At 38.6% G+C, this 72,089-nt stretch overlaps 4 protein-coding genes and 1 pseudogene across 5 annotated transcripts in view; 1 reads left to right on the top strand and 4 right to left on the bottom strand.

Annotated features, from left to right (window-relative positions):
- Positions 1–266, top strand: part of LOC308351103 (olfactory receptor 9G4) — a gene marked incomplete at both ends in the record, with an annotated part of 939 nt that extends 673 nt beyond the window's left edge. The window contains one exon of the mRNA XM_080816582.1: positions 1–266. This exon is cut by the window's left edge and continues 673 nt beyond it. Within this exon, the coding sequence (XP_080672708.1) occupies positions 1–266 (266 nt within the window).
- Positions 267–2,293: 2,027 nt separating this feature from the next.
- On the bottom strand, positions 2,294–3,229 carry LOC308351120 (olfactory receptor 9G19-like; the record flags this gene model as incomplete). The annotated part of the gene is made up of 1 exon (XM_080816599.1): positions 2,294–3,229. The coding sequence occupies one exon, from the start codon at positions 3,227–3,229 to the stop codon at positions 2,294–2,296; it is 936 nt and encodes a 311-aa protein (XP_080672725.1).
- A 33,142-nt stretch (positions 3,230–36,371) lies between these two features.
- LOC308351142 (putative olfactory receptor 5AK3) lies at positions 36,372–37,301 on the bottom strand (the record flags this gene model as incomplete). Its single annotated transcript, XM_080816613.1, has 1 exon — positions 36,372–37,301. The coding sequence occupies one exon, from the start codon at positions 37,299–37,301 to the stop codon at positions 36,372–36,374; it is 930 nt and encodes a 309-aa protein (XP_080672739.1).
- A 5,653-nt stretch (positions 37,302–42,954) lies between these two features.
- LOC308351147 (putative olfactory receptor 5AK3) lies at positions 42,955–43,884 on the bottom strand (the record flags this gene model as incomplete). The annotated part of the gene is made up of 1 exon (XM_080816617.1): positions 42,955–43,884. One exon carries the CDS (start codon positions 43,882–43,884, stop codon positions 42,955–42,957), a length of 930 nt encoding a protein of 309 aa, XP_080672743.1.
- Positions 43,885–58,944: 15,060 nt separating this feature from the next.
- On the bottom strand, positions 58,945–59,853 carry LOC308350711 (olfactory receptor 5AK2-like; annotated as a pseudogene). Its single transcript has one exon. The product of its transcript is annotated as an olfactory receptor 5AK2-like (transcript).
- Positions 59,854–72,089: the final 12,236 nt, after the last annotated feature.

Below are 72,089 nucleotides of genomic sequence, written 5' to 3'. Positions count from 1 at the left end.
TCCTGAGGATCCGCTCAGCCTCAGGAAGGCGTAAGGCCTTCTCCACCTGTGCTTCACACCTCATTTCAGTCATGCTCTTCTATGGATCCCTGCTCTTCATGTATTCAAGGCCAAGTTCCACCTACTCCCTGGAGAAAGACAAAGTGGCTGCTTTGTTTTACACTGTGGTCAATCCACTGCTCAACCCACTCATCTATAGCCTGAGAAATAAAGACGTCAAAGAGGCCTTCTGGAAAGCAACACAAACCATAAGACTGCAGAGATGAAGGTTATATTTTGTGGAATGTTCTTATTGCATAATTTTCCAAATTATTAGCATATATGTATGTTGATAATCATTGTAATTTTCAAGTAAATTCAAGTCATACTTAAAGCAGTGACACATTGAAGAAACCACTCTTCGTTCATCACTATTTTGTGATTAAACTATTTTAAACCAATTAATTTTGGGTTATTTGATGCTTTACAATATTGTATTTTACTCTTTTGTAGTGATAGATTTACATAAAACTTATTCCCTTGATTATCTTTGGGGCATCTTGGAAAGAGAAAAGGAACTGGGCAGTTTTTGTGCATGCAGTTTGTCTTTGAACCTTGGGAAGCAAATTTTATTGTGTGGGGAGAGGATCTAGAATGGTTAAACTGCTGTAAATTTACTCAGGATTTTATAAATATTTATTTTTAGTAAGGCATTCTCTCCATACTTCATCATAAAGCTCTAATTGAGTATACAGAAAATATCTTTGTAAACCTTGAGTTTTCTACATCAATATGTTTAAGAGTTCTTTAGAATGAGCAAATAAACAAACAGCCAAAATATCTTTCCACATCCATGAAGAGATATGTGTCTTTGAAATTGTATATCACCTCTGAAGAGTGATCTCTCCACAGAGAATAGAGCACGTATTCTGCGTTACACTCTTTTCACTTCGTAACACCACATATTCTCTGTGAAGGAAAGGATCAAGACCAAATGGAATAAGCCATAACCAATAAGTTGACTAACAGAATTCCACTCTATTTTAGACTCAATACTTCTTCTTTTTTTTTTCTCTCACCAGAGGATTTTAAGCGTAAAGAAACTTACAGCTCAATATTCAGTACCTGACAGATTTAATTGATGTTTTTTTTTGAATACTCCTTACAACCACAGTGAAAATTCAGGATTATTAGTTACATGTGACAAATTGAGTACCTTGTGCCTTATCAGTTAATATTTTATTATTGAAAGACTATAGCTATTACTCTAACAGGCATGGCCATTAAATAAATAAATAAATAAATAAATAAATGTATTTATTTTTCAAGATTTTATTTATTTTTGAGAGAGAGAGAGAGAGAGATTGAACAAACAAGTGGGAGGAGGGGCAGAGGGAGAAGCAGAATTTCTGTGGAGCAAGGATCCTGATGTAGGACTCAATCTCAGGACCCTAAGATCATGACCTGAGCCGAAGGCAGAACTTGGACCAACTGAGCCATTCAGGCACCTTATAAGATGCATTTAAATTGAAATTTTACAACAAATAGGTGGAGTCACTTCAAAATTTCTGTTAGCTCTGACACTTCTGATCTTTCTTTTCCTCTGCATTCATCAAATAACACCTCAATGCCTTCTCTTTTCATCACAATACTCTTAACAATTTAAAATTATTTTTATAAAGATTTTTAGTTATTTTATTTGAGAGAGAGATATATATGAAGAAAGAGAGAGAGAAATTGCAGGGACGGGGGCGGAGGGAAGAAGGAGAGAATCTCGAGCAGACTTCCTGCTGAGAACAAAACCCACCTTGGTGCTGGATCCCGTAACCCTGAGATCATGACCTGAGTTGAAACTAAGAGTCAGATGCTTAACTGACCGAGCCATCTAGGCTCCCCAACATTTAAAAAAAAATTCTTCTATTACAGAAGTTCTGTAAGTGCTGGATGAGAAGGAATTTCCTCACAGTCTCTTAAAGCTCAGTATGTAGGGAAAAAAAAAATAGGTCGATCTTAAGGAGACAGCAAAGGAAAATTGAATCTTTTAGGATCTTAGAAGCAATATGTATACTTCCATTTTGCATTAAGCCCTGAGGCTGCTTTTTAAAACTATGTTAATATTCAATTGAACCAGTATTTTATAATATAGGTTATAATTTGATCACTAGAGCAAGTCAAACTAATATAAATAAAACTTTTTTCACTGGATTTCTTTGACTAGAAAAAAAGATGTGCTGTTTATAAAAAGCCAGTTTCCCATGCCTCTTCTGAAGCAGCCCATTCTCCCTGAGCACTGATGTGAGAAATACAGGTCAACTCAGATTTCCGATTGTGTGAACCAGACAAGTTTTTTTAAAGCTTCTTTCACATCCTTATTCCTCAGACTGTAGATCATGGGGTTCAACATGGGGAACAGCACAGTATAAAATGTTGATACCATTTTATCCCTCTCAAGGGAATAGCTGGAACTTGGGCGAGAGTAGATGTAGAGAATAGAGCCATAGTACAAGGTGACTGAGACCAGGTGGGAGGAGCAGGTGGAGAAGGCCTTGTAACGGCCCTGGGTGGAGCGGATCCTCAAGATGGCAGCGATGATGAACAGGTAGGAGGCGAGGATGAGCAGTGTGGGGGCGGTGACGTTGGAGGCCAGGAGGAAGTACAGCACGGCCTGGTAGCTCTCTTTCACATCACATGCCAAATTCACCAGTGGTGGGACATCACAGAAAAAGTCATCAATGACATTATCACCACAAAAATCCAAGGTGAATGTATTGCTGGTGAGTATTATTGCATTGACAAAACCTCCAGTATAGGAATATATAACCAAACAGATGCACAATCTCCTTGACATGGCCTGAGCATAAAGCAGGGGGTTGGAAATGGCTTCGTAGCGGTCATAAGCCATGGCGGCCAACAGGTAACACTCACTATATGCCAACCCAGCAGAGAAGAAGAACTGAGCTAGGCAGCCAGCAAAGGAGATGCTTTTGTCTTCAGAGATGCAGGTCACCAAAATCTTTGGGGTGTAGACAGAGGAATACCAGAGATCCAGAAAGGAGAGATTCCCAATGAAGAAATACATTGCTGTGTGCAGCCGGGAGTCATTACAGATCAACACCATGAGGGTGGCATTTCCTACCACGGTCACAGAGTACACGCCAAGGAATACCACGAACAGGACCAACTGCATCACCGGGTCTGTTGTGAAGCCCACTAGGATGAACTCAGTTACTGTATGATTGCTTCTCTCCATGGTTTAAGAAGACCTCACCTGCAAATGAAAGAGTGAAAAGTTTAATTCCCTCAACCCATACTATAGGAATGCAATCTCTGTGATAAGCCTGTGAGATACAGTTAAGACTATAAGCTGTTAGGGCAAGTGAGATCAGAGCAGGAATTTTGCCTGACTAGGGCAGGTGATGGGAGCATTAACATATTCACTTCAATGAAATGTATTTAATAAAGGAAAGCTTGAGTGCTCTTGGTTGCTTGCTTATTTTTCAAGAAAAATATTTCTTGAGCTCCAGGTGCCTTCTTGGCATTGGAATACAGCAGTGAGGACAATAGGGCTGACTCCTAATCTATGAGGACTTTATTTAGAGTCTTACATAATAAATAAACAAATACATGTGGAAATATTTTCAGTTAATGTTAGAGATATTAGGAAAAGAAAACTGGATGGTGGGGTGAAAATGAACTGGGAGAGGAACTAATTAAACTTAGACAGTGAGAGGAAACAGTCTTTTCTTATTTCCCAGCAATACATGGACAAGTTGCTCAAAGCCCATGAGAGATGGGAAAGTCCCTGTAGTTTAGAAGGTGGTGACATTTGAAAGATGGCAGAGTATACCACCTGCAAATACGCCTTTTTAGCATATTTTTTTTCATTAATGTTGTAGCATGTATCATTACTTTGTTTTTATTTCCAAATAGTATCCCTTTGTATGGATACACCATATTTCGTTTACCTATTCATCAATGGATATATGTTTTATTGTTTCTATTTTTTGGCAATTATGAACGATGCTGCCATGGGCATCCTTATACAAGTTTTGTAAAGACAAATGCTTTCATCGGTCTTGAGTAGATATCCAGGAGTAGAATTGTTAAGTCATATGGTGCATCTATATTTAACATTCTGGGAAATTACCGAACTGTTTTCCAAATGAATCATGACATTTTTCAATCATATCAGTAAGGCATGTGGGATCCAATAGTTCCTCATCCTGATACAAGTTATTATCTTTTTGATTTTAGCAGTCCTATTGGGTGTGAAGTGGTACAATATTGTAGTTTTGATTTATATTTTCTTTTTAAAAAAGATTTATTTATTTATTAATTTGAGGGGGTAGGGAGGGGCAGAGAAAGAGTGACAGAGAGAATCTCAAGCAGACTTCCTGCTGAGCACAGAGCTGGATGGGGGGCCTTGATCCTATACGTCTGAGATCATGACCTAAGCCAAAATTAGAAGTCAGTTGTTCAATTGACTAAGCTACCAGGTTCCCCTTGACTTACATTTTCTTAATAATTAATGATATTAAGTGTCTTTTCAACTGCTTATTAACTATCTTCTTTGGAGAAATATGTATTAAAATCTTTTGCTCATCTTTTTATTAGTTTCTTTTGTCTTTTCATTGTTGAATTATAATACTTCTTACATATTCTGGATACAAGTCTTTTATAAAATTTATTATATGCAAATATATTTTCTCATTCTCTGTTATTTTTTTACTTTCTTGATGATATCCTTTGACATGCATGAACTTTTAAATTTGATAAGGTTCATTTTATCTTTTTACTTCTCACTTGCTCTTGATATCTTATTTAAGAAACCATTGCCTAACCCAAGTTCACAACAATTTGCTCGGTTTTATCCAAGTGTTTTTGTTTTAGTTCTTACATGTGGGTTAGTGATCCATTTTGAATTAATTTTTGTATATGGTGTGAAGTGGGGGTCCAGCTTCATTCTTTTGAGTGTTAATATCTAGTTCCAACAGCATTTGTTGAAAAGACTATTTCCCCCCACTGAATTCTCTTGGCATCCTTGCCAAAAATCAGGTCACCATTGTTTGTTTCCTATTGTCCTTGTCACAAAATACTTCACATGTAATGGCTTTAAACAACACAAATATATTATCTTACAGTTTTGTAGATTAGAAAGAAGTCCAACATGGGTCCAACTGCATTGAAATCAAGATGTTGGCAGGGCTGTGTTCCTTTCTGGAGACATTAAGGTAGGATCCATTTTTTTGCCTCTTCCAGCTTCTAGAGGTTGCCCACATTCCTTGGTTCGTGGTCCTTCTTCTCCATCTTCAAAGTCAGCACCATTGTATCTGTATGGTCACATCTTCCTTTTGGCTTCAACTCTTTTGCTTCTCTTTTCACTTTGAAGGACTCTTGTGGTTATATTCAGTCTAGGTGATAATCCAGGACAATCTATTTTTTAAATTAATTAATTATAACACGATTTAATGTACATTTTACTTAACATGTGTAACATATCATGATGTTATGCTGAATAAGTCATATTCATTAAGTCAAAGGAAAAGGAGGAATTTATGTCAAAGGTTTCTTTTTTCTCTTTTTTAAAAACTACATTATCTTGAAATGCAAATGTGGATCCTAATCGCTGAAAAATCTCTGAAGTTGTTTTTTTATTTTTAGTTACATTTTTTTTCTTTTTTGTCTCTACTGGTAAACACTGCCTAAATCAATCAATATGCAACCATTTCCACACCTTGATTCATGAAACAATTTGTGATCAGCTGCTCTCATGAATAGAGCATGACATTATACATACAGAAACTTATACATTACCATCTTTTTTGTTTGTTTGTTTTTGTTTTTTGTATTTTATCTCTTTTTTTGGGGGGGTGGAGATGTGGCTGTAGTGAAAAAATATATAAAATAAAAAAAAAAGTCATTTAAATCTATCATCACTTCATAGTTACCATAAAAAAGAAACTAAAAATTTCATACAAAAAGAAAAGAAAAAAATGAGGGTATGTTTAATGTACAACACTATAAACATCACAGCCAATAGGCAGTAAACATTTTTAAAAAAATGATTATAGAAATGTGAAGAACTGTCATTTGTAAGGTCAAATGATAAACAGCAGACATGGCAGTAGTGGGGCGATCATCAGGACAATTTATTTTATAAGTGACTTTATTCTATTTCATTTTGAAGTAAACTCTGCTCCTGATGTGGGGTTCGAACTCATAACCCTGAGATCAAGAGTTGCATGCTCTACTGACTGAGCCAGCCAGGACACTCTATTTTAAAGTCAGGTGATTAGCAACCTCAATTTCCAGTTCCCATGTGTTCAAACATGTTCCTGGATTCCAGGGATTAGAACATGAACATTTTTGGGAGACATAACCCTACCTACCAAAACCATAAGTGTAAGGATTTAGTTTTGGGTTCTCCATTCTATTCCACTGATCTTTATGTCCATCTTTATGCCAGTACCTCAATGTCTTAATTACGGTAATCTTGTAGTAAGTTTTTTTTCCTGTTATTTTTTAAATTAAATTATTATTTTTATTAACATATAATGTAGTATTTGCTCTGGGGGTACAGGTCTGTGAATCATCAGACTTACACACTTCACAGCACTCACCATAGCTCATACCCTCTCCAATGTCCATAACCCAACCACCCTATCCCTACCTCCCCCACCCTCAGTTTGTTTTGTGAGATTAAGAGTCTCTTATGGTTTGTCTCCCTCCCGATCCCATCTTGTTTCATTTTTTCCTTCCCTACCCTCCAACTCCCCCTCACTCTGCCTCTCAAATTCCTCATGTCAGGGAGATCATATGATAATTGACTTATTTCTCTGATTGACTTATTTCTCTCAGCATAATACCCTCTAGTTCCATCCACATCATTGCATATGGCAAGACATCATTTCTTTTGATGGCTGCATAGTATTCCATCATAGATATATCTATATCTCACATTTTCTTTATCCATTCATCTGTGAACAGACATTTCTGCAAAGAAGACATCCAGATGGCCAAGAGACACATGAAAAAGTGCTCCACATCCCTTGGCATCAGGGAAATACAAATCAAAACTACAATGAGATACCACCTCACACCAGTCAGAATGACTAAAATTAACAAGTCAAGAAATGACAGATGCTGGCGAGGATGCGGAGAGAGGGGAACCCTCCTACACTGTTGGTGGGAATGCAAGCTCGTGCAACCACTCTGGAAAGCAGCATGGAGTTTCCTCAAAAAGTTGAAAATAGAAGTACCCTATGACCCAGCAGTCTCACTACTGGGTATTTACTCTAGAGATACAAATGTAATGATCCAAAGGGGCACGTGCACCCAAATGCAAGTTTTGAAATTGCTCTTCGGTCTTCTCTTTAAAATACTTCTTATCATCCTTTAGCCTTCCCCATATATATTAGTTACTCTTCTACAGTTGCCTTTTTTTTTTTTTTGTTCAACTTTGTATACAAATATTTAGGTTTTGTCACTTCTCAGGGTCTTCATTTCCTTGTGAGGGCTCCCATGTCATGTAATATTTATGTTAAATACATTTGTATGCTTTTCTTCTATCACTCTGTCTCCTGTCAATTTAATTCTCATGCCCAGCCCAAAACCTTAAGGTAAAATTTTGGTCTCCTAGACAATTTCCCTCCACAATCACAGAGCAACCTCTCTCCTCAGTTACTGTGAAGAAGTCTTTGGCACATTTATCATATGTCCCAGGGAGAGAAACACATTGAGAATCAGAGAGAAATTTCAGAGTGTAGACCAGTAAATTAATCCATCTGGTTATGTCAGGTAACAAAATAAGTGATGTCATTGTAAGTCTTTTGGGTCTAAAAGCCTGGGACTTGACATTATTCTCCATGGAGAATAGTTTTAGAACTAGCCATGTGCAATGCTTAAAAAGACACTTATCCCACCTTGATATTATTTGTAATAATAGTTCTCAATTGAACTATTTGAATATTGAAATTAAAATTGAATTTATCATATTGAAAAACTTCCACTTTATAACAAACATTTTAAATGCTTCCCTTATAGTCCTAAATGAAATTTGTAGTTAATAAACCTACCTACAGACATATGTGTGCATATGTATATAAAATAATTATAATTATAGAAGTGATATAAAAGAAAAGTAGCTCACAATATAACTATTACATGGTAATAATTACAGGATTTAATCTGAAATAGTGTGAATTTTGATATGTAAATCCTGCAACATTTGGTGAAGTGGTTATACATGTATGTAGAATCATCACAAATATTTTAGTGATCCAAATATCAGGACTGGCATTTCCATCAGTCATAAGTTTTCTGACAAGGTGAATCATTCTTGATAAAGTTCCAACAAAATAAATGACACTCTTCCCTCAGTTTTGAATTCCTAGGTGAGTTGATTTATAGTATAACCTTGCAAAATGCAGTGTTTATTTGTAAAGTGGAGTAGATTTCAAACTCACAAAATTACAAAGGTCTTTTTTCAATGCACAAATGTCCATCAAGACACTGTAGAGGGTGTAGACATTTTTTTTCCTTTGGATAGGACTGGCCCCTAGGTGCAAACCATTTTCATCATTGTCTACTGCTTATTAAATGGGCCTTTGATCTTTGTGGCAGTCAAAAATATAACTGCGCATTTCAGAAATGTTCCTTAAAGGGTGTTATCACTTTGTGAAGAAACCACACTCCACAGCTTTGTATTTTACTCTGTATTATAAGGTTCTTCTGGGAATTATGTGAAAAAATAGAAACTACCTGGAGAATATCTCTGAGTGGTGAATTTCTATTTTTCATAGGCATACAGGGTCACTGGAGCCAAGCAGAGATAAGATCTCACTAGGATGTAAATTTCATGAGAGCAGTAACTTTTGTCTCTTTCATTCATTATTATATGCCTCATGCCTAGAATAATAACTGTTATATAATAGACCCACAATAAATATTGAATGAATGAATTAATTAATGGACAGCCCTGAGTTGGAAAAGAAACAAACCAATAGAAATGATTTTCTGGGTGGCTTCTAATTATGTCATTTTCCTCTTAAACCATCAGCAGAATTGTTTGATATCCCATGTGCATTTTCTGGCACCAGTAATCCCTGCCTTGATTTTTGCAAACAGAAATAGGAAGAAACAAAGGAAACTGTCTGCAAAAAGCTTTGCCAAATATGTCTTTGCCTAAATGGAGTGAGTCTGCGAAGATTTTTTTTTTTCACATAATCAACAGATTTTCCATCCTCATAAATCGTGATGGATAGGAAGCCTGATTTTACAATGAGAGTTGAGTGGTCTAAACCAGAGATACCCAGGATATCATGGAAAAAGCGTCTGACTTTCAGGAGATTAACAAGGGTTCAAGTTCTCCATCACTAGTCAATGTTGTAAAGCCTCAATTTCTTCATATATAGGGGATAACTTATCTCTCCTTCGGGTTGTTGTAAAGAAGATAACTCAAGTAAGGACTAGGCACAGTACCTAGCACATCGTAACCATTCAGGCAGCCAGTGGTTCTCAAATTCTATGGCTGTAAGAATCACCCGGCCCGGCTCCAGAATTTCTAATTTAGCAACCTGTGGGTGGGACCCAGAAACTTGCTTTCAGTAAAGCAACCCAAGGGCTTATATTGCACATTGTCCATAGGCCAAGTCTGACAAATGCTGAAATAAATATCATTTATATTCTTCTTCTTTTCTTTTTAAGTAGGCTCCACACCCAGGTGGAGCCCAACATGGGGCTTGAACTCATGACCCTGAGATCAAGACCTGAGCTGAGATCAAGAGTCAGGCACTTAACCCACTGAACCACCAAGATGCCCCTCAGTTACATTATTCTTATTCTTTATCATGAAGTCTGTCTGCCATTCTAATGGCAGAATGTGAAGAATTGAGGAATTAAAGATGTGTTGCATAATGTTATACATAAAGAGATGAGCTATGAACAGATCTACTCTGACTGCCAGTGCTAGGACAAAAACAAGTAAGGCATACATTTCATTGGGAAGAGACTGGCTTGAAGAATTATGTTCTGTTTTGTTAATCCAACTGCAGTAATCCGGCTATGCTTGCTAACCACTGAACATATGATTCTTCTAATTAAAGTTATACTTTTGTATGATAAACTAAATAATGCATTTCCATCCCTAATTACTAGAATATAAAGGTTTGTGGTGAGAGATAGTTCCTTTTGTCTGGAATTCTTCTCAGAAATATCATATGATGTGATGCTTTTGAATTAAAGCATATCAAACTGAAAGAAATGTGAACATTTTTGGATGGCTTTAGCCCTAAACAGTCTCCAGTAATCTCAGCTACTTCATCCTGCTTCCCCAGCTGTGCTGTAGATATTAACAATGCTTTCGACTCAGGCTGTCATAGTGGCCTGGGTATTTCTGTGTCTCTTCAGCTTCTATTTTGAGTGCAGAATTGGCGTGGGAATGTTTTCCTTTATTTCAAGCCCTAAGTAGTTGTTGGGTAACAGCTGTTTTTAAAGATAGTCTTTGAGGCACAGAGATGTTGCTGAGAAAACAAATTTCCTGAATTCAGAGAAGTCTTCCCTGTTTGATTTGCCTGATTTTACTTTTCTCCAGGTCTTGACTCATGCCGTTGCTTCTTCCAGGATTCTTTCTCTACCCCGGCTCCTGCTTTTCTGCTCCTGTCAAAATCAGCCTTGTTTAGAAAAAAAAAAAAAAAAAATCTGCCTTGTTGTTTTGCTGCCAGTTCCTCTGGTTTCCTCACAGTATCTCACTCTGTGGGCCTGGTGTCGCCCTGGGACTCCAGGGTGGGTTCGTTCTGAAGGAGTCTGTCCCCATCCGGATCGCGGGTTCTGGAAGACCCACAGGCCTTGTTTGATTCATGACCACTTCCTTGCTGTCATTAGGGAGAAAACTATAGAGATTATGCTGAGTGAAATAAGTCAAACAGAGAAAGTCAAGTATCATATGGTTTCACTTATTGGTGGAGCATAACAAATAATATAGAGGACAAGGGTAGATGGAGAGGAGAAGGGAGTTGAGGGAAATTGGAAGGGGAGGTGAACCATGAGAGACTATGGACTCTGAAAAACAACCTGAGGGTTTTGAAGGGGCGGGGGTGGGAGGGTGGGGGAACCAGGTGGTGGGTATTAGGGAGGGCACGGATTGCATGGAGCACTGGGTGTGGTGAAAAAACAATGAATACTGTTACACTGAAAATAAATAAAAAATTTAATTTATAAAAACAAACAAACAAACGAAAAGAATAAAAAACAATATAACAAAGGAATCTAAAAAAAAAAAAAAAAAAAAGCCTATAGTGAATCTTCCCCTTTCTCAGTTCAACATCCAGACACTCTGCTTGTTTGGGTTGATGGCAGGAATCCTAAATAGGTGGGTGCAAGGGTCCCGCCTCCTGCACAGAAGCCGGATGAGGAATGAAGAAATCCCTATTCCTTGTCCTCTGACTGGGAGAACCCAGGCAAGACCTTGGCCAAGATTAACAGTCCTCACCACTGCCCAAGCCTGATTCTGCAGGCCTCCTCACAGCTTTCTAACTCCAGAAAATTGCAAACTCCAGAAAATTCATTCTCTGTGTAAGTTTACTTAATCCTGGCTTTTGTTGTTTATCGCCAGGAATTCTCACTAGTATAGTATCATAAACCCAATGAAAACTTCAGGGATGTTTATAAACTTCAGTTTGCCGAAATCCCACACAATGCCCATCTGTTGTCTGTGCCTCCTCCACATTCTGGTACCTTCTGGCACTGGCGGCCTGATTTTTCCATCTTTCATTTCCAAACCATTATCCCCACTCGGAGTCCATGTGGTTCGAGTGGAGTTGCCTCCACTCCCGGCTGCAGGGTGGGTCTGTCTGGTCCAGACAGCATACCCTCTGGCTATCTTGGACTGGTTCAGGGATGGGCGTGTGACTTCATCCAGGCCAATGAGATTCGGCCCCGGGACTTCCGCCACAACCACTGAGAAAGAGATGTGTCTCTTTGCCAGGATTGCTAGCCTCATGGTCCAGAAGGCTGGGTGGGGTTTCCAGGGACCGCCAGGAGGGTGGATCAACCTGAAAGCCCCTGAGGATAAGCCGGTGCGGAGGAAAGCAAAGCTGAGAAATCCTGATGACGCTGTTTGAGGAGCTGGAGTGAACAGAGCCTGAGTTGTAACATTAACACCTAACATGTCTTAAATACTATGTACTAGCACTGGTGCGAGCATTTCACATGTTCTAACCATTTCTGTAGGCTGCCAGCACAAAGGACTATGAACTGGGCAGTTTAAAACCACAGGCATGTGTTGATTCCCTAGCTCTGGAGGGTAAAGGTTCAGATTCAAGGTGTTGTCGCCAATTTATATGTTGAACTGTTAACCCCCATTGTGGCTGTATTTGGAGATGGGGTTTGGGAGGAAGTCATTATAGTTAGTTCAGTGAGATCATTGGGTTGGGCCTTGATTTGATAGCATTAGGGTCCATATTATGAGAAGAGACACAAGAGAGCTCTCTAGCTCCCTTTCTGCCACGTGAGGACATAGCGAGAGGTTGGCCTTCTGCAAGCCAGGGGAAAACTCTCACCAGAAACTGACCCTTTTGGACCTTGCTGGACTTCTAGCCTCCAAACTGTCAGAAATTAAATTCTGCCATTCTAGCTACCCAGTCTATTATGGCAGACCAATCAGACTACTAATGCTACTTCTGAAACCTACAGGAGAGAGCCCTTCCTTGCCTCTTACAGGTTCTGGTAGCTCCAGGTGTCCACTGGTTGGCAGCTGAGGGGCTTCAGTTGACCTCCAACAGCCCTTGGTGCTCTCCCTTGTGTCTCCCCGTGTATTTTACAACCTCCCCCTCTCCCCGTAAGGATAGCAGTCAGATTGGATAAAGGGTCTACTCTATTGCAGTAGGATCTCATCTTGACTGATGACATGTGCAAAGATCCTGTTTCTACATGAGGATGAGGTCACATCCTGAGACACGAGGGTTAGTGCTTCAATGTATCTCTTTTGGGAGGGCATAATTCAACCCATAGCACACGTGTTGACTTACTCAGTCCCCACATCTATCAAGTAGGCATGATTTTTATCATCATGCCCTCACCCAGATGAGGGAGGTGAGGCACAGAGAAGTTAAGTAACATGCCCGAAGTCCTACAGGGAAGAAGGATTTGAGCAGAGGTCTGGAGTCAGACAAAGTGGTGACAAAGCCTCCACATTTAGCTACTGCACAATTTAGCCCGGAGACATGATCCAATCAATTCCCTAATTTGCTTAGGCCAGTTTGCATTGGGTTTCAGGTCCTTGTAATGACTCCTTCTTCCTATGGTTGGTCTGACCCTTTCCTGTGTCCAAGTTCTTATGAAGAGCTTAGCTTCAGGACTTCATGCAGGCCCGCCCCTTGGGGTCTACTCTAGCTTCTACAATTACTTCTTCCTCTTCCTTCCCCCTCCTTCCTCCCCATCAATACTCTGTGCATCAGCTGCTAGCTCTCAGCTGGATTAGAAGGAAGCCAAGGGAGTAAATCGATACAGAGTGAGGTGTGATTTATAGATTGTAATTTTCCTAGGGGCTTTTAGCTTTTAGATGCAAGTTGTTAACCCGTTGATTATCTGTCTGCAAGTTCAGATCTGAAGATGAGACGGAGGTGTTCAGGCCAAAGCAAATGGAGAACTTTAGGGGCTGACATTGTCTTTATTCCTTTAACAATTCCAACAATTCCAAACAGATGGCATGTGTGGGAGTGTAGTGTGAGGGGCCTCTTGTTGGGGTATAGTTATTGACCCCTTCTGGAGAGTGGGGATCTTAATGTACCTTTAGAGTCTTATATAGATGAAAATTGTTTCTTTTTTTTTTTTTTTAAGATTTTATTTATTTATTTGACAGAGAGAGAGAGAGCACAAGCAGGTAGAGTGGCAGGCAAGGGTAGAGGGAGAAGCAGGCTCTCTGCTGAGCAGGGAGCCTGATGTGGGGCTCAATCCCAGGACCTTGGGATCAGGACCTGAACTGAAAGCAGCCGCTTAACCTACTGAGCCACCCAGGTGCCCCTGGAAATTGTTTCTTTAGTCAATTCAAGATTTTGTCTTTTTTTTTTTTTTTTTTTGTAAAATCTCTTCCCTGGGAATTCCTGTTGCCTCATATCAGTCTTTAAAACCTTACTTATAATTCAAACACAATTTACATGTCTTATACAATAGAGGATAAATTTTCCTCTAACTAACATCTATGATTACTGTGATCAGCATTAAACAAACAAAGTCAGATTTAGATGCTTTTCTGTTTTTTTTGTTGAAAATCTCATCTTCTGGAAACAAGGGGCGGGCCTGAAACGTACCCCCTCTTAACTTTTTAATCTTCTTAACTGAAGCTGGTCTGACACACTAGTTAAAGATGCATAGAGTCAGAGGGACTTGGGTTGGAATTTCTGCTTGATATTTATTTGTCTGGGACCTTAGGCAGATTAGCTAACCCTGATCTTAGTCATAATATGGAAGCATTTCCGAGTTGCTCTAAGGATTAAAAGATATAGTGATTATGAAGCTCTTAATTCGACACATAATAAGCTTCAAAAATGCTATTATTTTTATCTTTACACCCATCTTTCAACAGAATAGAGTAGCTTTCATGCAGTTTAGTGCTCAGCAAATGTGGAAATTCTACTGGTTTGAGTACAGAATTCCCAGGCCAACAGGGACAGTACATTTTTAGATACTTGTGCCCCAAAGGGGAGGGTTATATCAACTTCAATTTGCATGAATGGGTGTTCATTTCCCAGTGATCCCGTGAACTGATATAAGACATGGTCTTCTCTGTGGTTATAATACTTACCTTTTGTTAAGTGAGGGAGGAGAAAAATGCAAAGAACAATGTTCTTGACTAGGCAAAAAGAGATGGGATTTGGTGTGCAAATAGACAGTCTTGCTTTAAATAGGAACATGAGCCTGGGAGGGATCGTAGGAGTATATGGACAGTATATGGACAGTACCGGCAAGCAGGTAAGACTTGGTGGAAGAAAAGCGTGAAAGTGCCTCTTATTTTTTTCCGTGAAATAACCAGATTCTCGGGGTGCCTGGGTGGCTCAGCGGGTTAAGCCTCTGCCTTCGGCTCAGGTCATGATCTCAGGGTCCTGGGATCGAGTCCCACATTGGGCTTTCTGCTCTGCAGGGAGACTGCTTCCTCCTCTCTCTCTCTCTCTCTGCCTGCCTCTCTGCCTACTTGTGATCTCTATCAAATAAATAAATAAAATCTTTAAAAAACAAAACAAAACAAAAACCAGATTCTCTAGGTGTGAGTAGGATGAGGCAGCAGTGTTAGAGTTTGGAGGAGAGGAGGGATGGGATGGAATGGCTGGCTAAGACAGTGGATGGACTGCAGAATGTGGTTTGGTCGCCAGGTAACAACCAGGGCTTTGGCATGGCGATAGGATCAAGGGAGACCAGCCAACATGGCAACTTATTTATTGATTGATTTATTTTGGTTAGTTGAATGGATAACACTGCAGAGAGGCCAGTGGGTTGGACTGAATTAGAGCTACGCTTTAACCAAGAGAATATGACACAGCAAGAGAAGGACAAAGGAGTCAAGGTGTATTCCTAGAGGATTGCAATGAGGAGTGAGTTAAGCTAAGAGAGGAAGGAAATGAGACATGAGAGACAGTGAAAAGGTGGTAGGATAAATAGGATAAACCATTTGACTTAGAATAATTCACAGTTAATACCTATTTTGGTGATTATTTTATTGCCTGTGTATTCCATAAGACCATATGCTTCATGAGAACAATTACCATGCTGTTTTTTGCTGAACATTGTATCCTGGGCTTGAATCAGTGACTGACTCAAAGAAGCACCTAGTGATATTATTTGAATATGTGAATGAACAGTAGTTTCTATTTACTGAAGAGTTACTATGTGATAGGTATTTTTTGTTAAGCACTTCGTAAACATTTATGCTTCATAATAACACTGTGATGCAGGTATCATTGTATGTCCTTTTTCAAATAAGGAAATAAGATTAGAAGAATGGTTAATGGACTTTCCAAATCCCCTCTAGCTGGCTGGAATCCAAACGAATTTGTCTGCAGAGTCTATGACCCTATTACTGATGCCTGATTGCCTGCCATGTCCTTCTACAGTTAAAAATGTTTTCTCCCCTGGTAAGAAAATTGGCCATCACTTCCCTACCTTAAGATGTGAACTCTCCCATCCCTCCCCTTGTGATGTCCCTTCTTCCTCTTCCACCACGACTAATGATTTTAATACCAGTTCTACAAGATTGTTGTGAAGATCCCATTAACTTATGCATATAAATGGATGAAAAATTCCTTTTCGGATTTTTAATTCTTTTTACCAAGTAAAGATGTGATTATGATTTTTCCTTTACCACTTCAGGTTGCTTATTCCTTTAATCCCTCCCCGTCCCATAATCTATTACTCTCTCTTCTTCCTCTGCCACATGGTAACATCTTGCCATTTGTCAAAATTTAGAATGCAGACATAACTTCTCCATAAAGATCCTAGGCCAGAGAAAGAAAGGCACTGTTTGGGTTAAATTGTCTTGGCCCGAGGGAAAATAATTTGAAGTTAAAGAGTCGTATGCTGACTTGCACATTTCTAGAGCAGCACTGTAGACATTCCATTTGAAGACAATGGGATGTCATCTCATTTTGAAGAGATGGTCTTTCCCAAGCACAGGAAATGCACTGATCCAAGAGACTGTGGTTGGCAACCTTCCTTCCTGTTCTGTGGCTCAGTGCTCCTGGACTTGCCAGGTGGCAGTGCTCGCACCACCTGCACATTTGCTTCCTCATTTTGTGCGGGTTGTGCCTTTGTATCCAGCGCAAGGGTGTTGAGAGCATTTGTGGTGCCAAAATCCGGCCCGTGCTCTGCTTGTTGGCCCTGTGACTGCTGAGTTTATCTAAGGGAAAGGGTACCTGTTTCTAATTGCATTAGAGGCTCAGATAGGCCAGCACAGGCTTGATCCACCTCTTTCCTGTTGTTCCAGGTGGGTCTGTGTGCCTCTTCACATTAAACTCCTCAGCGTGTCTGTGCATGTGTGTGTGCATGTGTACCCTGCTTGTAAAATTACTTTTGAAAATTCAGATCAATAGTCTGATGCCTTATTTTACCAACAGTGACATGACCCTTCCAGAATTTCCAATGTAATACATCGCTAGCAAATTTCCCTCCCTCCCATCCCCCCCCCCATCATCAGCACTGGGTGTTCATGATCTTGTTTTCCCTAAATTTTATTCATGCTTTTGAACCTCGTCTCTCCACTCCCCATTCAGTGTATTTCATGAGCATTTTTGATTTTTTTGTATGCAAGTCTTTATTTTACAGAAATTGTATACTGTTCTAAAGTCTTATTTTTTTCCACTAGCCTGATGTTTCTAAGATACGGTTGTCTTTGGTTTTTCAACTGCTTTGCCCCCCTCCCTGATTCTCTTGGGTCTTCTTTTTTTGCATGACTTACCTGGGAGGACTCCCTCCTTCTTCCAATGTTAGGCGCCCTCTTCTTGGCTCCCACGGTATTTCAGTTCTTTTGTTGCTGTAATTATGATTTCATTTTGTAATTAAAAAAATCTAGGGGTGCCTGGATGGCTCAGTCAGTTAAGCGTTGGGCTCAGGTCATGATTGACCTCGGTCAGGGGATTGAGCCCCTCAACAGGGGCTCAGTGGGGAATCAACTCCTCCCTCTCTCTCTGCCCCCTTTCCCCCCTGCTCATTTCTCTCTCCTCAAATAAATAAATGAAGTCTTAAAAAAAAATCTGTTTATCTGTTTGTGTTGAGATCCTCCATGGAGCAGACCAACATATACATTCACCCAATTCTGCTACCTAACATAGCTTTTGGAAACTTTATTGTCAACAAATGTGGGTTGAATAAATGAATAATAATGATAATCACTGAAGTTTATTGAGTGTGAACTACATGTCAGACATGGTTCTGGAGTATCACATCTCTTGAACTCATTTAATTCTCACAACAGTCTTACAAATGAGGGACTGTTATTATCGCCATTATCTTACAGAGAAAAACACTAAGCTATGGCATGTTCAAGTAACTTTGAAGTTCATGTCACTTGTAAAATTCAAGTGCCCCCCCCACAGTTAGTAAAGGATAGAGCTGGGATTCTAACCAAGGCAGTCCGGCTGCAGAGTCCAGAGTCCTAACTGTCATCCACAGCAGCCCACAGACCATGTAGGACCTGTGGCTCCCAGTCCAGTGTGTGTTCCATGCCAGAGTGCAGGCTCAATCCTTGTTATTTCTGTTCATTATTAGGTGTCGGTTGGGTGTTGCCATGAGTGCTGTTATCCCACTTGGAGGTGGGTGTCATTATCCTTGTTTTTATAGATGAGGAGACCTGGGCTCCAAAGAATAGGGTATCGTGTCTGTGATCTCACAATTAGTGGCAGAAACAGGATCTGAATCCCTGTCTGACTGATTTTCTAGCTCTTCCCATGATATCACATGATTATCAGAGAGGGCACCCTGGATCTGAGATCCTTGTTGCTCTGATGCCTTACATTTGTGAGAAACTGATGGGTACTTGGTGGAAAGACATGGGCTCTTCCACCTTTGCTGTGGTCTGAGGAATGTTTGCCTATACTCTTGCTCCATAGTCTTGCCATTGAGGGGTTGGATCTTTTTTCCAGAACCTGAGTCTCTCTACCCCATGAGCTTCTAAAATGTGGGCTCTGTGAGGTCAGGGACTCGTCTCTGTTGTAACTCCAGTGTTTAGAACACGGTTTCACACAGTAGGTTCAGTAAGTATTTGCTGAAGAAATGCCAGATCTAATAATTCTTTTTTGTGTCCTTAAGTCAATTTATGTGGTATTTTCCGTTGCTTACAATCAGAGGAGTCCTAACTGATAAATACCCATGGTAGGTATTACTAATCATTTATGACCCTTTTTTAGCAGCGTCTAGGATGCAGATTTTGAATTCTTTTCTTTTTTAAAAAAATATTTATTTATTTATTTGAGAGAGAGAGAGAGAGGAGAAGGGCAAGGGGAGAGGAAAAGAGAGAATCTCAAGCAGACTCCCCACAGTGCAGAGCCTGATGTGGGGCTTGATCACAGGACCCTGAGATCATGACCTGAGCTGAAACCAAGAGTCAGCCACCTAACTGACTGAGCAACCCAGGCGTCCCTGAACCCTTTTCAATATGGTGCTTCAGGCAGACATTATGAATCATTAGAATTAGTAGGTGAGAGGGAACTCATTTAAAATCTATACTTGTTTTTCATTTACTGTGTAACAGTTACTGCAAAATTGGCAGCTTATCAACACATATATTTTTTCCCTCAGTTTCTGTGAGTCAGACATCTGGGCATGGCCTATCTGGGCCCTCTGCTCAAGGTCCCACAAAGTTGCAATCCAAGGGTCGACTGGGCTGCGTTCCTTTCTAGAGCTCAGATGCTCTTTCGTGCTCGTTTAGTTGTTGGCTAAATTCACTTCTTTGCAGTTGTAGGACTGGGGTCCCTGGTTCTTTGTTTTATTTTCTTCTTCTTCTTCTTCCTCTTCTTCTTCTTCTTCTTCTTCTTCTTCTTCTTCTTCTTCTTCTTTTTTTCTGGCTGTCAGCTCTAAAGGATTCACTGAGATTCTTGTCACATGGCTGTGTCCCAGGCTTGATCACTACAGGAAAGCTCTGTTCTGGATATACAGGAATATCTTTTCAAGAAAGACTCAGTTCTCCTTTTTAAGGACTTTAATGTGGATTAAGTCAGATAATCTCTCTTTCAATTAACTAATTTGAGACCTTAATGACATCTTAATATTTTTTTGAGATTTTATGTATTTATTCGACAGACAAAGATCACAAGTAGGCAGAGAGTCAGGCAGAGAGAGGAGGAAGCAGGCTCCCTGCAGAGCAGAGAGCCCGATGCCGGGCTCGATCCCAGGACCCTGGGATCATGACCTGAGCCGAAGGCAGAGGCTTTAACCCACTGAGCCACCCAGGCGCCCCCCTTAATGACATCTTTAAAAATCCCTTCCCTTTTTCCTTAGAACTTAACAGACTGATGGGAGTGAGATCCCTCACATACATAGATCCCACCTGCACTTGTGGGGGAGGGGGTGGGTTATACAGGGAATCTTGGGAGTCCACCCTAGAATCCCACCTAGTCCACCATCCCCGATCCAGCCCAACTTCTTTCCTGTACAGATGAGGAAACTAAGCCTGAGAGAGGCAGTAACCTGCCCTGAGCACGGGATGTCTGGAGACGCAGCTGAAATGAAGGCTCCGGGGCCGCAGCTTCCTACGCCAGTAGGAGCAGGACCCCGCTTTGTGGTCATTGTTGAACTAGAGCTGAACCTCTTTAGTCAGGTCTGTACAGTCTCTGACCTTGAGGCAGCAACCCTCGTGTTTGACTCATTTTTGTGTCTCCCCCTTCCCCCCAACTCCCCCTGTCCCTAACAGAGAGATACACACACAAAAAATGTTTTAGAGTTGATTGGACTAAAAATCCAGTGGAATTTGAAGGCTGAAGTGAGCTGTCTAATGTCTAATACCAAACCAATGAGGGAGTCAGACACAGAGAGAAGCCTTAGAGGACTTTGATGGAATATTAATAGAGTCCCTGCCGGTGACAATGGTGTCTCTTCTAGCTGCAGCTGTGACCTTTTAGAGTTAAGAGTCACCATGGGGACCCTTCCTAAGGGCTGGACCCCCTGCTTTTCACCAACTGAAGCCACTTACCAGCGATGGTCATGCTGGGGCTGATGGAAGAACATGATGAATAGGTGAAAAGTTTGTTAAAAATGTCAGCTAATGACCCCAAATGATCTCCTGGGAGGCAGTGGGGTTCATAAGCTTTCACTCACCAGCTGTTTTAGGGCATTTGAATGGACTTTGTTCTTCTTTTAATAGTCCAGGCTTCTTAATATGAAATGTGTGTTTGTCTGAAATGCGGTGCCAGCAAACAGAATCCTGTGGGAGCTCTATGTATAATATATAAAACATATATGTTAGAGATATAAATGTTAAAATATAGAAGTATTTTATCACAACTTCCCAGGGACTACACTTTTAATGGGGAAAAACCTTTCTGAGATTTGGATACCTATACAATGTTTTGGAGCGTATTTCATGGCAATGATCAAATTCTGACTTTCTCTAGACCAGGATATTGCCTGAAAAATCATTGACTTTTAAAGAATAACAAAGGCCTAGAAGTGATTTGTAGAGTGAGGGACAGATATAGGATGAGGAGGAAATGGTTTTTTTAAAAAAAAAAAAAATGTAGGATTCTGAAAAGCATCTTTGATTGGTCATTATATGAGTTTTCTCTTATTGTATAACAAATAACCCCAAAACTTAGTGGCTTAAAGGAAAGGCAGTTATTATCCTATTCTTTCCTCCGATCAAGAGTCTAGATGCGGCTTAGCTGACTCAGGGTCTTATGGGCATTGGCCAGATCTGTGGTCTTATTTCAAGGCTCTCCTGGAGGAAGATCCTGTTATAAGCTCACTCAGATGGCTGCTGGCAGATGAGACATCAGTTCTTGAGGGCTGTTGACCAGAGACACGAGCGTTTTCCATAGGGCAACCCCTTCTTCTTCTCTCTGAGTCACATGAGACAATGTGCCACTTTGGAAGCAGAGTCTCATAATTCACAATGTCTCATGCTTGCTTCAGGGAAATAACTCAGAGCTCTTATGTCAAAGAGGAATTACAAATGCTTATACAAAAAAAATTCTTTAATATGTTTGTTGTTCTCTGTGTTATAAAGGTATTAAAGTCTGAAAGGCTGGCTTCTCTAAGTCTGGTTTTCCTTAATTATTCTACTTAATTATTTCTTTCTTTAATTATTTTATGTGAAGGCAGCCAGGTTCGCAGGTGGTTTCAGAAAGGCCCCCATGGCCCACTGGATTAAAAGCAAAATACTCACATTTCCATTACTCTATTAAATCTGTTGTGTTAAAACACAAGTTCTAGATGGCTTCTGTCAAAATGCAAATAACAATCCCATATGAGAAATTTGTTCATTAATCACCAAAGCAGTTAATGTCAGGCTGGTTGGTTGCAGGAGATAGAGAGGATAGATCAGCTGAGCCATCACAGTGTAAGGGACACATGGGTATCTGGGCACCTGAGGGCAGAGAAAGGAGGAGGTCAACAGTGGGGGCCAGAGCAAAAATCCTAAAGGTTAGAACTAGAGAGGCTAAAGAATTTAAGTTTTGTTTTGTTTCATTTTGTTTTGTTTTTTGGTAGGCAAGGAACCTCTGTGGAGAACTATGTTGGTGCATATCATTGACAGCAGCAGCTGGAACCCAGGGCTCTTGAAGATGAAATGAGACCAGCTCCCACTGTGCTGGTAGCAGAATCAAGACCAGAGCTCAGGACCTTCCTGGATCCTTCTCAGAATCAACCTACTCCCTGACCTTTGCCCTCTTGCCCTTTGCCCACACCTTTACCTGGCTGATTTTAATCTACCTTGTATTAAAATGACATGGGTAGGAATCTCTCTTTCCCCAACGAAGTGGACATCTATCACTTGTGGTCTAGTGTTTAATCTCTCTTCTTTTGGTAAATTTCCAACCACTCAGTTTTGTAGTTGGGAATGGTTGGCTGCATCTCTAGCGTCAGGGGCATGAGCTAATCATCCCTGCCCTCTGCAACTGTTTCAGAGAAGGGCACACAATCTCATCTGAGCCAGTGAGCTCTGAGCAGATATCTTCTGGAATTCGTGGAAAGAAATGCTTTCTGTCTACCACTGGATTTGGTCATGTGAGACTTGGAGCTGCAGAAGACATTTTGTATCAGGAGGGAGACCAGCTAGAGGCTGAGGGTAACCCAGGGAGGAGGCAGAGCTAAATGATGCAAAGAAACCAAGTCTGGATGTTATTACTTGAGCCTTTGGATCAAACTGCAACTGAATCCCGTTAAATCCTTGGATAATCACCCAAGTAATCTTCCTCTCAAAAACAAACAAAGAATGAATGCTCACCTAACAACTGCAAAACTGAAAATGCTAAAGACCTCCCTCCAACAATGATAGTCTCTTGCAAAGGCAAATTTCATTCTTCAAACCAGATGGCAGAAACTTTTTTATACTCTAAAAATGGTAGCTCTTTCGAGCTTGAGAAAACCTTAAGACAGAGGCTCCAGGAGGAATTATATAAGACGAGTTTTCACAGTGTATTTGACTACATTTTTCTCAAAGATTCTTTCTAACAAGTTTTGACAGGTTATTACAGTCCCCATATTACAAATGAGAACATGGAAACCCTGTGAAATTCAGAGATATGGGCTATAGACAAGGACTCCAGACACTAATGGCCTGGGGCCTGTGCCCCAGTGCAGACAGTGATTTAGTTGCATTAGTCAGACTGACTCTGCTTGCACGGTTGTTATGAACAGTTGTTGAGAAAACATAGACTCCAGAAGCTCTTATGCCTGGCTCAGTCAGAGAATTTCACCTGGTGAAAATGTTCTCCTAATGAGCTTTCTCAACTTTTGCAGACATCTAGAAGTCTAGCTAGATGTTCCCTTTATAGATGGTTCATTTTAGCTTCTTGAATCATTTCTCCAAGTACTCAGGACTCTTCCTAATGGTTACTTTCAGGAATTAAATTCTGACTTCCTTTTACGAAAGGCCCTTTCTTTGTTCCCTATGTTTGAATGTGGTTGAATCATATCCCCTTTTGCATTTTCAGCCAAGTTCGGCACTGGTTGTGCCAGTAATGCTAGGCTGTAAGCTGCATGAAGGGAGAGGCCATGTCTAGCTTCCCCATTTTTATGTCCTCGCTCAGCTCAAATTATGACACCAAGCATGCATCCCAAAAGCATTTGTTGAAGAAATGTATTTTTGAAAATTGAGTAGGAAATGCCAAGCAAGATTGAAAATCGAGTGGAGTTGATCAAGTAAGATTTATATAATATCATCAAAGACACCAGATTTCAAGGGGAGTGTTGAGAATCAGAGATGCAATCATTTGTAATGGAAAGAAAACAGAACAAGAAACAAAAAGGACACCTGGGTGGTTCAGATGATTAAGTGTCTGCCTTTGGCTCATGTCATGAACCCAGGGTCCTGGGATCGAGTCCCAAATCGGGCTTCTTGCTCAGCGGGGAGCCTGCTTCTCCTTCTGCCTGCTGCTCCCCCTGCTTGTGCTCTTTCTCTTGACAAATAAATAAATACAGTATAAAAAAGAATAAAAACCAACAAAAATCCCCACTTGTAAATGCCCATCTTGATTTGTGATTCTGTACCTGAGGGATTTGGAAAGCCATTGGACAATTCTGAATATCATTTTCTTTGTCTATAAAAGGGGCCAATGACAGAATGGATTCAGAGTTATTATATCAAATAAGGTGGTGTATGCAAAAGCACTTGGCATATTTTTGGACCCTCAATATTATACTGGTGTAGAAATTAAGGCAAGGAAATGATAATTCTAAGGTAAGTTGAAAGAGAACAGCTGATTTAGAAACTAAGCAAATAGAGGGCTCTACCTCAATCAATTGACTTTGGTTTCTTGGGCGATCTGGTACATTCACAAGGTGATGTCAAATTAAAGAGCATGCATCTCTGAAAACCTTCCTTGTTTTGCTTGGCTGGACCACAGTATCCCCTCCACTGACAACAACAGTGGTAGGAGACAATGGTGGTGGAGGCAGGTTACATTATACTCCAATCTTCTTGACTGAAGAAGCTCTGTTGAGATAGTCCTCTTAACCTGAAGAAACCCCAAACAGGCTGACTTTGCAGACCCCAGGACCATGCTGACTCTGAGCTCTTGAACTCAGGTGAATAAGAATGTGGATCAAGTACAGAGCTGGGGTCTATAGCCCGCAGGACTGTTGAATGCTGGAATATGTGAAATAGATTCAGTGGAAATAGCTGCTTGGGCTTCTCTGAGCCAGGGGATAGCTTCCTTCCACCATCCAGCCACTTAGGTCTGGGAACCAGGAAGCCATTGGCCATCTTAGTCCCTGAAACACAGCTGGTACCATTCCTGGTGCTCATAAAAAGTTTCTGGGACTTTCTGAGTGTGCGTGTGGGGAAGGAGTCCTGGGAAAAGAGGAAGCACACAGATCACATTTCTGAAGTCCTAGTTGAATCTTAAAACAGTTATTCTCAAACTCTAAAGATTACATAGGGGCATCCATAAAAGGCTTCCGTGACTCAGGAGGGGATGGGTGTCTTGGGTTTTATATAACCTTGGGCTTCTGTGACACAAGGTAGGAATGGGTTGTGGCATAATTTAGTAGATACAATCTTAGGTTGTGGAGAGAGACAAGCCTGGATTCCAATATAGGCTGCATCTTTCACTATTAGTACAATTCTAGGTGTCTCTGAAGCCCATTTTTCTCATTTATTAATTAGGCATGTGTATAAGCCTTGGTTATTAAACACATGCTATGTACCAGGGTCTGTAGTAAGCTTTTTACTTATACACCAGATTTAATTGAATGTATCAACCTCATGCAGTGGTACTGAAGATTAAATATGTATGTATTCCAGGCCCATTGTAACTAGTCATTAAATATATGATTGCTATAATTATCATGAAGGTGTACCTAAGCTTGAAATTGAGTGTTTTTTTTTTTTTATAATAATCTCTCACCTTCTTATACTCTTCCTTATGTGTAATTCATACCCTTGAGAATTTATTGGTGCTCAGTTAGTTCTCTATGGGTGTCTGGTCCTGATCTGTGAACCAGAGGACACCTCTTTTTAAAGGGTGCAGGTCCAAATTGCCACCTGGAGATTTATCAAGAAAAGAAGAGGGAATAAAGGATTGACCTGGTTTTGTTTTGGGTTTAGATGTTTAGGCCTAGATTCTTAGTGCCCTGAACAGTTGAGTGGACTTTACTATAAATGGTGTTATGGGTTGAATTGCACCCGTTCAAAACTCATGTGTTGAAGCCCTAAATCTCATTACCTCAGAATGGGACTTTATTTGGAGAGAAAGTCTTTACAGGGATATTTTAATTAAATTAAAATGATGTCATATTATAATTGGTGTCCTTAAAGAACAGGGGAAATTTGGAGACAGACACATAGATACAGAGAACACCATGTAAACATGAGGACATCCATTTACAAGCCAAAGAGAGATGCCTGGAACAGCTCCTTTATCTTATAGCCCTCAGAAGGAACCAATCTTGCCAACCCCTTGATTTCAGACTTTTAGCCTCCAGAAATGTGAGACAATAAATTCCACTTTGGTGATGTTCTGTTAAACAGCCTTACCAAAGAGTAAGACAGTAACTTTTTGGCTATTCTAAGGCCATAGGTAGTATCCTGTTGGAGGTAAGGTCAGGGAGAGCTGATAGGTAGGAATGACCAACCATTCTTGGAACTGAAGTAGACCCCATCTGAAATTGACTTCTGCTCTTTGGTCAGCCTGAGCTGGGATTACAGAAAATGTAAGTTTACTTTCCTTAGGTGAGGAAGAAAGCTGACTCATACTGAAGTTAGTAAATAATGGTGATAATAAGTGTTTTCAAGGACCAGAAATTCACCAAAATAGGTAGACTGTGTGAAATGGCCAGCCTGAGTCATCAGATACTTTTTTAAAGAAAGAAAGACATTTAACATCCACAATAACTAGAACAGAGTAAACAACATGCTCTCTATAGGGAATCTTTAAGGTACTTGTGTTAATGACTGAATAGAATTTGATTATTCATATACAAATGTGGTATTCTGTTTAGAGCTGAAGATATTCTTCAAATGGTGTTTTCTGGGAAGTAATTCAATAGTCTATCCACTTTAGTTACTTTTATAAATGCATTTAGCCAGGGGCACCTGGGTGGCTCAGTCAGTTAAGCGGCTGCCTTCGGCTAGGGTCATGACCCCAGAGTCCTGGGATTGAGCCCCACATTGGGCCCCCTGCTCATCAGGGAGTCTACTTCTCCCTCTCCCTCTGCCTGCTGCTCTGCCTACTTCTACTCTCTATCTCTCTGTCAAATAAATAAATAAAATCTTAAAAAAAAATAAATGCATTTAGCCAGCTCTTTCTATTTAGTTATTTAAGTTATTAAATTTTTATTATTTTTTTAAAATTTCTTTTCAGTGTTCCAGAATTCATTGTTTATGCACCACACCCACTGCTCCATGCAATATAGCCAGCTCTTTTTAAAAGACAGGTATTTTTCAAACTGCTCTATAGGAAACATAAGTTCCAAGCTTTTAAAGTATATTTCCTTTATTATATTTAAGAGATAGACAGATTGGCAGTCAGCACTAATTTTATAATAATTTTATTACCCTGTCAAATGTACAGTGGATTATAAAATAATCCCAACACTGGGAATATTAAAACATGAAAGAAATGTACATTTTAGAATTGAGACAATACACGGAATGGCCCATAGATTACAAAGGGTCCTGTGGCCCAACACATTTAGGAAATACTCCATACTCTTTCTGTCTTAGAGATTCAAAATGCACACTTCTATCTACTATGCTTCTGGAAAGTCCAGTGGTAAACAAATATGATACTAACTTAGAATTTTTACGACTTGGCCTTGGAATCCTTTTCATGTTGAGCTTCTTGTGAGAGTAAGTTCTCTGAACTCCATTTTGGGAAATGCTGGGTTAGGGCAAATTTTGTCTGCATTGACATAGTGCTTGTCTGCATTGACACAGCCATCAGATTTTGTGATGCTGGAGTGAGAGAAGCCTTCTACTGTTTTGCCAGCCTATGCCACTGACTGGGTAGGAGGCTGTTAGGCCTTATGTTAGAAGCCTTTGGTATGGCAGCCTGCTACTGGCCATTGGCCAGCTGGAGGTGTCCTCGGTCTCTGTCACTGGGGTCATTAATGGCTTCAGATCTTGGCAGAGGGCATGTGGGCATAAGATAATGGGATAAGATGAGAGCTGTATACTTCCAGGATCTGGGGAAAGTTTTCATTGTTGACTACCCTGGAAATTTTGCTCTGCTCACCCTTCATGGGTGTTTGCTTAATATTTTCTTTTGCACCTCAGTCTACCTCACATGACTTTATGGAGTCTTCCCTGCTTTCCCAGGGCACAAAAATTTCCCTTTTCTACCCTTAACTTTTCTTAAGTTGGAAGCTGACATTGCTTTTCTCAGATTAATATTGCATTGGCTGGTTTTCAAATACTCTTTGAAAGATGTTGCTGTAGCATATTGATTGCAGATTTCTCTTATTTTTTCTAAAGATCAGTCATTAGCAAGAGAGGTTTGTTCATCAGGCAGAAGGGCTGTGTTGCCTCTCCAGATAAATCTATCTCTGTGAAGATTTGATAACCTTTCATGTAATTTAGGGATTTAGGAATCTCAACATGTTTCTGAGACTATTGGAGAAATTGCTCTGAGCAAACAGATTCTTCTTCTTCTTTTTTTTTTCTTTTTAAGATTTTATTTATTTATTTGTCAGAGAGAGCGGGCACACAAGCAGGGGAAGCGGCAGACAGAGAGAAGCAGGCTCCTTCCTCAAGGAGCCCTACTTGGACCTGATCCCAGGACTCGGGGATCATAACCTGATCAGACAGTTAACCAACTGAGCCACCCAGGCGTCCCATGAGCAAATAGTTTCTTGTAAAAACCTTTTGCTTGAATGTTTCCTTGTGCCTAATATTAAGAAATGAAGTCCAGTTCATAAACACTTCTTTGCTATCATGCGTCTATCACTTCTTGCTTCTTGAAGGGTTCAACATGGGAATCACAATGCTGTAAAACACGGTGGTCACTTACATATTTTCCTAGGGTTTGTTAGAATTAAGCTGTAAATACACATAACAGAGGGTCCTATGGACATTGTGCCAGCTATTAGGTGGGATCACCAGCTGGGAAGTCTTCTCCTCCCTGAAGACATCCTCAGGACAGCAGGCAGGATATATGTGTAGGAGAATATGATGACCAAACACGACAATCAATGCAATACTCAAGTTAAACTCCATCAAGACAGTGATTGCCATGCTGATATGTATACGGGAGCATGAAGTCACTGGGAGCTCAGAACAGACAAAGTGATTGATACAATCACAAAGTGATTGATACACACACACACACACACACACACACACACATATGTGTGTATATACATTTATTTGTGTCAAGAGTGCAGTCTCTGGAATTAAATTAAAAACCTGGCTCCACCATTCAGTTATGTGGTTTGAAAAGGTTGTTCAATTGCTCTGAGTTACATAATGTGAAAATAGGGATTATAGGATTTTCACAATCTGAAAATGGGGATTATTTTGTTAAAGATCAGTGAGATAATATGTGGACAAATAGAAAGCCTATACTAATGAGAACTAATAATAACTGTGATTCTCTCTCCAGGATTATAATAAACTTTCTTACATAAAAGAACATTCATGGGGTTCCTGGATGGCTCAGTCAGTTAAGTGTCTGCCTTTGGCTCAGGTCATGATCCCAGAGTCCCAGGATTGAGTCCCACATTGGGATCCCTGCTCAGTGGGGAGTCTGCTTCTCCTTGTCACTCACTCACTCTCTCTCAAATAAATAAATAAAATCTTAAAAAAAAGGTATTCATGACATTTATCCATGGAATGATGCTGTTGCAAAATTTGATTCTTCCAAAAAATGATTTTGCAAGAAACTTAGTCCCAGTGTTTGATTTTCTCCAGCTTTCCCTTTACGATTCTTGGAGCAAAGATCTCATTTTGTCTACCCATTTCTCTGTTTCCCTTTGTGCTCACATCTGCCAGAAAATATGAAAACTTGCAAGGATCAAGGAAGCACACTCCTTACCTTTTATTATTTTAAAAATTGCTGGATTATGGTGCTAGTGTGGACTGAGGCTACCTCAATGAAGTTTTTGAAGTTAATGATTAAGTTTTACAGAATAATTTGCCTCAAATAGGAAGATTATGTTCACTTATTAAGTGGGTATTTCACATTAAAATCACCTTTATAGACTGGCATCTGACAAAAAGGTTTTGTGTTATCGTGGGTTAAAATTTCTTGAATAAAAATTATAAAATTTCTATTTAGATAGTCCATAAAATGTTTTATTTATTTATTTTTTTTCATAAAGTGCTTTAAACTTTTTCTAGGAATAAGGCAGGGAATAGATGAAGTGAAGGAATGAAGTCTGCAATTATGGTTTTAAGGTTGTTTTGATCCCTGTATCACTTACTAGAAAAGAGAAGAATTGAAAAAAAAGGTCATTGTATATTTCTACAGTTTTAGGCATAGATAGTACATATTTTTATTGAAGGAAAAAAGAGTCTGCATAGAGGAAAAAAAGCAATCTCTGTGGCAGGTGAAAAGGAATAATGAGAAAATTCTAAAGGAAAGTGGTTGAAATCACATTGGTAGAATTTTTTTTTAATAGTTCTAGGAACTGGTGAAGTCCAAAGCTGGGGCTCTTTGGAGATCTTTATTATTTTTATGATGATTTAAATCCTCACCTGCTGTTATAGGAATTGCTAAACTTCTGAATGTGACCACACTCATAAACACTTACCTGTCGGGCTCTGCCCGCTGGCTTTAGAGCAACAACTTCCGAAGTTGCCCAGAGATAAGGAAACAATATGTTCATGTGGTTAATCATTATAGGTCTTATCTTTGTTAATATCAATAACGTTAGAACTGATTCTCCATCATTAAGATTAAGTCAGAACATGACTTTGGTATATAAAGTAAAGCAAACGAAGTTATGCTATTATTGACATCTCTGATTCCCTCAAATTCCTTGACACATAGGTACTCACAGCTAAATAACCTTTTAGCAACAAAATAAATAACAGTTCAACTTCAGGTCAAACTTTATGCAGGGTGCTTCTTTGAGGAGAGTTTGTAATATTAGTGAATATTTGGTTTCTTTCTACAAGCAGTTTTGAATCTTGTGGGGAGAGAGCAAGGTGGTATACAGAGATAGCTAAACTTACTTTAGGTATGGTGAGACAATGACAGAACTTTGTAAATTGTCTTAATTTATCTTTAGTAATTTTGAAATTAAGACATTTGGACAGTAACCTATATAAAAGTATATATATGTATATACATACATATATTTATATAAAGGTAACTTATATAAAAGGTGATTTAACATTTTAAGGGTACTTTTTGAGTGCATTGCAAAATCAGAAGGACTCACTGTTAAGGAAAGGGCGTCTGTTAAGGAAAGGTGGATATGAAGTTATTTGGTCTGTTATAAAAGCATTTTTTCTTTCAGTTCTTAAAGATATTGCTCCTCTGTCTTTCGACTTGCATTGTTTCTGAGAAATCTGTTCTGTTAACATAATCTGTTATGTTCTGCTATTTATGTTCATAAATCTGTTATGTTCTGCTATTCCCAATGTGTGTTTTTTTTTTTTTTTCCTTGAATGGCTTTAAGATTTTCCCTTTGTTCCTGGTTTTGTGTCATTTGATTTTGACATGTCTGGTGTCATTTTTGTATGGAGGTTTTTTTTTTTTTTTTTTTTTTTTTTTTTTGTGGATCTTGAATTTGTGGGTTTCTGGTTTTCATCACATTTACAAAATTCTTAGCATTATCTGTCAAAAATTTTTTATATCAACCTTTTTTTTTCTGTCCTTTAGGGACTCCAATTACACAGATGTAAATTTTCCTGAAGTTGTTCCATAGCTCCCTGATGTGCTGTGCATTTTTCTTTTTTTTTTTTTTTTTAAAGATTTATTTATTTATTTATTTGACAGAGAGAGAGATCACAAGTAGGCAGAGAGGCAGGTAGAGAGAGAGGGGGAAGCAGGCTCCCCGCCGAGCAGAGAGCCCGACATGGGGCTCGATCCCAGGACCCTGAGACCATGACCCGAGCCGAAGGCAGAGGCTTTAACCCACTGAGCCTCCCAGGCGCCCCTGCATTTTTCTTTTGATTCATTTTTCTTTAGATTTGGATGCTTTCTATTGCTGTATCTTCTGGATCACTAGTCATGTCGTTTGGAATGTCTGATCTAGTTAATCCCACCCCCTTTTACAATCAGACACTGTAGTCTTTACCTGATCTTTCAAACCCCTACTTAATATTTTGGGGACATACTGAGTACAGTTACAATAATTGTTTTAATTTTCCTGATGGCTAATTCCAACATCATTGGGAGTGCTCAGTTTTGACCATTGATTTTTCTCTCATTATGGTTATAGTTTCCTGTTTTTTGCACGAATGGTAATTTTTGATTGGATGCTAGACATTGTGAATTTTACCATGTTCAGTGATAGATATTTTTGTATTCTTACAAATGTTCTTGAGCTTTGTCTGTAACACAGTTAATTGACTTGGAAAGAATAGGATACTTTTTTTTATTGCCCGAGTTTTTATTTAAATTCAAGTTAGTTAACATATAGTGTAGTATTGGTTTCAGGAGTAGAACGTAATGATTTGTCACATATGCATCGAGTGCTCATTACAAAAAGTGCTCTCCTTAATGCCCATCACCCTAAATTAACTCCTCTTCCCCAAATAGTACAAGAGTTTTGAGTCTTGCTTTGTTGATTTGTTAGTTGGAACAGGAGCACTGTTTAGTTTAGGGCTAATTATTCCCACTACTGAAGAAAGTTCATTCTGTGTGATCTATCAAATGCACCATGACTCCTGAAAATTCTCCAGTCTGGCTGGTGAGAGCACACCATTCCCAGCCTTGTGGGAGCATCAGGTGCTGTTATCTATAATATTTTCAGTATTTCCTTCTGTAACCTCAAATTCTTTCCTCCTGTTAGTACTGACAGTACTCAGCTGCATAACTGAGGGGGACCCTCTGCACTTCTAGGGTTTTCTCTCTGTGCAACAACTTTTTTTAGTATCCTGTCCTGCAAATTCCAGTTACCTTTGTCTTTCCAGATTTTCAGGTCCATTTCCTTTAGGAAGTACACTAACCTTTCTGCACTGTGGTCTGGAAACTTTCTTAAGGCAGAAACCTGGGGAAATGTTTAGAGCTCATTTGTTTCTTGTCTCTCAAGAATCATTGTCCTTTATTTCACGGATGTGTCTTAAAACTATTATTTTATAGATCTTGTCCACTTTTTCATGTTCAAGTAGAAAGACAAATCCAATCCCTGTTACTCCATCTTTGCCAGAGTGGAAATTCTGGGAGGTGCTTTTAACTGGATGAATAATGCAAGTATTTTGAAGTTGCCCAAACTATATTATGTCCAAGCCACCTTGAAGTTTTATTTTATATTATCTACAATGAAAAGTAGATAGACTTGCAGTGGGAAAGATCTAGATTTGAATCTTAAAACTACTATTCAATTGGTATGTGATCTTGGGCAACAGCTGTAACTTCCCTCAACTTCAGTTTAATCTTTTATAAAATGAGATGGAAAAAATTTACTTTAAACCCAGGGGATTCTATGCAGACCTCTTTTTGATATCAAAACATAAGCAGTAGGTAAGTTGATGCTAAAATAGATGAGAGTTAATCTGTAGTTTGTACTTCCATGAAATACCTAAAAATAATGAGATAGATCTATACGTATTCTTAGGAAAAATGTTAATAACATACTCTTAAGGGGTAAAACATTTTGCAGAAAAAGATGTAGGATGTGAAGTGATTTTTAATTAAAAATCTGGGTGTGTGTGCATTTATATAAAAAACACCATCTGGAAGAATATATGACAAACTCAAGTAAGTTGAAGAGTAGAAATAAGGGTAACAGAGGCTCCCTCTTTTTAACTTTGAAACTAGCTGTATTTAAGAAAATGGACACATGATTTCTTTGGAGATATGAAAATTAATAACACAACGAAGCCAGATTCAAGAGAGGTAAGAGATGTGTGTGGCACAGTTCACACCATCAATGTGCAATAGCCAACAAGCACCAGTGACACTTACGTGTCAGGCAAAGTTAGGCTTCTTTCATGTGTTGCTGTGAGGAAGACCACCTCACACCTCTGAGGGACCAGAGTATTTGGAAAGCGGAATGCTTAGCTACTTCTTTAGTTGTCAAAGGTTCTTGTTCCTTTTTTGTTTCAGACATCATCACAGAGTGGTGTTTTGTCAGACTTGGAGTGGTCTTGTCTTATTATTGCTTATATTCTGTAAAAGTTGTTCAAGTTCAGCTGGGACTACTATGGCTAATATGTCAGCTGTCATCTCCCTGGTCATTTATACTTCTCAATACAATCAATAATTTTTCTCCCCATATATATATATATTTAAAGATTTTATTTATTTATTTAAGAGAGAGAGAAGGAGCAGGGGGAGGGAGAAGCAGACTCCCTACTGAGCAGGGAACCTGATATGAGGTTCAATCCCAGGACTCCTTGATCATTACATGAGCTGAAGGCAGATTCTTCACTGACTGAGCCACCCAGGCACCCCTCTCCATTTATATATTTTACTTTGCTGAAGATAAGATGATTCTACCCAACCTTGGAATTAATTATATTGGCATGTTTGCTCTAATCCTGTAGATTTTACTATGGTTACCTTCTGTGAAAATAATGCACAGCAGAAGAGGAAAAGTGCAATTTGATATATTTACAGGGGATTTATCTTTAGATTTTTTTTCTCTCAGACTAGTGCAGGCTAATTTTTCACCGAGTGATTTCTCCACAGAGGGAGTTTATAGCTGAGGTTTATGGGGGTCATACCTGTTCCCTCGAGCATCTGTGATTCTAGATGCTGAGACAGGATCAAAGAAAACAACCTTCAATTCGTTAAAATTCTGCTGAAGGAGAGAGGAGTTTCCCAAAGGGGAAAATTTTCATGTTGAAAGCCTTGGGAGACTTTTTATTGACTCTGTGTGTGTATGTGTGTGTGGTGTGTGTGTGTGTGTGTGTGTGGTGTGTATGTGTAATGAGGACATTTTTATGTCTGCCACACCCATGTTGAAATAATCCTTGTTAATACTCATTTACTGTTCACACTTATTGAGAGTTTATTAGTGCCAGGTACTATGATTTCTATTCATTAGCTTATCTATCTATTACTAACAAACAGGCAAACAAACAAAAAAATCTCATGAGATAGGCACTATTATGGGAAGCAAGTTTTCAAAGCCCAACTAACTTGTAAATGGACACTGCTGGTGAGTGGTAGGGTTGGATATCAATGGCACACAAAACCATTCAAAATCCTGTGCTCTTAATTACTATTTTCTTGTGGGCAATGTAATTAAAGAAACACTCTGCATATATAGATAATTACAGATATTTAGCTCTGACTAATGTTACTGAGTCAATACCCCCAAGGCCAGGCTATAATTACTTGTACTTTAAAAACTTTTCTTGATCACCTAAATGCTGCTGTCCACAGACTGGTATTTAAAGACCACTAGTGTAGGCTACATACTCACATAACTTCCAGTTAGAAAGCTGTCCCTATTATTGTATTTTATCACCATTTCTTCATTCAATATTTATAGAATACCTACTGTGTCTAAGTGTCTATACCAGATGTTAAAGACTCATAGAAAGATGATGTATCTCAACTACCTTATAAATAATAGAGGGTCTTATAGGTAAGTAAATGATGTAGAGAGGAAGTGATAAATAATGAATAATATTTATTGCTGTAAATAAAGTGCTATGGGTATTCAGTGGAAGAAGGAATTACCTCCAGGGTTAAAAAGTTGGTGAGGAAACAAGTACTAAGTGGGGAAAACTTCAGGGAGAGACTGATTCTTGAAATAGCAGTACAATTTGGGCATACAAAGATGTGTTGTTTTACATGGTATCTACATTGATTAACAGTAAATGACTTCCTGGCTTTGAAGAAATAAGCTGCCATGTTATGAGAGCAGTTATGGAGAGGGCAACATGGAAAAGAACAGTGGGTAGACTCTAAGAGCTGGGAGCAACCTCTGGCTGATGGCCGACAGGAAGGCAAGAATTGTCTTACAACTGCAAGGAGATAAATTGTGCCAATAATATGAGGGAGCTTGGAAGCAGATCCATCCGCACTTGGACCTCCAGATGAGTTCCCAGTCCTGGTTGACACCTTGATTGTAGCATCTCAGAGGGTGCAGTTAAGCAGTGTCTACATTTTTGACTCATAAAACTATAATATAATAATCATGTTTTTAAGTTCTTAAATTTGTAGAAATTTGTTATGCAAACAGTTGGAATTTCAACAATACATATTTATTTCCCTATTGAGGGATACTCACTTTCTCGCTCTTGTCTTCCCAGCAATGCTTCAATAAATATCTTTATAACCATAGATCAATTTGCAAGTCTGAAATTTTGAATTGAAGAGTTTTTCTGTGTTTGTTTTAAAAATTTATCACTAGATTCCTTCTAGGGTGAAGTAACACTTCAATTTCTGATTAACAGTAGGTGACAGCATAACTTTCCTTACATCACAAAAATTAATAGGTGTTATCATTCTTTTTCAGTTTTTGCCAGTTACATTGGTAGAAACTGGTTATCTCATTGTTACTTTAATTTACAGCTCAGTATTAGAAACACTGAGCAACTTTTCCTAGATTGTTCATCTCTTTGGTATTGATTTCTTAAAAATTGGCACTGTTAGCCTGGTTTACAAGAGAATTAGAAATTGATGATCAAACTAGAAACACTTCTTTTTAATCCCTTTTAGGGCTTCCTTTACATCTTGGTTTCTCAGGCTGTAGATGAGGGGGTTTAACAAGGGGATAATAATGCCATAAAACACAGAAGCCATTTTTTCCTGCTCTTGAGACTCCTTGGCTCCATGGTGCAGGTACATGTAAGAGAGAGTCCCATAGAAGATGATGACAGCTGTCAGGTGGGAGGCACATGTGGAGAAAGCTTTTTTCCTCCCTGCAGCAGATGATATCTTCAGGATGGCAGCCAGGATATATATGTAGGAAAAGATGACAACCAGCACAGTGAACATCAAGTTAAACCCCACAAAGATAGTTAGTAGCATGATGTTGAAGTCAATGTTGGAGCACGAGAGGGCAAGAAATGGGGGTTCATCGCAGAAAAAGTGGTTAATTTTGTTGGATTTGCAGAAGTTCAATGAGAAAGTAAAACTCGTGTTTACAGAGGCATTCAGGAAGCCTAGGAAGTATGAACCAACCAGGAGTTGAAGGCAGACTGCCTGGGACATGACTGTTGGGTAGCGGAGTGGGTTGCAGATGGCCACATAGTGGTCCACTGCCATTGCGGCCAGGATGTAGCTGTCAATTGTTGCAAAAGCACCATAGACTAGTAATTGCACCATACATCCTGCGAATGAGATGGATTGCTCTGTTTCGACAAAGTTTTGCAGCATCTTGGGAGTGATAGCGGAGGTGTAGCAGAGATCAACAAATGCCAAGTGTTGGAGGAAGAAGTACATTGGGGTGTGAAGGCAGGAATCAATCTTGATGAGTAGGATCATCCCCATATTCCCCACCAGGGTGGCCAGATAGATCACTAGAAATACAACGAAGAGGATATGCCAAGACTTGTGTTGACCAGCAAATCCCAGGAGAATGAATTCAGTTACTTCAGTGCCATTATTTTGTTCCATGGCTGGCAGATTAAGTTTCAGCTGAAAAGTTGTCAGGAAAGAAGAGCAGAGAAAGCTAAGACCATGGGATCCTTTAATTTTGGAATTGGCAATGATATAATGATGTAATATTTGGTTTCACAGTGGAGTCAGAGGATATTTTCTATGACCTAATGGACTTGGATTTTAAAGGGTAACATGCAGGTGGCTGAACCTTGCCAATACAACTTAAAGAACTTGATCTACAGTTTGGGGAAATCACCTTGGACCAGAAGTTATGTTCTCAGTGTGCAAGCTGATTGGCATTTTAAAAATCTATCAATCAAGGAACATACAAAATATTTTTATTTATGTTTACTTTCTTTATGCACCATATATTTTTTATTAAAATACCACAATACATCTAAATACAAATTACTTTATCTGAAAATCTTGACTCATTCATAGAATTCCACATGATCTTGCTCCCACTTTACTTCCTATCCTCATCTATGTCTTTCTTTCCTTGCTAACCATGTAGCAGCCATCATGGACTCCTCATGTTCTTTGCTGTTACTCCACTTCTGGTCTTTGCAGCACTTCTGTCCGTGTGATTTAAGTACTTTCTGGTCCATTTTTCATCCCTATAAGCATTTCCATTGCTAACTCTTACTCTTTATTCTGGCCTCAGTTTGACTAACCCTTCTTCAGGTATTGTTTTGGCTGCCCAAATGAGCTATATGTGCCAAACCAAAAGCTTAGTCCTTTTGTCTTATATCAGTTTAACACTGATGATTATTTGTAAGTTTATTCATACATCTTTTTTTAATTTCTACTTTTCTCATGGGTTGTAGGTTCCATGAAAACAGCAGCTGGGGCATGTGCCTGCCTCTGAAAATAGTAGTTAATTGAATACAGGAATAAATGAATGAATGAAAGAGGGAATGAATAAAAAGATTTCTGAAATGTAGAAAAACAGCTAAAGTTACAGAAAGATTTTTTTCACAATTAATGCACAGTATTTTGTTTTCTTTTAAGAAGGTATATTCATTTTTTTTTAATTGCCTCTGATTCAAGGAATCATGACAGGTTAACTCTATGAACAGAAAACGAAGGGGCATTTGACTCTTGGATTTGGCTGAGGTCATGATCTCATGGTCATGAGATCGAGCCCCACATAGGGGTCATACTAGGTGTGGAGACTGCTTGGGATTCTCTCTTCTTCCTCTGCCCACTCTCCCTACTCATGCTCTCTCTCTCTAAATAAATAAAATCTTAAAAAAAAATCCTAAAACACAGAGCAAAGATTAAAAAGAAGTTAAACACTCATGCCTTCTTTGGTTTATTTATTTAAAAGTAGTTAGTGTTTGTTTACTCTGAGCAAGGCACAGTGTAGATACTGACAAATCATTGTGTGGTGCCTGTGCATTTAGGATTACTATTTCTTCTTAGAAGTTTAATCCTTTTATCATTAGTCAGTGTCCCTCTCTGGGCCTGGTAGGTATTTTTTTCCCCTGCCGGTGAAATCTAGTCCATCTGGTATTCATATAGCTACTCTGTCCTTCTCTTGATTAGTGTTTGCCTGGTGTATCTTTATCCTCCTCTTACTTTAAACCTACAAATATCATACACTTGAAGTGAGTTTCTTGCATAATTGCAGAATGTTTTTCTATGCACTCTGCCAAACTCTTTCTTTTAGTTGATTTTAAAAGAAGGTATCTTAGAACATTGGGAAAAGAGGGACAATGGGAAGAGCAAACATATGAATAAGTACAGGAGATTTGCTTTCTCTTCAGTTTTCTGAGTTATGTTTGACAGCTGAAGCAAAAATTTTGACCCTGTCTAATACGGTTCTCAATGAGTGGAGGAAACATGTCAGGTGAATATATTATAAATGGGGAGAGCAAAGGAAGGCAAAGGGAAAGAAGGTTTCCACATTTAACTCAAACAATAAAATGTATCTGATGAAGGACTAGGGTCCTTTATATAACTAGAGTATACACTTGCGACCTCAATATTGAAGAAAACAATCAAATTAGGAAATGGGTAAAAGGTATGAACAGACAATTCATCAAGGAGGGCCTATATCACATAGATGGTGAATAAGCATATGACAAGATGTCCTACATCATTGGGCATTAGGTACACACAAAGTAAGAACACAAGAAGGTTATCACTGCATGCCCATCAGAATGGCTGAAATAAAAACCAGTGACAATACCAAATACCGGGGAGCATGCGGAGTGGCTGGATTTCTCCTGCAGTGCTCAGGGGAGTGTGATGGGGTACACTGTGGAAATTGTTTGGCTGTTTCTTGAGGAACTAAACACACACTTGGCATACCACCCAGTACTTACCCAGTACTTACACTCCTGGGCAATTATGTTTGCCCACAATTTTCACCCATGTAAAAGCCTGTACATAATTTTTGATAACAGCTTCATTTATAAGAGTTGAAAAGTGTAAATAACTAAAATGTCCTCCAACAGGTGGCTGGTTAAAGAAACAGTGATACATCTATACTGTAGGATATTACTCAGCAATAAAGAGGAACAAATTACCGATACTAGCAACAATTTGGATGGATCGCCAAGGCATTATGCTGAGTGAATAGAACCAACTCAATAGGTCACATAGTGCAGGTTTCCTTTTACCTACTATTTTCCAAATGACAACATTAAAGAGATAGAGAACAGACTAGTGATTGCCAGGGGTCAGGTGGGGGAGGAGGGGTGTGGCTGTAAGGGGTTGCAGGAGGGAGGTTTGTATGGAATCAGGCATTTGTGGTAGCATAGGTCTGCATCTTGATGGTGGTGATGGTTGCACAAATCTATATGTGGGGTAAAATGACACAGAGCTGCACACACACATTGTCACACACATCTGGTTTGATATCATAGTATAATTAGGTAAGAAGTAACGACAGGAGGAACATGGGTAAAGGATACATGATACCTTCGTGTACTATTTTTGTGCCTCTTTGAACTGTCTTCCTGCGAATGTTAATGAATTAAAAATAAAAATTAAAAAGAGGAAAACTAAGAGGAAAAAATAAAGTCTGCTTTGCAGTTCTGTGAGGATCAAGTAAGCATATCTATGTAATCTTCCCAGCAAAGGGCCATGCATTGAATGGAGTGCTCATCAAACGGCCATAGTAAAATATACAAAGAATACATTAAAGACATACAATATTGATCAACTGATCTATCAATTGATTCATTCTATTATTTGTTCATTCATGTCTTTTCCCAGGCAACACTCAGCTTCCTCATTCCATTTCCATGACCTCACCAGTGATGAGATGATTCCTCCTGGTCTTGGGGTGAAATGGGTGAACTCCGGCTCTGAGCCTTTCCCTCTGCCACTTCATGCATATGCTGTGATGAGATGAGAATTGCTTTACTTACACTGGAGTTGCCTCCAGATTCTTTTCTGTATTCTGCAACTTGCGCAAATTGATTTCGCACTGAGCTTTCTTTGTGGGATTCCTTCCAGTCGTGGATTTTATAGCTGGGACCTAGGGATCGACACTGGCTCTCTTGGGAATCTGAGGTTCTAGGGCTGAGATACAAATGGAAAAAAACAATATTCAGCAGTTATTTTCTGCTGAAGAAAAGTTTGGATCTCCAGAGGGGACAAATTTGTTTTTGCATTACTGCCATTAGAGACTTCCTCTTTTTTTTTTTTTTTTTTTTTTTTTTTTTTGAGTTGTCTTGCTTCTGACAAATTGCTTTTTTCTTGCTTCCCTCCCTCCCTCTCTGCTTCCTTCCCTCCTCCCCTTCCTTCTTTTCTTGCTTCTTCCCTTCCTGCTTTCCATCCCTCCAGCCTCTCTGCCTTCCATTCTTGGGGGTTTCTATAACAGAGCATCCCCATGGTAAAAATATCATAAATACAAAAGCACATGCTTAGAGTAAAAACCCCAGACTTCCTCTATCTCTCCATTCCAATTTCCAGTTTTCCTCCCTGAAGATCAATACTGTTAACATCTTTTTTTTTTCCCTTCAGATATAAACCTTGCATTGTATTTGGTAAACATTAATGTTTATATGCTTTCTTTCTTCCCCACAATTATGACAGCATATTCTTCACGCGGTTTTTCCGCTTGCCTTTCACTTAATATTTCTAGGTGATCTGTATGGGAAGAGAAATTTCCCCTTTTCAATGGATGTATTCTAATTTGTTTAGCAGCTGCATTCCTTAATCTGTATATCAGACTCCTCCCATCCTCACTGGTAAACAACATGGTTTCTAATCTTTACTAATAAAGACAATGTGATGTTAAATATATTAATTTGCATAAATTTGAATATACATTTAGGGTTAGAAGATATTTAGTACAGGAATCTCAGAGTCAAAGGGCATGATGTCGTCAGTTCGGGTAGATAGTTCCCATCTGCCTCTGCAGGGTTGCTCTATCTGTTTAAATCCATTGTAGCAAATCTGGAGTGAGTACTTCAAATCCTCTCTAACACACTGTTAAGAAACTTTTATTATACTTTATCATTATGATAAATGACAAATAACATAATTTAGTTTTGTTTGCCTTTTTTCCCTCCTATAAGTCAGGTTGATTATCTTTCCGTATTGCTACAAAAAATTAGTATTTATTTCTCTATGAATGATGTGTTCATATAGGCTGCCCTCTTTAAAAAGTTTTTTGCTTGCTTTTATATATATATATATATATATATATATATTTAAAGATTTTACTTATTTATTTGACAGAGAGATCACAAATAGGTAGAGCAGCAGGCAAAGAGAGATGGGGAAGCAGGCTCCCTGCTGAGCTGATAGCCCAATGGGGGCTCGATCCCAGGACCCTGAGATCATGACCTGAGTTGAAGTCAGATGCTTAACTGACTGAGCCACCCAGGCCCCCTTATATTGCTATTTTGAGTCAAATACCGTTCTCTACAATACCTACAAACATTTCTTTCTCAATATTAAGTATTTTACTTTTCAGTACATTTTGCTGTGCAGAAAACTTTGATTTTTTTAATGCAGAAAATTTACTGTGTGTTTTGTTTTGTATTTATACAGGGTTTCCTCACTTTAAAGGCTTAAAAAATTTAGTGTTTTCTTTAAGTTTAATTTTTACATTTAAATCATTGAGCCATTTAAAATTTATTTTTGTGTAGATAAGTTTCCAGCTTTATGCCATACCAAAGTTTATTTCTATACTATTTGTTACATAATCCATATATGCCCAATGTCTACGATATTACCATCATCACATAATAAATTATCTTATGGGTTTGGACCTATTCCTGGATTTTCATCTCTATCATATTGATTTTCCTATTTCTTCATGTTTTAAGAGAAGCCAAAAAAATTTTTTTATCTCAGTGATTTTCTTCTGCTGTTATTGACAGAGACACTTATATAATATTGATTATGCATTTCTCCTTAATAAAGTTTCTCTCTTTAATGTTGGGTATTTGAAAAGAGGGGTTCTCAAAATAGGCAAAAACAACATCAAAGATACCCTTTTCAGATTCTTTCTCTGTAAGAAACACATGAATTAGAAGTTTATCTCTGTTAATTTGACATGTTTTTCCAGCATCTTTCAGATGCTGTTGATATAACTAAGGAATGACTTTGTATCTCACAAACATTTGTCACATCTGTTGCTGAAAAAAGAGAGAACTGTTGGTTTGCTTATTGAACGATGTTGAGTTAGAAATCAAAGTTCAAACTAGAAGGACTTCTTTCCAATCCCTTTTAGGGCTTCCTTTACATCTTGGTTTCTCAGGCTGTAGATGAGGGGGTTTAACATGGGGATCATAATGCCATAAAACACGGAAGCCACTTTTTCCTGCTCTTGAGACTCCTTGGCTCCATGGTGCAGGTACATGTAAGAGAGAGTCCCGTAGAACACGGTGACGGCTGCCAGGTGGGAGGCACATGTGGAGAAAGCTTTTTTCCTCCCTGCAGCAGATGATATCTTCAGGATGGCAGCCAGGATATATATGTAGGAAAAGATGACAACCAGCACAGTGAACATCAAGTTAAACCCCACAAAGATAGTTAGTAGCATGATGTTGAAGTCAATGTTGGAGCACGAGAGGGCAAGAAATGGGGGTTCATCGCAGAAAAAGTGGTTAATTTTGTTGGATTTGCAGAAGTTCAATGAGAAAGTAAAACTCGTGTTTACAGAGGCATTCAGGAAGCCTAGGAAGTATGAACCAACCAGGAGTTGAAGGCAGACTGCCTGGGACATGACTGTTGGGTAGCGGAGTGGGTTGCAGATGGCCACATAGTGGTCCACTGCCATTGCGGCCAGGATGTAGCTGTCAATTGTTGCAAAAGCACCATAGACTAGTAATTGCACCATACATCCTGCGAATGAGATGGATTGCTCTGTTTCGACAAAGTTTTGCAGCATCTTGGGAGTGATAGCGGAGGTGTAGCAGAGATCAACAAATGCCAAGTGTTGGAGGAAGAAGTACATTGGGGTGTGAAGGCAGGAATCAATCTTGATGAGTAGGATCATCCCCATATTCCCCACCAGGGTGGCCAGATAGATCACTAGAAATACAACGAAGAGGATATGCCAAGACTTGTGTTGACCAGCAAATCCCAGGAGAATGAATTCAGTTACTTCAGTGCCATTATTTTGTTCCATGGCTGGCAGATTAAGTTTCAGCTGAAAAGTTGTCAGGAAAGAAGAGCAGAGAAAGCTAAGACCATGGGATCCTTTAACTAATTCTGAAATTGACAATGATGTAATATTTGGTTTCACAGTGGAGTCAACAGATATTTCTATGGGATAATTGACTCTGCATTTAAAGTCCATATACCTTGACATCTGACTTAGAAAATTTAGATCTATACTTTGGGGAATTGCCATGGACCAGTTTCTTTGTTCTCAGGGTACAAACTGACTTCTAATTTATATCAAGAATTTAAGCTTTTCTTAAATGTATTTCTTAAATATATCAATTAAAGAACATATAAAAACATACTTTTAAAAATTAAGCTTTCTTCTATGCTGTGTACATTTTAATTCACAAATCCCAATTTACATAAATACAAATTATTATCTATGAAAATCTTGAGTTACCCAGACATTTCTGTATGATCTTGCTCTAATTTATTTCTGTATTCTCATCTTTTTTATTTATTTATTTATTTATTATAATTATTTTTAAAGATTTTATTTATTTATTTGATAGAGATCACAAGTAGGCAGAGAGGCAGGCAGAGAGAGAGAGAGAGAGAGAGAGAAGGAAGCAGGCTCCCTGCAGAGCAGAGAGCCCAATGCGGGACTCGATCCCAGGATCCTGAGACCATGATCTGAGCCAAAGGCAGAGGCCCAACCCACTGAGCCACCCAGGCGCCCTCTGTATTCTCATCTTATTCTTTCTGCATCCTTAGCAATTCTGCTCTGGCCACGATGAACTCAAACCCAAGTAGAGTCTTGTATGCAAATGTTTATCAAGTTATCTATGGTAAAGGGCCATTTTCTTTGTAAAATTTATAATATGTTGTGGACCAATATTTTTTATATAGCGAAAAAAATTGTCAGCATTGTCAAAATTCTGTAATTGTTTTAGATGCTCAATCTCACTTTCGATAGTTACCACGTCATAGAGTGGAAACAGAGAGTCCAATGACTGATTCTGGTCCAGGCACCACACATTGAGTAACACTACTCTATGGTATCCATACACCATAATTTGCCTATCTGCTTTCCTAGCAATGGAAAGTAGATTGCCTACTATTTGTTTTCACTACAAACACCTCAGTGCGAAATTTTTTTCTAGGGACAAACATTTGAATCTTAGGGTATGCATACATTTGACTTAACCACATTTTTCCAGATCACATTGCATAACAGATGTACCAGTGTATACTTCTCTTAATTGTACATCAGGGTCCTCATACCCTTCCTTTTTTGTGAACATCACTGGTATTTTGTTAACATTTTTTATACCAGAAAAATAGTTTTATTTTTTTAAAGATTTTATTTATTTATTTGACAGACAGAGATCACAAGTAGGCAGAGAGGCAGGCAGAGAGAGAGGAGGAAGCAGGCTCTCCGCAGAGCAGAGAGCCCGATGCGGGGCTCGATCCCAGGACCCTGGTCATGACCTGAGCCGAAGGCAGAGGCTTTAACCCCCTGAGCCACTCAGGCGCCCCCAGAAAAATAGTTTTCAAGTGACATTTCCATTTTAATGTTTTTTTCTAACCAGAAATGAATTTGAGCATTATATAATATTTTTCTTAGAATTTTGGAGTCATTTTTTCTCGGTATCTCTATGAGTTAATTTATGGATGGATGCTTCTTTTTTATATATAGATTTGAAAACTTTGTTGTTGACAAAGATTTTCTCACATTCCATTATCTATTAACTTTGTCTATAGTATTCTTCATAGACCAAAAATCTTTAAATTTAAAATAATTATTCTTCATTTTTTTTTTTTTTGCCTTTTGGTTTGTTCTTTTGAAAAAAAAAATTGAATAAAGCCCATTCTTGCCTCTATTCATTTACCCAGGAGAGTCAAACATAATAATAAAACTTAATTTCCATTTTATACTGGTTTGCTGCTACATGGTATTTATTGAACCATATTTTATTTCATCCATATAATTTGAAAAAGTTATTTTGTTTTTACTTAATTTTTTTATTAGAAATTAGATTAAACGGATAGAGGGTGATAATAGTTAGGGTGTGTGTGTGTGTGTGTGTATACATGTGAAATATTTAAATATTTTTAAAACATTAAATGATTTTACTTGCAATTTTAAAATTTACTCACACAAACACTTGTCCCTGTTATGTTACAGGAAAGTCCTATCAAACATTTCTGAACAACTAATTCTAATATTATACAAACTGTTTCTGAAAATCACAGTAAAGAACATTCTCCAATTCATGTCAATATAACATTGGAACCAAAATAAGTAAAATGTGAGAAGAGAAAATTTGAACCAAACTTATTTGTGAATTTAGATGCAAACAGCTTAAATACACATTCATTGAACAAATCTATCCAGGTATTAAAAAAAAAAAAAAAACAATTTCTAGGGTCTCAAAAAGTCTCTTGATAATAGCTATTCTCTTCCTTTTCCAGGATTTGAACAAATTGATAAATAAAAGATAGTGTCTGTATGGGGATGATAATGTCACCTTTGGACACCAGGGGGGAAATTTTAAGCTTATTAATTTATTTTTTTATGATTTTATTTTAAAATAATCTCTACATCCAATGTGGGGCTCCAACCCAACAGCTATGAGATCAAGAGTCCCATGCCCCATGAACTGAGCCAGTCAGGCACTCCAAAAAATTATTAGTCAAGTTATTTGCTGCCAATGAATGCCATAAACTGAGAGCTTTTCCACCCAGTCTTCGTGGCAGTGACAGGAACATGCATCTTGTATGTGGTGGAAAAGTGCATCTGGAATGCAGGGAGTATGGGATTCTGTGGGCTGGCTGCTGCCAAGAATAAGGGCAGAGCAAAGCATTCCAGGAAGTTCTGTTTTACCAATCAGATATATCATGCCACCCTTTTAGGAACTTAGTGGATAGAATGGAGAGAGTCTATGATTATATAAACGATTTCCTTGCAGGAAAGAAGCATCAGAAGGAGGGAAAATGTATTTTTCATCAGTAATCAAGACCTATTTGTATTCATCTAGGGAACGAAAGCATTTTTTAATACTGGAAATTTTATTGATATAATTTGCCATATTGATATATTCTTTAAAAAGTCATGATTTTCTCAATAGATACAGGACAATTATTTCAATAAATGCATGCATTCAGTAAATTTTCATGGTCAACTAGAGCAAAAATGAAAACAGGTAGGAACCACATTGCTGAACTAAATATTATATTTACTATTAAATTATGAGATGCAGGGACGCCTGGGTGGCTCAGTTGGTTAAGCGGCTGCCTTCGGCTCGGATCATGATCCCAGGGTACTGGGATCGAGTCCCACATCGGGCTCCTTGCTCAGCAGGGAACCTGCTTCTCCCTCTGCCTCTGCGTGCCACTCTGTCTGCCTGCGCTCACTCTCTCTGACAAATAAATAAATAAAATCTTTAAAAAAAATTATGATATGCAATGCCTATAAATTAAAGAAAAAGACAAAGATGCTTGTTGACCGAATCTGTTTAGTATTTTTCTGGAAGCCAGGACAAAATGCAGAAGACATGAAAGGTAAAATGATTACCAGAAAGAAACACAGCTCTCCCTATTTTTAGATAATGTAATTGTCTCTATAAAAAATCCTGTAGACTTGATAAATAAATTCTTAGCGAGACTAATGAAGTTACTTAATAGTAGTTTAATATACAGGGACACCTGGGTGACTCAGTTGGTTAACTGTCTGCCTTCGGCTTAGGTCATGATCCCAGTGTCCTGGACTTTAGTCCCACATCAGGCTTCTTGCTCAGAGGGGAGCCTGCTTCTCCCTCTGCCTGCTGCTCCCCCTGCTCGTGCTCTCTCTCTCTCTCTGACAAATAAATAAAATCTTAAAAAAAGGAGGAAAAAATATAGTAGTTTAATACACAAAAATCAAGTGTGTTTCTGTTCACCAGAAATAATTAAAAATGTTATTTAAAATTCATATTGACAATAACATCAAAAATAAAGTACCTAGACATACATCTAAGAAAGAATGTTTGTGACCTTATTGAGATGATGTAACTTTATTTAAAGGCTTAAAGAAAAAAAAAAAAAAAAGAAAGAAAAAAAAAGAGAAAAAAAAAGGCTTAAAGAAGACCCAAATACAGACCAGGATCATGGAGAGGAACTCAATATTATAACATTACATTTCCCCCCATATTAATCTATAAATTCCATGTAATTCCAACCAAATTTTGAAAGAATTTTACATACAACTTGATCCAGTTATTCTAATATTTATATGGGAGAGAAAAGATCTAAAAAAGTTAAGACAAGTTTTTAATTTTTATTTATTTATTTTTTTAAATAATTTTTAAAAATTTTTAATAAACATATAATGTATTATTAGCCCCAGGGGTATAGGTCTGTGAATCCCCAGGTTTACACACTTCACAGCACTCACCATAGCACATAACCTCCCCAATGTCCATAACCCCACCACTGTCTCCCTACCCCCCTTCCAAGACAAGGTTTTTAAAGGACAACAGGGTGAGAACTTATTCTTTCAGATATCAGAACTTATTAAGAAGTGGTAATAATGAAGACATTATGGTATGGCATGATATGAGGGTGGACAAATGGATCAAAGGACTTGATAAAAAGACATAAATAAGTCTACAGGTCTATTGGAAGCTTGGTGTATGAAACCAAGGGCATGTACTTGAGTGAAAAATGGTCCAATAAACGGGAGCTATAAATGTTTATACACATGAGAAAGATATTGTATTTGTACTTTATATTTTACAAAAATAATTTCCAAGTGGATTAAAGATTTGAGTTGTAAGGCTTTGAGAATAAAACAACAAAATATCCATGCTTGAGATATACAGAAAAACACTTAAACAGGACGTGAATGAACAAAAAATAAAACATTGAAAATGGAACCGTATCTAAATTAAAAATACCAACATTATAAAAGAGAAAAGACTAAATACTGACTAGAATTCACTTAGGTAAATTTGTTTGCAGTACACATAAATGTTAAGGGATTATCATCCAGTATAAATAAAGAATTTCTATAAATTATCCCATAGGAAAAATCTACAAAATAATATAATTGGGGTAATTATAGAAAGAAAACCTAAATGGTCAACAAAAATAGGAAAATACAACTCTCTCTGATGACTTCCCATTCAGTTTTCAATCTCTTCCCCTATGATCCTTGCATCATTTCTTATAGTCCACATATAAGTGAAACCATATGATAACTGTCTTTCTTTGATTGATTTATTTCACTCAGCATAGTGGGAAGTCATCAGAGAGAGAGAAAAGCCAATGAGAGACTCTTAAGCTGAGGATTGCTGGAGGGGAGGTGGGTGGGGGGTTAGGTAATTGGGTGATGGGCATTAAGGAGGGCACGTGGTGTGATGAGAACTGGGTGCTACTCGCAACTGATGAGTTGTTGAACTCTGCATCCAAAGCTAATGATGTACTACTATATGTAGGCTAATTGAATTTAAATAAAAAGAATAAATAAAATCTAAAAATTCTCTTCAGTAAGAGAATGCCTTTTTAAGAAACAAGAGAGAAAATACACACAACTCACTAGTAATCTGATAATTGTATATTAATTCTGTATTGAAATATAGTTTTGCATTTCTCAGTTTAAAATGCCAAGTTTTGGTGAAGCTGTGGAGTCATATATTTCTGCTGAGAAGGTAAATTAGCAAGATCATGTTGGAGGCAACTTCGGAGATATTAGTAAAATTAAATATATGCTTTCCAGAATTTCCATCATAGGTACATATTCTAGAGAAGTTCTTTACCACATAATCAAGGAGGTATATATATATCTTACACACACATATATATGGTAAAACATATATATATATGTACATATATATAAGGTATAATATATCTTACATTACCTAAGATATGTTATATATATATTATATAATATCTTATCATGTACAACTTACATATATAAGTATATATATGTATGTATATAAATATATTCATACACACACAAGAAGCATTGTTGATCATAGAAAAAATGTAAACTATTAAGTAAATCAGTGAAAATTCAGTAAATTGATGTCACAACATCCGCAGGGATGTATTTCTCAAATGGATTGCTGAGTAATAAGAGGCAAGTTGCAGAAGTTAGATGGTGACTCCATGGATGGTTGTTACATTATCTTAAATATATTTTCATGCACCTTAAGTACTATGCAATAACAGAAGTCCCTCACAAAGGAAAAGCCACATCCCCAACACATCAGTAGAAAGCTCCTGTACCTTGATATCAGTAATGTCAGGCAGAGCTGTAGGTCTGAGATGAGATAGCTTTAGATCAGACTGTGACTTTAGTGGTGGGGAGTATAACACGTTAAACCTGTTGTTAATGTTTCCTGGGCAATCTGGTTCTTCCAAATATCATGAGGAATAAACAGGGTGGCTTAATTCTGTAGTGAATGAAAAAGAAATAATCCTTTTCAATACTTAGTGAGGGGTACGGGTTGAAGTGCAGTCTTTTCAAGGAGTTTCCACCAGTACGTAAAAGCACGTGTAAGAGGAAGTTAGAATTGGTCATGGGTCCATTCAACTTAAAATCTTGATAGTGTAATGACATTTACCATTTCAGTTTAATCATTTTGAATTTAAATAAAACATATGACATATTGGGGGACAATTTTCATAGCAATTTTCTAGAGCTATGAAAAACCAGGACAAGGGACACACCCCTACCAAAAATATTTGAGTATTATGAACATGATTAACCCATACTGAACCCTGGTGCTTCTGAAGCATCTTTTATATTCAGTACCATGTGGTAGAAAGGAAATAGGATGACCTGGGCTTGAATTGTGGTCACACCACCTCATAGAGACAAAGTGTGCATTTAACTTTCCTTGGCCTCAGTTCCATTGTCTATAAGATGGGATCACAGAATTGCTTAGAAGGTCATAATTTTTATTGTAACAGTGTAACATTTTTGTAAAACAAAAATTTGGAAATAGAGCTAAACAAATCAGGATAGATTCATATTGTGGGATTAATACACTGTCCAAAAAGTATGATGAAAATACGGGATCTTATAGAAAGGTGCTCCTGTCATATTGTTAAATGAGCAAAGCAATCTGCAGAGTAAGACGTAAAGCATGGACCCTTTTTTAAAAAAAAAGATTTATTTATTTATTTGAGCACAGAGAGGGGGTGGGGGGAGAGGGAGAGAAAGAATCTCCAACAGACTCCCACTGAGCAAGGAGACTCACATTGCTAGATCCTAGGATCCTGAGATCATGACCTGAGCCAAAATCAAGAGTCAGACACTTGGGGCACCTGGATGGCTCAGTCATTAAGCTTCTGCCTTTGGCTCAGGTCATGATTCCAGGGTCCTGAGACTGAGCCCCACCTTGGGCTCCCGGCTCAGCACGGAGCCTGCTTCTTCTTCTCCCACCCCACCCCCCGCTTGTGTTTCCACTCTTGCTGTCTCTCTCTCTGTCAAATAAATAAATAAAATCTTAAAAAAAAAAAAAAAGAGTCAGACAATTAACTGACCAAGTGCCCCAAGTATGGACTCTGTTAAAAATTAAATATTTATTCACATCCATTCTCTCTTTTTCTCACTTTCTTTATCCATGAAAAAACTCAAGAAGGATCCATAACAAATATTTAGTGGTATCCCTGGGCATGGGGGTGGAGAGAGAAAGTCTTTAAACTTAAAAACTTCAGCACCTTTTCTTTTTGAAATAGCTTTAACTGTTTTAAGAAGGAAGAGGAAGGGGCGCCTTGGGTGTCTCAGTGGGTTAAGCTTCTGCCTTCAGCTCAGGTCATGATCTCAGGGTCCTAGAATGGAGCCCTGCATCAGGCTCTCTGCTCAGCGGGGAGCCTGCTTCCCCACTCTCTCTCTGCCTGCCTCTCTGGCTACTTGTGATCTCTGTCTGTCAAATAAATAAACAAAATCTTAAAAAGGAAGAGGAAGAGAAAGAAGTAAAGGCTGCTTGTAATGATGTGACAAAGTGAGGTGATTTATGTAAAATTCCCAGCACAGGGCCCGGCATCGAATGGTTACTCAGAATTGGTCATAATAGCCCATGCAAGTAATGTATGAAAATAGCTTTCATTTATTTATTCTTTTAATCTTTTAATCATTGTTCATTCATATCCAGTCCAATTCAGATCCCTCCCTCCACTGTCATTAGATCACCAGGGATGAAGGGCTTATCCATGGTCTTGGGTGAAATATTTCTAGCACTCAGTGGGATGATATGAGGCTGATTTTGAAAAATGGGATTTGCTTTGTTTTACTTACACCAGAGTTGCTTCCAGATTCTCTTTCTGCAGCCAATGCTGGCTGATTGCCTCCAGGGTCTTTCTGTGTGCTTTCTTCTAATTGGGGAGTTTATAGCTAGGGCCTAAGGGATCAATATTAGCTCCCTCAAGAATCTGAGATTCTGGGGGCTGAGTTGGATTGGAATAAACAACAGTTAGTAGTTATTTTCTGCTGAAAACTTTTAAGCTTTCTAGAAAGGATAAATTTAATTCATGTTACTGGCATTAGGGGTGTGTGTGTGTGTGTGTGTGTTGCTTTGTTATAAAACAACTCTTTAAATTTTTTTTTTGTTATAAATCAGGCTGAACAATTTTTTGAAAAAGATTTATTTATTTGAGAGAGAGTGTGGAGAGAGGGAGAGGGAGAGAATCATCAAGCTGTTTCCCCACTGAGTGTGAAGCTGGAGGTGGGGCTCAATCTCAGGACCCAAGAGATCATGACCCAAGTGGAAACCAAGAATCAATAATCAACTGAACCATCCAGGCACCCCAGGTTGGACAATTTTTAATATGTCTAAGAATCTGTGTTTAGATCCAGAAAGTTGACCTTGTCACCATAGTCAGCAAAAAACATGGTTATTTGAAAAAAATTTCAAAGTTAGTCTAAATTTAAGGGCATAGGCTCCTAATGTGATGAAGAGGGTTACTACTATTTAAACATATATATTTTTTATTATTATTATGTTCAGTTAGCCAACATACAGTACAGCATTAGTTTTTGATGTGGTGTTCAATGATTCATTAGTTGTGTATAACAACCAGTGCTCATCACAATATGTGTTGTGATGAGCCTCCTTAATACCCATCACCCGGTTACCCCATCCACCCAACTCCCTCCCTTATGCAACCCTCAGTTTTTTTCCTGGAGTCCAGAGTCTCTTATAGTTTGTCTCCCTCTCTGAGTTCTTCCCACTTAGTTTTCCCTCCCTTCCCCTGCAGTCTTCTGTGCTATTCCTTATGTTCCACATATGATTGAAACCATATGGTAGTTGTCTTTCTCTGCTTGACTTATTTGGCTTAGCATAAGACCCTCCAGTTCCATGAGTGTCAATGCAAATGGTAGATATTCATCCTTTCTGATGCCTGAGTAACATGCCATTGTGTATATGAACCACACTTTTATCCATTCATCTCTTGAAGGGCATCTCAACTCCTTCCACCATTTGTCTATTGTGGACATTGTTGCTATGAACATTGGGGTACAGGTGCCCCTTCTTTTCACTACATCTGTATCTTTGGAGTAAATGCCTAGTGGTGCAATTGTGGGTTGTAGGGTAGCTCTAATTTTAATTTTAATTTTAACATCTTGAGGAACCTCCCTACTGTTTTCCAGAGTGGCTCCACCAGCTTGCATTCTGCCAACAGTGTAAGAGGGTTCCCCTTTCTTCACATCATCTCCAACATTTGTTTCTTGTCTTGTTAATTTTTGCCATTTTAACTGGTGTAAGGTATTATCTCAATGTGGTTTTGATTTGTATTTCCCTGATGGCTAGTGATGTTGAACATTTTTTCATGTGTGTGTTGGCCACTTGTATGTCACCTTTGGAGAAGTGTCTGTTCATGTCTTCTGCCCATTTATTGACTAGATTATTTGTTTTTTGGGTGTTGAGTTTGAGAAGTTCTTTATAGATCTTGGATACCAGTCCTTTATCTGAAGTGTCATTTGCAAATATCTTCTCTCATTCTGTGGGTTGCCTCTTAGTTTTGTTGACCATTTCCTCTGTTGTGCAGAAGCTTTTTATCTTGATGAAGTCCCAAAAGTTCATTTTTGCTTTCGTATCCTTTGCCTTTAGAGACATGTCTTGAAAGAAGTTGCTGTGGCCAATGTCAAAGAAGTTACTGCCTAAGTTCTCCTCTAGAATTTTGATGGATTCCTGTCTCACATTGAGGTCTTTCATCCATTTTGAGTTTATCTTTGTGTATAGAATGGTACATATTTTCTATTAACACTTTGATCACTTTATTTGAAGAAAAAATATCTACTTTTAATCTCTTCTTTTTTTTTCTAAAAATGTATATATTTTGAAAACAAAATGTATATATTTTGAAAACAAGCCCTAGGTAATTTCTTTCTTCCAATTGCATTTTATGCCATAAGAATGTTTCAGATAACAATCTGTGGAGTGAGTTGTTTTGAGGTTTTTTGGCTATAAAGTTGCTAGGGTTAAACCTTTAATCAGTGAGAGTAGAAGGCTAGATTCAGTGTCTGTAGCTTTTGATTAACAACCATACCTGTGAAGGAGAATTATAGTCAAAGGACTGGTGAATCGACATTTGATATTACTTATCGTATGACAAATGTCTCAGTTAGGAGTGTGTTTTACTCCTGGTAGGAAAAAAAAAAAACAATTTACTTTGGGTCCCCAAAACAGGGACTTATTTTTCCTTTATAACAATAGTTTGGAAGTTTTGACTTGTGCTTTTTTTTTTTTTTTTTACATAGAAAAAGTAATTATTTTTGTCTGGAATTATTTAATTTCATTTGACATGATTGATCTCAAATTTTTAAGTATCCAATTTTTGCTGATGTGAGTTCTAACAAAATAAAAATACAGTAGATAAAATAATTGTCATAATTGTCATGTAACGTTTTGAAGGAAAACCTATGGAGGCATTTCTTTTACTAAGAAAATTTGGGTAAAATCCATTTTTATTTGAAAATCACACCTTAATCTAAAAGAATACACACAGAGGCAATTATATTAGAGATTTAGAATAATAAAACCAAAGTATTGAATCAAAATCCATCTTACAAATTTGAAATTGAATTCACCAACCAGTTAAAATAAGCTTAATTGGTCTTGACATTTCATTTTCTTATTGTCTGTCATATTTTCCCCCCAAATTAAATTGACAGATGACATTAGTAGCTTCTCATTTTCTTAAAACTCAAGTAAAACTAGTTATAGGTCAAACTATTCTTTTTAGTCATTCATTGACTTGCATTTTTCTAATTTGCTTAATCTTTCCCATATGCTGGTTGCCTCACAGTCTGACCTGTCTACTATAGTTCTAGAAACCACATTCCCTTTCAAAGCAGAAAAAAGGATCCAGGAAGGTAGGGTGACAACCATATATTTGTGTATATGAATATGAATATAAATATATGCTCTTTATTAGGAAAATGCAAGCTTTCCCCCAATCCGGCAGATTTTCCCTCACATCTCACTGGCTGGAAATGTGTTATATGGGTAGCAGAGGTCTCAGTGTCTTGTACTACATCTCCTCAGCTATTTGATTTCATGCATCTGTGGTGGACAGTGCTGTGTGTTACTAGTGAGTGGTTTCCTATAGTATCTCTCTGCTTCTCTACCTCAGGAATGTCTCTGAAGCCTGAGGACGACCTTGGGTGGCCTCCATGCAATGGGGCAGAAGGATTGAATAACAGTCTTGTCCTTCAGGGACTGAGACTGAGTTCTAGTTTCCAGGGTGTAAGCCTGCTAAGTTATTTGCCCTTTCCTTACTCCTGTTTTTCTATATCTCATGCTTCCTGCTCTCTGTTGCTTGGGATAACTCCCACCCAAAAGGTTAGCAAATTGCACAGTGTGGGCAAACTGTTCCCATTGGACTGATGTCACTTCAGACACCAGTCAAAAGTCCAGGGGTCCCTAGGGACACCCCCATTTGTAGCTGGTTACAAATGTGGGGGCTTTTCCACAATCACCCTCAGGCTTGGCAATTCATTAGAATGACACACTGAACTCTGGTGATATGGACTGAATGTTTGTGTCTGTCCAAATCCTTCTGTCAAAATCCTAATCTTCAATGTGATGGTATCAGGAGGTGAAGGTTTTGGAGGAGGCCCATCTCAAGGGTGTAGTCCTGATGAGTGGGATTCATGCTCTTATAGAAGAGACCCCAGAGAGCTCTCTAGATCTTTTTCTATTACTGAGGACACAGCAGAGGTTGGCAGTCTGCCATCCAGAAGGCGGTTCTCGCTAGGCCCTGACCATGTTGACACCCTGATCTCAGACTTCTAACTTCCAGAACCAAATTTCTGTTTTTCAGAAGCCACTCAGTCTATGGTAATTTGTAATAGAGTCCAAACTGGCTAACACATCAGGAAAGAACTATACATATAATTTTAGTTTTACTATAATAAAAAGATACAAATTAAAAGTAACCAAAGGAAGAAATGTATAGGGCAAAGTTTGTGAGGATCCAAACACAAAAATTTCATCGTCCTCAGAGCCGTATTACCCTCCTGAACATCAGCATGTAGCAACACTGCTACATGGAGTACTACTGACCTGGGAGACTCACCTTTAATATCCAGATTCTTTATGGTTCTAGGTATGACATATTTCTCATGTGGCTGATTTCTCATTCCCAACTTTAGCCCCCAAGTCTCTCTGAAAGTTAGAACTAATGAGGCGTGTCTCAAAGCTTCTATCATAAATCACAATGTTAGGTTGTTCAGTGGCCAAATTCTCCAGGCAAACAAAGATACTCCTGTTGGGAATGATATTCCAGGGGCTTACAGATCACCCCATTAGCTGAAGACATAGACCAGACTACTCTTTAGGTTATGGTTAATTCTTTACACCTCCTGCATATGTTATCTTTACCCAAGTATGTATCCCAGGAAAACAAACTAAGACACATGCCATCCTAGCTACAAAGAAAGCTGAGAAGTATAATATCTTCTTACCTGACTGCATCATCTTCCACACAAAACAGGAGTAAAAGGAGAATGGATAACCAGCTACATTTTGCAGCAGGATGGTGAGTAGACAATTTGTCTTTCAGCTTCTGTAGGTATTCTTTTCTTTGTGTCTTTCTTGTTCTAAATTTTTGTGTGTGATTCTTTATTTTCTTCCATCTCGGTCTAGACTAATATTTTCTGTGAAGTTAGTCATCTTGCTAATCATCGCCTTCAAATTTGGGTTGACTAATTGAGCTTCTATCATAATGTTTTAGAGACAGTTGCCAGACCTGAAACACCCTTTAAATCATGGGCTGCTGATGATTAATGAAACAATAAGGTGTAGCTGGCGATTGATGAAACAATGTATGATTATGCATCAGACCGTTACTACTCTCTATGTGGAAAGGGAAGTTTTTCTTTTGGATAAGTGCTAACAATCCCTTACCATTCCCTGTCACAGCTCAGATCAACCATTTCCTCCTTCATATAAATTTCACAGATTTCATTGCTTGTGTCCATTTGTCACAGAACTTATTTTCTTTTGGGATTTCTTTCATCTTGGTATTGAATGGAGAGTACTGTGTGACTCTCCATTTTGCACCCTATTTCCAATTTGGCCATTTAGACTTCCCAAAATGTACCAAGTTTTTGCTTCATCATCTTTCCCCTCCAGCTTTACTGAGGTATACATGGCAAAGTTTATATATGTTTGAGATGTACATCTTGATATTTTGATGTAAGTATTCATTGTGAAATGATCACCACAATCAAACTCATTGACATATCCATCACTTTATATGATTACAATTTTCTTTCTTCTGCCACCTTAGCAAATTTCTAATATACAATACAGTATTTTAACAATAGACACCATATTGTACATCAGTCTCTGATTTTCCAGGGTCTCAGGGCACCCTTTGTCTACTTTGCTAATGACTCTCTAGCAACTGATCCTGATCCTGGTCTCTGAAGGTACTTGGACCTTCCCTTTATAGAAGGTCTCTCCTTTAAAAGGTGGAGTCTTTGCTGGGAAGACTCTGGTCATCCCACATCAACTCCAGGTTAATTTTTTCTCTTCTTTCAGGATGGATGCAAGATATCATATTTGAAAAATATTTCTTCTTCTCTTGTTGTTTTTTGTTTCTTTCTGCTGTTACTTAACAATAGATTTTCCGACAGATCATTAGTCTGTCTGGTGTTATTTTCATGTGAAACTTGTTTTTTCATGTGACGAGCATGGCCTCTTTAGATTCATGTGGTGGTTTCTATCATTTGTCCTCAATCTACCTACTTAAGCACGTCTGGTAACAGCTTATCTTCCTGATTCAAAGGGCTCTTGGACTCCCTTCAACTTCTCATTGAATTCCTATGGTTTCAAGTTATTTGTCTAGATTAAAATGATTGATGCCCTTTCATAAGTGAATTGTTTAGGCTTTTGGATCAATCTACATTCTAGGTTTTCTATCTTAAGTAGGGAGAAATATAGATGATATTTCTGGAGGTTTCCTTACCTTATGCAAGAAAGAGATGGATTTGGAATAAAGAGGGTAACTAATGACAAACATAAGTCATAATCACAGAAGAAATAAGTGTTTTCAAGTACTAGAGAATGTAACCAATTTTGGACTATTAAGTAGGAAGTATAGCCAGAGTCATAAGGGACTTTACAAAGCAGTGCATTTATTTTACATTCATGCTTATACAATAATTGGAACAGAACATATGAAAAGTTTCTTTGTAAATAATTTAGGGAGGTCATTTAAGTGAAAGGAAAATAATGAACTTTAATTTTAATATTGATTATATACAAAACTGAGGTTTTCTAGTCTTTAAGAACACATCTGAAATATATTTGAAGCAACTAAATACTTTATGAAGTATTTTTAATATTTTAAATAATCTCAATAAAATATGGCCATATTTTGTCTGAGACATATTTCTCAAACTCTATTCAGGGGAAAATTAGTTCCAAGAGATGTTACGTTATTTCTTGCATCTTAAGAACTTACCTATTGAAAAACATTGGCTTAAGACGTGAATGTGTTCCCAACTTTAGAAACATTACACAAGGTCAAATATCCCTACTTGATGCTCTGATGTGCTGAATTTTAAAAACTTGGGCCCAGCCTAGAAGAACTTTTTCTTCATCACTTTTGGAGCTTCTTTTACCTCCTTATTTCTCAGGCTATAGACAAGGGGGTTCAAAATGGGTATCACAATGCCATAAAAGAGAGGCCACTTTCATATTCTCCTAGGAATTGTTAGCCTAAGGCTGTAAGTACATGTATGATAGGTTGTACAGGAACTAAATACTGCTATCAGGTGGGAGGCACGTGTGGTGAAGGCTTTTTTCTTTCCTGCAGCAGAAGACATCTTCAGGATGGCAGCCATGATATATGTAGGAAAAGATGACAACCAACACAGTGAACATCAAGTTAAATACCACAAAGACAAGGAGCATGATGTTGATGTCAATGTTAGAGCATGAAAGACTGAGAATTGGGGGAACATCAAAGAAAAAGTGATTGATGGTATTGGATTTGCAGAAGTACAGTGAAAATGTAAAACCTGTATGCACAGAAGCATTTATTGAACCCATGACATATGAACAAGCTACCAATTGGGGGCAGACTCTTTGGGACATGACTGTGAGATAGTGAAGTGGGTTACAGAAGGCTACCTAATGGTCCATTACCACAGCAGCCAGGACGTAGCAGTCACTGGGTGCAAATGTTGCATAAACCATTAATTGCATTACACAGCCCTCAAATGATATAGACTTATTTTCTAATATGAAGTTTTTCAGCATCTTGGAAGTGATAGCAGAGGAATAACAAATCTCAGCAAAGGCCAAATGTTGTAGGAAAAAGTACATAGATGTTTGAAATCTGGAATCTGCCTTGGTGAGTAGGATCATTCCATGGTGGTCACACAGATGACCAGAAATACAATGAAGAGGATGTATCAAAACTTGTATAGGGCACCAAATCCCAGAAGAAAGAATTCAGTCACTTCAGTGCTGTTTTCTTTTGTCATGGCTACTGAAGTCTAGAAAGGACCAAGAAGAAGATGACCAAGAACAGAAAGAAAATCTTTGCAACTTCTTAAAAGAAGTTTCTTATATTTCAGCCACCTGTTTTTGAGTTCATTTCTTATGGCAAACAGTCACCAAAAAATTTATTGTTTTCTGTATTTCTACTACTTCCCCGATAAGTAATCACCACATAAAAAGTGATATGTGAGCCATGGATTCATTTTCAAAAATGAAGATCTCATAGAAGGTCCACTTCTAATATGTGTGATTCTAAGAAACATAGATTAACACATGTTTCCACTATATTAAACAGGTATATTAAACAGGTATCCATATTTGCTGGCAACAATAATCAAGTATGATTTTGCACCTCTCCTTTACTTGCAGGTTTTTTCAACCATTTATCCATCTAATCCTGGTCAAGCTCCTGAAATTAGTAGCATGAATTAGACAAATTTTTTGAGATCTGGTCATGGTTTACACATGTTTGACTTCAGAATGTCTTTCTACAACTATCCTTAGCATACAACTCCCATCTTTACATGCCAGATAGTCCTCTCATTTTATGTATGTACACACATGCATATACATGTGCATATATAGAAGGGAAGACAACAAAATCACTCATGTTTTACTGCCAAAAATGGTTCTCTTGGATCTATTCATCATGAAGCAACTTGAAAAAATCTGGATGATAGGAAATTCTACAAATTAACTGGCTTAGACACTTCAAAAATATCAATTTCATAAAAAGCAGACAAATATAATACAAAGCAGGAGACTGTTCTAAATTTAATAAGAGTGGAAGGCCATTGCAACTAAATTCAATACACAATCCTTAACTGGCTCCTGGATCTGCAAATACAACATCTGCTAAAGATATTGTGGGGAAAGTGGGGAAATTAGAATAGTGAATATATATAATGTAATTTCATCAATATCAAATTTCTTTGGTGGGAACAGGTGGTTATAATAGAGATTTTCTTTGTTTGCAAAAGGTACATGCCGGATATCTCTCATCTGTCCATTTGTCTGTGTAGAGATAAAGCAAAAGGGAAAGAAAAAGAATTGGTTAATGTAGGTGAAGTGTATCCCAGTGCTCACTGCACCATCATTTTAACTATTATGAAGGTTTTACATCTATATGTAAGAAGTTAATGAAAAACATGTATAAAACACTGTCATACAAACACAAATGGAGAGAGTTTACCACCAATCGTTGTGCACTAAATATGTTTGTAAGGACTGTTGTTCAGAAGAGTTTTTTTAAAAGAGTTTTTTAAAAAAGTTAGAAATGGGGAGCTTAGAAATTGGTAAACAGGTCAAAAATAAGAGTAAATAGAGGTAGCATAAAATATTAATAATATTTTCCATTGAGAAGTGGTCAAGAAACTGAAAAATCAGCTGATACTGATAGATTAGAGGATTCATTAGATGTAAGCTTTAAAATTCTTATATCTTTAAAAAAAAATTTAATTTATTTATTTGACAGAGAGTAGGCAGAGAGGCAGACAGAGAGAGAGAGGGGCAAGCACCCCACTGACCAGAGAGTCCGATATGGGGCTCGATCCCAGGGCTCCATGACCCTGAGATCATGACCTGAGCCTAAGGTAGAGGCTTAACCCACTGAGCCACCCAGGTGCCCCTAAAATTCTTATACTTTTGACTTTTACTTAGATGTATATATTTTCAAAAATTACAAAAGAAAAATGAAGTTTTCTTTTAAAGTTTAGGGGAAGAGAAGGAATTTAAAAAAAAATCAAAAACATAATGAAGGAAGAAAAAAAATAATAGAAAAAAAAATCAAGACAAACAGAAAGCACCTGAGAAGGTGTAAAGAATTCTAAATGAATTAGTAAGGATAATAAGTGCATGGAGCGCTGGGTGTTGTACTTAAAAAATGCATCTTGGAACACTACATCCAAAACTAATGGTGTACTATATGGTGACTAACATAACATAATAATAAAAAAAAGTACAATTAGAATAAATTCATCATTAAAAGGCAATGATTGTCATATTGGATTTTAAAAACGTAAATCAGGCTATGTGATATCATAAACAAGGTATTAAAAAGAATCCAAACCAAGTAATGATTAAACAAATAATGCTATAAAAATAATAGAATATTATCCATCAGTGAAAATGAATTCACTAGGCCTACATTTCTTTTTTTTTTTTTTTTAAGGATTTTATTTATTTATCTGATGGAAAGAGAGATCACAAGTAGGCAGAGAGGCAGGCAGAGAGAGAGGGGGAAGCAGGCTCCCTGCTAAGCAGGCTCGATCCCAGGACCCTGAGACCCGGGTGCCCTAGGCCTCCATTTCTTTACTGAAATTTTAAAATCATAATGCTGAGGAAAGCGCTTCTTGACTAATTACAGTAAGATATAATACTGGTGCTTCCATGGTATTGGTGATATTTTATATTCATAGATAACTGGTGGTTACATGTGTTTGTTGTATATTCTGTATGTCTTGTTTTAATTATTAAGTATCTCTTGTATACGTTTTACACACCCTAAGTTGCCTTTCAGGTACAGTTTATAGGAATACTAAACTAATTCTCAGCAAGTCAAAATGCTGCCAGTTTTTTTTTTTTTAAATTAAAGCCACACCTCCTTTATAAGACATTAGAGAAATAAGCGTATTACCATTTTAAGGGTTAAAAGAGGTCAGTTTAGTCCAAAGGAAAAATCGAACATCTCAGGTGTTGAAAACAATGGTCAGAGATTTTAGATCTAAATTGGTAAGCAAATTACATCCAGTCCTCAAGTTCAATTTTTATGTTGGTTCTCTGTGACAGAAGTTAAAGTTAATAGTGTTCAAAGGAGATATGAACCATATGCTGTTTGACTTTAGTTTAGCAAACTAATCTTATTTTATTACAGGATATAGAAACCTTCCCTAAAATAAGTGGCTTTACAATTGGTCTAGAACTGTATTTGGGATTATATAAAAAAAGGAGCTTATGGCCAGAGAAAACAACTCCAAGCAGAGGAAGTATTGGAACAAATGTATGGTGATGTCGGCCCACAAGCTAAAGCAAAGATGCATTAGGGAGTCCATTATATACAAATAAGGAGTGTTGCTCTAATTAGGAGTAATTTCTGTATTAAATTACTATGGAATTTTTCTGTACATCTTTCAAAGATATTTCCCCCCAATATTATTGACATGAAATTGAATGTAATATTGTGTATGTTTAAGATGTGATTGTGAGGATTTGATACACATGTATATTGCAAAATGTTTACCACAATAAAGTTAGTTAACATATCCTTCACCTCACATTATTATCACATTGTAGTTATGGTGAGAATATTTAAAATCTACTCTTACAACAACTCTCACAATACAGTATTGTTAACTAGAGTCAAAACACTATACATCAGATCCCTGGAACTTATTCTTTTTCTAACTGAAAATTTGTTCCCTTTGACCAACATGCCCCCATTTCCTCCATCCTCTGGCCCCCAGCAACTACTGCTCTATTCAAAGACATTCTTAAATAAAGTAAAGTTGTATGTAGATCCAACTTCTTCCATTCCCGCAGTGTTAGCTGGTAACCAAGATGAACTATTTTAGCTACAAAACTTTTACCGTGCATTGACAGTATTCAAGTGTTTTAGGAAATGAATGTTGAAAATGCTCCCAACTCACTCCATCAGTAGATCTTGCTACTCTGTTTCAACTTTTGATCTTCCCGAGTCTGCAAAGTACTGGAGATAAAATTCCTGGTATATTCCTCTGACTTCTAGGCTTGGATTTTCCTTCCGGATATGGCACCAAGTGTCTGCTTAGAAAAACACTTGCTACAAGGTGATATTTCTGCTTTTGCTACAAATGGGGAAGGGCACTTTTTTTTTAATTTTAAAATTTTTTATTTCTTTTCAGCATAACAGTATTCATTGTTTTTTCACCACACCCAGTGCTCCATGCAATCCGTGCCCTCCTTAATACCCACCACCTGGTTCCCCCAACCTCCCACTCCCCGCCCCTTCCAAACCCTCAGGTTGTTTTTCAGAGTCTGTAGTCTCTCATGGTTCACCTCCCCTTCCAATTTCCCTCAACTCCCTTCTCCTCTCCATCTACCCTTGTCCTCCATATTATTTGTTATGCTCCACAAATAAGTGAAACCATATAATACTTGACTCTCTCTGCTTGACTTATTTCACTCAGCATAATCTCTTCCAGTCCCGTCCATGTTGCTACAAAAGTTGGGTATTTGTCCTTTCTGATGGAGGCATAATACTCCATAGTGTATATGGACCACATCTTCCTTATCCAGTCATCCATTGAAGGGCATCTTGTTTTTTTCCACAGTTTGGGAACCATGGCCATTGCTGCTATAAACATTGGGGTACAGATGGCCCTTGTTTTCACTACATCTGTATCTTTGGGGTAAATACCCAGCAGTGCAATTGCAGGGTCATAGGGAAGCTCTATTTTTAATTTCCTGAGGAATCTCCACACTGTTCTCCAAAGTGGCTGCACCAGTTTGCATTCCCACTAATAGTGTAAGAGGGTTCCCCTTTGTCCACATCCTCTCCAACACACGTTGTTTCCTGTCTTGCTAATTTTGGCCATTCTAACTGGTGTAAGGTGGTATCTCAATGTGGTTTTGATTTGAATCTCCCTGATGGCTAGTGATGATGAACATTTTTTCATGTGTCTGATAGCCATTTGTATGTCTTCATTGGAGAAGTGTCTGTTCATATCTTCTGCCCATTTTTTAAATATGATTGTCTGTTTTGTGTGTGTTGAGTTTGAGGAGTTCTTTATAGATCCTGAATATCAACCTTTTGTCTGTACTGTCATTTGCAAATATCTTCTCCCATTCTGTGGGTTGCCTCTTTGTTTTGTTGACTGTTTCCTTTGCTGTACAGAAGCTTTGATCTTGATGAAGTCCCAAAAGTTCATTTTCGCTTTTGTTTCCATCGCCTTTGGAGACATATCTTGAAAGAAGTTGCTGTGGCTGATATCAAAGAGGTTACTGCCTATGTTCTCCTCTAGGATTCTGATGGATTCCTGCCTCACTTTGAGGTCTTTTATCCATTTCGAGTTTATCTTTGTGTATGGTGTAAGAGAATTGTCGAGTTTCATTCTTCTACATATAGCTGTCCAGTTTTCCCAGCACCATGATGAATATGGATGCTAAGATTCTCAACAAGATCCTAGCAAGCAGGATCCAACAGCACATTAAAAAGATTATCCACCATGACCAGGTGGGATTCATCCCTGGGTTACAAGGATGGTTCAACATTCGCAAATCAATCAATGTGATAGAACAAATCAATAAGAGAAGAGAGAAGAACCACATGGTCCTCTCAATTGATGCAGAAAAAGCATTTGACAAAATACAGCATCTGTTCCTGATTAAAACACTTCAAAGTATAGGGATAGAGGGAACATTCCTGAACTTCATCAAATCTATCTATGAAAGACCCACAGCAAATATCATCCTCAATGGGAAAAAGCTTGCAGCCTTCCCATTGAGATCAGGAACATGACAAGGATGCCCACTCTCACCACTCCTGTTCAACATAGTATTAGAAGTCCTAGAAACAGCAATCAGACAACAAAGAGAAATAAAAGGTATCCAAATTGGCGAGGAAGAAGTCAAACTCTCTCTCTTTGCAGATGACATGATTCTTTATATGGAAAACCTGAAAGACTCCACCCCCAAACTTCTAGAACTCATACAGCAATTCAGTAACATGGCAGGATACAAAGTCAATGTACAGAAATCAGTGGCTTTCTTATACACTAACAATGAAAACACAGAAAGGCAAATTAGAGAATCGATTCCATTTACTATAGCACCAAGAACCATAAGATACCTCAGAATAAACCTAACCAAAGAGGTTAAGGATATGTACTTGAGGAACTACAGAACACTCCTAAAAGAAATTGAAGAAGACACAAAAAGATGGAAGACCATTCCATGCTCTTGGATCGGAAGAATAAACATTGTTAAAATGTCTATACTGCCTAGAGCAATCTATACTTTTAATGCCATTCCAATCAAAATTCCACTGGTATTTTTCAAAGAGCTGGAGCAAATAATCCTAAAATTTGTATGGAATCAGAAGAGACCCCGAATTGCTAAGGAAATGTTGAAAAACAAAAATAAAACTGGCGGCATCACGTTACCTGATTTCAAGCTTTACTACAAAGCTGTGATCACCAAGACAGCATGGTACTGGCATAAAAACAGACACATCGACCAGTGGAACAGAGTAGAGAGCCCAGATATGGACCCTCAACTCTATGGTCAAATAATCTTCGACAAAACAGGAAAAAATATCCAGTGGAAAAAAGACAGTCTCTTCAATAAATGGTGCTGGGAAAACTGGAGGGCAGTTTTTTTGAGGGCTGTCGGATTAAGATCTATTCCCATAAGAATCTCAAATACTGGGGGCCGATTTGAGGGCATAGTATTGAACTTCTCAGCTGAGACCATTAAAATTTTCTTTTTTCAAGTTTCTATCCTTTAGGGAATTTGCATCTTGTTTCCTCCTATGAGTTTGGGGACCATCTGTTCCAACCTGGGGCTGATCTTGGTTTTGGAAATCCGCTTTTGCCTGCTGGATCTTTCTACTCTAAACTTCAGTTTCTCTGTTTATAAAATAGGAAGATGTGGCTCCCTCAGGGCCACATCTGTGTTGTGTTGGAAGAGCAAGTAAGGGAATGCACATGCATATGTCTTTTGAACAAAGGACTTTGCCGTGAGAGGGGTTATCGGTATTATCATTGCTAGAAGTCTTCTCCCAAACAAAGTGCCCCTTCTTCTCATTGCAGTGCCTGTTATCATTGTCATTTACCTTGTTGACTCTCTGGGATCTTGCACAGACAGGCAAGATCCTCAATGGAAGCTCTGTCTGCAACATCGGTGAAGACATTCACATGCCCTTCTAACTTGATTATCTCCATGCCTCATTTTATTAGTCCCATGGCATCATTAAAAGAAAGTTCACAGGTGTTATCCTATAGTTTTAGACCATCACTTCAAAGATATCTTTAGGACACTTCCCCAAGTGCAAGTGCCTAATGAGTGATTCTGCAAAGTTGAAATTCTTCTCTTCCAGAGATAGATGCCCTGGCAGGAACTGTGACTAAACAGCAATAGGTTGTTCTAAATTCCTGCTTTATAGCCTCTTCTTCTCATATTTGGTGTCCAGTGGTTATCATGCCATTTTAAGAGTCTGTCTCTCCAAACGATAAGAGACTCTTAATCTCACAAAACAAACTGAAGGTTGCTGGGGGGTGGGGGAGGCATAGGGAAAGGGTGGATGGGTTATGGACACTGGGGAGGGTATGTGGTATGGTGAGTTCTGTGAAATGTGTAAGCCTAATGGTTCTCAGACCTGTACCCCTGGGGCAAATAATACATTATATGTTAATAAAAATAATTAAAAAAAAAAGAGGCTGTCTTTCTTGATCTTCTTCCTAGGAAGATGGATGAGGTGACAGGCTGGCTACCATAGGGATTTAAAGCATGAACTTTCAGAGTCAGTTGGCCTGAGTCCAAATCCTGACTTTCTCCCTTAGTAATTACTAAACCTCTTGGAGACTTTGGACTTCAGGTTTCATGGATTAAAGGATGGAATCGTGCATTCAGTTATTTAATCCATGTTTACTGAAGTGCTCAATAAATTTGAATCTGTTGCCTAATTACCTACTAAGTAACAGACCTTGTTCTAGTCATCCTTTGATTGAACAAATGCTGACTGTGCTAGAATAATCCATGGAATAAACACATGAATGGGTGTGAATGAAAGAGGCGTAATCTCTGGTGGGGAAATCTGCCCCTTCTACTTTATGGTGGTGACTACTGAGAGCACCAAACCAACACTGGTAATAGTAATAATACGTATTTAGTGTTTACCATTAGGAAACATTGGGCTCAAAGATTTTATGTGCATTGACTTGTTGAGTCTGTGCACAACCTTATGGCATATACACTGTTATTATCTGCATTTTACAGATAAAGGAACGGCCTCTCAGAGATGTGAAGTGAGTCAGCCATGACCACAGGGGTAGTACGATATGCATATGGAATTCAAATAAGTCACTTTGAATCCAGAATTTAAGATCTCAGTCACCAGGTCTGAGCCAGAACCAAAGTTGGAAAAGAACCCAAATGGCAAAATCCTTTCTTTTTGAGGAAAAACATAAATTCAGTGATTTTATGTGACATGTGCAATGCCAGTTCAATAGATATTATTACACTTGCCATATGGGAGGCCTTGTACTAGGCACTGGGGTCACATAGGAAATAAGAACATATGGATATGACTTTCATGGAAGTTGCATCCTAGTGTGTGTTCAGAGCAGAGTAAGCACAGAGAAACCCATTAATAGGCAAGACAATTTCCAACAGGGGTAAATGCTTTAAGGAAAATAAAATGCTGTGGAGTGATGGTGCCTGATAAGAGGTCCCACCTTGGTCTGGAGAGGCCTCCTTACAGAGATGGTACAGGGGAAAACCAAAACCACCTGTGGGAAAGGATAGTGCACAATCTTTAAGTGGGAACTGGAATGAACCTGGTCTGTTGGTGTGTTCCAAGGACAAGAAAGTGGGCTGGAGGGCCTGAAGGGGACATGTTACACATGGGGTCAGAAACCTGGGCACTGCCTTATGACACAGAGCCTTCAGGAGTTTGAATGTTATTCTAGTGTGATAAGGAGTCGTCATAGTAGAGTTTCATTGTGGGAGAAGTGACATTAGACATATTGCTTTGGACAGATTATTCTTGCTGCTGATTAGACTTAGATAAGAGCAAGAATGGAAGTTGGAAGATCTTTGATGAGGCTCATGCTATCTTTCTTTCTTTCTTTTTCTTTTTTTTTTTTTTTGGCCATCTTTCTTTTGAAAGTTAACAGGGGCTTGAATTAGAGTAGTATAAGGGATACAGAGACAATGATATTTAGTTGCACTGTTTTGAAGGGGTAGTTTACAGGAAAATTGCTTTTGGTTTGAATTTAGGAAGTGAAAGAGAGCGAAAACCAAGTTGGGCTCCTAGATGCTTGTTCTGATCAACTGTGTGAATGGTGGGGCCATTTACCTGAGAAGGAGAAGACAGAAGAAGTAGGTCAAAATAAAGTACAGATAAAGCATATAAGACATTGCTACAAAACCAACGCTTAGTATAACTGACACATAAAATGGAGTTCAAAAGGCTTTGTAAGGGGCTTGGTCAAAACTGAAAATGGTGAAAAGCAAACAGCAATCCAGAGGGGTCCAAGGAGATAAAGACTGGATTCCTTCCTCCCCATTATAGAACTTCTCACAGAGTAAATGATCCCTGGAACACTCCTTAGGGGCAGAGACAAAGGGTCATCCAGTTGTTTGGTGCAAAAGCAAACAGAATCCAAACAACCAGGGCTCCCCTACCTGCTGATCCTTGAGCTGTTTAAACTAAGGAAGGCCAGTTGGAGTCCATCAGGTTGAGGTCAGCTGAGTCCTTCCTAGCCTCCTGCAGACATGAGCAGGCACCCTACAATGAGTCTACCAGCTTTGAGAGAGGAGTAGCTCTTGGGATTAAGATCTATTCCCATAAGAATCTCAAACAGTGGGGGCTTAGTTGAGTGCATAGCATTGAACTTCTCAGCTGACACCATTAAAATTTTTTTTTCCAAGTTTCTATCCTTTAGGGAATTTACATCTTGTTTACTCCTATGAGTTTGAGGACCATCTCCAAATATCTTCTTTCCTGACAGTCTAGCTTGTTATTAAGGCAGCATAAGTAAGGCACATTTATACTTGTCACTCGAACATTTACCTGTTTCTTACAGCTCCATTCAGCTCTATATACAAAGAGTGTGAGGCTCACCTGGATGGAGACCTGGCTTTGATTCATTTGGTCACCTTCTTTGTGTCAGCTGGTAGTAGGCTTTGGCCCTCAATTCCAAAAATACCTTTGGATAGGGGCATTTCCTAGGCTTATAATATCATCAGGATCATTTAAGATGTTCTGTGAACAGGGAAAGGTAAGATTTAGAATGATACCAGCTTTATTGGATTGAAAAATTTCCAAAATGATTGATGCCTCACAATTTCTATATGGCTAAGGGATTTTGTTACAAAAGATGGAAGAGCTCAATTTATTCGATCATTCAACAGATATTCACCAAATACCTAATTTGATTCTGGTACCGTTCTGGGCACTGAGGGTCTCACAGTGAGCAAGAGATAAATTTTGGACTCCTGATAAGTTCCTGCCTGTCAGGAAGTTTACATTCTGGTAGGTGAAAGATATGAAATACTATTGAAAATTATTAATAAAAATTTTGAGGGCATGTGAGGACCTACAGGTACATGATAATCTCTCTGGGTATGAAAATTACTAGAATATCAGAGCCAGATGAGAATTTAGCTACCTTCCTGTCTCCCTCTCTAGCTTAATTTAGCATGAGAGAAATCCAAGGCAGAGAGGTCAGAGCACAGAAGGTATTGTTGCCAGTGCAGTGGGAATGTGTTCTTGGTCCAGTGCCTAAGCAGTACTTGGCTATGGAGATAGGCATCCTGGGTTCAAGTTCTGCCTCCACTACCTATCACCTGTGTGACCGTGGCAAGTTACTTAACTTCTCTGTTCTTCTGTTTCCTCTCCTATAAAATGAGGATAATAGCGTCAATATTTTGGTGAGGATATTTGTAAGTGACCGACACAGAGTAAGTGCTAAGTACATGTTAGCTGGTGTTAGAAAAATTAATATTGCCTGAGCTTCCCAGTAATCTACGGCAAAGTGCCTGTGGGGGAGGACAGTGGGGACTGCGTTCCTTCCAGCTCAGCCACAGGAGCAGCAGGTTCAGGGCCAGGTAGCTGGGGCTGGTGGGGATGCCATTCTCCAGCAGGAGTCGTCCAAGTCCACATACATACTCTGGATAGAAAGACGAGCCCTCAAATGGGAACGTAAGAATCCTAGATGTGGGGAGGAGGGAGGCCGATTCTGCTGCCTAGACTCCATTTGCCTCCAGCTTTTCCAACCTCTTTTCCCTGTGGAGGCCCTCCTGCGAGGTCTTCTGGAGCCTGGCAGCCCCCTTCCCACACTGCTCGCCCCCTAACACCCCTGCTCCCTTCTCTGCAAACCCCGTATTCCCTTCTCCCCACACCTCCCCACTTCCCCCAGGGGCCTTTTCCCCCACATGGCTGCACCCCTAGCCAGTTGCCCTCCTGCTGTTGTCACCTATCCCCCCTTCTCCTCGCTCCCCACCTCCACATTACCCGCCTTGACTCCTCACCTTGTATCGTGACAAAGGCAGCTCCTGCATAGATGCCCAGCGACACCCTTGTAACTGCTCGCTCCTGCTATTTTTGACAGCCCTGGACTGTCTTAATTTTATCCTTCTTTTTAATTTATATCACTCTTGGCTTCTTTATAAAATTGCCAACTCCTTGAGGGCAGAACAATGGCATGCCCACATCCTATGTGCCTGTAGCCTGTGTTAATCACAGTACAGGGTCTCCACAGTTACTTGCTGGGTCCTCTGAAGCAGGCATCAGACTCCTTCTTCAAAAACTGCTGTCCTGGATAGTGCTGGGGGCTTGGCACCAGGAAATTGCATCCTCTGCAGGACCTCTGGGAGATGTGGTGGATGGCTTGAGGCGGAGAAAAGGAGTCCCCCAAGAAGGACTATCTACTGAGCACTACCTCTGGGCCTGCACCAGTAGACAAATAGGCTCAAATCACTGCTCTCAAGGAGCTAATGTCATTTTCCCATTCTCCTTCCACTTTATCAGTGACAAAGACACACTTAAATTCATTCACTCACTTAGGATGCACTCTTCTAGGTTTCTGTATTAAAACCTATATTCTAGTGAGATGAGGTGACCAACAAAGAAGACAATTTCAGATGGCATACATGTTATAAAGGAAAGAAAACAGGTTCGTGGTTAGGGAATGACAGGCAATGGTGGTAGGGGAGGGCACATGGATTCTGTGAATGAATTGGAGTGGCTAGAAGGTGGCCAGGATGATAAGTATGTACCTCTAGTGCAAATACCGGGGAGATTCCAGGCAGGTAGGACATCAAGTTCAAGGTTGCTGCTGAGAGAGAGAGGAGGAGAGAAAGCAAGGAGGACAGTCAGGAGGCTAGTACCGTGGCTCCTGAAAGGTGACCAGTGACAGGCCTGGTTCTGATACCATAACATACGTTGTATTTTTAAAGCCCAAATACACTGGTCATTTGCGAATAAAAGAGGTAATCCCTAGGGAGGGGCAAACTCATGATC

The sequence above is a fragment of the Martes martes genome (assembly GCF_963455335.1).
Source record: "Martes martes genome assembly, chromosome: 10".
NCBI lineage: Eukaryota > Metazoa > Chordata > Mammalia > Carnivora > Mustelidae > Martes > Martes martes.
The sequence above is the reverse complement of the archived record's forward strand: the minus strand, read 5'-3'. Positions and strand labels throughout refer to the sequence as shown.